This window comes from Bombus vancouverensis, chromosome 7, assembly GCF_051014615.1.
Source record: "Bombus vancouverensis nearcticus chromosome 7, iyBomVanc1_principal, whole genome shotgun sequence".
NCBI lineage: Eukaryota > Metazoa > Arthropoda > Insecta > Hymenoptera > Apidae > Bombus > Bombus vancouverensis.
Window position 1 is genome coordinate 1,624,241 of NC_134917.1, and position 72,089 is coordinate 1,696,329.

Sequence of the window (72,089 nt, forward strand, 5' to 3'; positions counted from 1 at the left end):
ATGGTATGACGTTATAACCCATTACGTTAAATGGGACGACGTTATAACTTATTACGTTATATGGGATGACGTAATAAGGTATTACGTAATATGGGATGACGTTGGAACGTATTACGTTATATGGGATGACGTTATAATGTATTACGTTATATGGTTATAACGTCATAACGTAAATAGGTTATATGGTATGGCGGTATACCGTATTACGTTATATGGGACGACGTTATAACGTATTACGTTATATGGTATGGCGTTGTAACGTATTACGTTATATGGGATGACGTTATAATGTATTACGTTATATGGTATGACGTTATAACATATTGCGTTATATGGTATGACGGTATACCGTATTACGTTATATGGGATGACGTTATAATGTATTACGTTATATGCTATGACGTTATAACATATTACGTTATATGGTATGACGGTATACCGTATTACGTTATATGGGATGACGTTATAATGTATTACGTTATATGCGATGACGTTCTAACGTATTTCGTTATATGGGAGGACGTTATAACGTATTACTTTATATGGTATGACGTTATAACCTATTACGTTATATGGTATGACGTTATAACGTATTACGTTAAATGGGACGACGTTATAACTTATTACGTTATATGCGATGACGTAATAACGTATTACGTAATATGGGATGACGTTGTAACGTATTACGTTATATGGGATGACGTTATAATGTATCACGTTATATGGTATGACGTTATAACATATTACGTTATATGGTATGACGTCATAACGTAAATAGGTTATATGGTATGGCGGTATACCGTATTACGTTATATGGGACGACGTTATAACGTATTACGTTATATGGTATGACGTTGTAACGTATTACGTTATATGGGATGACGTTATAATGTATTACGTTATATGGTATGACGTTATAACATATTACGTTATATGGTATGACGGTATACCGTATTACGTTATATGGGATGACGTTATAATGTATTACGTTATATGGTATGACGTTATAACATATTATGTTATATGGTATGACGGTATACCGTATTACGTTATATGGGATGACGTTATAATGTATTACGTTATATGGTATGACGTTATAACATATTACGTTATATGGTATGACGTCATAACGTAAATAGGTTATATGGTATGGCGGTATACCGTATTACGTTATATGGGACGACGTTATAACGTATTACGTTATATGGTATGACGTTGTAACGTATTACGTTATATGGGATGACGTTATAATGTATTACGTTATATGGTATGACGGTATACCGTATTACGTTATATGGGACGACGTTATAACGTATTACGTTATATGGGATGACGTTATAAGGTATTACGTTATAGGGTATGACGTTATAACGTATTACGATATATGGGATGACGTTATAACGTATTACGTTATATGTTATGACGTTATAACCTATTACGTTATATGGGACGACGTTATAACGTATTACGTTATATGGTATGACGTTGTAACGTATTACGTTATATGGGATGACGTTATAATGTATTACGTTATATGGTATGACGGTATACCGTATTACGTTATATGGGACGACGTTATAACGTATTACGTTATATGGTATGACGTTATAACATATTACGTTATATGGTATGACGGTATACCGTATTACGTTATATGGGATGACGTTATAATGTATTACGTTATATGGTATGACGTTATAACATATTACGTTATATGGTATGACGGTATACCGTATTACGTTATATGGGATGACGTTATAATGTATTACGTTATATGGGTTGACGTTCTAACGTATTTCGTTATATGGGAGGACGTTATAACGTATTACGTTATATGGTATGACGTTATAACCTATTACGTTATATGGTATGACGTTATAACGTATTACGTTAAATTGGACGACGTTATAACTTTTTACGTTATATGGGATGACGTAATAACGTATTACGTAATATGGGATGACGTTGTAACGTATTACGTTATATGGGATGACGTTATAATGTATTACGTTATATGGTATGACGTTATAACATATTACGTTATATGGTATGACGTCATAAAGTAAATAGGTTATATGGTATTGCGGTATACCGTATTACGTTATATGGGACGACGTTATAACGTATTACGTTATATCGTATGACGTTGTAACGTATTACGTTATATGGGATGACGTTATAATGTATTACGTTATATGGTATGACGTTATAACATATTACGTTATATGGTATGACGTCATAACGTAAATAGGTTATATGGTATGGCGGTATACCGTATTACGTTATATGGGACGACGTTATAACGTATTACGTTATATGGTATGACGTTGTAACGTATTACGTTATATGGGATGACGTTATAATGTATTACGTTATATGGTATGACGGTATACCGTATTACGTTATATGGGATGACGTTATAATGTATTACGTTATATGGTATGACGTTATAACATATTACGTTATATGGTATGACGGTATACCGTATTACGTTATATGGTATGACGGTATACCGTATTACGTTATATGGGATGACGTTATAATGTATTACGTTATATGGGATGACGTTCTAACGTATTTCGTTATATGGGAGGACGTTATAACGTATTACGTTATATGGTATGACGTTATAACCTATTACGTTATATGGGACGACGTTATAACGTATTACGTTATATGGTATGACGTTGTAACGTATTACGTTATATGGGATGACGTTATAATGTATTACGTTATATGGTATGACGTTATAACATATTACGTTATATGGTATGACGTCATAACGTAAATAGGTTATATGGTATGGCGGTATACCGTATTACGTTATATGGGACGACGTTATAACGTATTACGTTATATGGTATGACGTTGTAACGTATTACGTTATATGGGATGACGTTATAATGTATTACGTTATATGGTATGACGTTATAACATATTACGTTATATGGTATGACGGTATACCGTATTACGTTATATGGGATGACGTTATAATGTATTACGTTATATGGTATGACGTTATAACGTATTACGTTATATGGGATGACGTTATAACGTATTACGTTATATGTTATGACGTTATAACCTATTACGTTATATGGTATGACGTTATAACATATTACGTTATATGGTATGACGTCATAACGTAAATAGGTTATATGGTATGGCGGTATACCGTATTACGTTATATGGGACGACGTTATAATGTATTACGTTATATGGTATGACGTTATAACATATTACGTTATATGGTATGACGTCATAACGTAAATAGGTTATATGGTATGGCGGTATACCGTATTACGTTATATGGGACGACGTTATAACGTATTACGTAATATGGTATGACGTTGTAACGTATTACGTTATATGGGATGACGTTATAATGTATTACGTTATATGGTATGACGTTATAACATATTACGTTATATGGTATGACGGTATACCGTATTACGTTATATGGGATGACGTTATAATGTATTACGTTATATGGTATGACGTTATAACGTATTACGTTATATGGGATGACGTTATAACGTATTACGTTATATGTTATGACGTTATAACCTATTACGTTATATGGTATGACGTTATAACATATTACGTTATATGGTATGACGTCATAACGTAAATAGGTTATATGGTATGGCGGTATACCGTATTACGTTATATGGGACGACGTTATTACGTATTACGTTATATGGTATGACGTTGTAACGTATTACGTTATATGGGATGACGTTATAATGTATTACGTTATATGGTATGACGTTATAACATATTACGTTATATGGTATGACGGTATACCGTATTACGTTATATGGGATGACGTTATAATGTATTACGTTATATGGTATGACGTTATAACATATTACGTTATATGGTATGACGGTATACCGTATTACGTTATATGGGATGACGTTATAATGTATTACGTTATATGGGATGACGTTCTAACGTATTTCGTTATATGGGAGGACGTTATAACGTATTACGTTATATGGTATGACGTTATAACCTATTACGTTATATGGTATGACGTTATAACGTATTACGTTAAATTGGACGACGTTATAACTTATTACGTTATATGGGATGACGTAATAACGTATTACGTAATATGGGATGACGTTGTAACGTATTACGTTATATGGGATGACGTTATAATGTATTACGTTATATGGTATGACGTTATAACATATTACGTTATATGGTATGACGTCATAAAGTAAATAGGTTATATGGTATTGCGGTATACCTTATTACGTTATATGGGACGACGTTATAACGTATTACGTTATATCGTATGACGTTGTAACGTATTACGTTATATGGGATGACGTTATAATGTATTACGTTATATGGTATGACGTTGTAACATATTACGTTATATGGTATGACGTCATAACGTAAATAGGTTATATGGTATGACGGTATACCGTATTACGTTATATGGGATGACGTTATAATGTATTACGTTATATGGGATGACGTTCTAACGTATTTCGTTATATGGGAGGACGTTATAACGTATTACGTTATATGGTATGACGTTATAACCTATTACGTTATATGGGACGACGTTATAACGTATTACGTTATATGGTATGACGTTATAACATATTACGTTATATGGTATGACGGTATACCGTATTACGTTATATGGGATGACGTTATAATGTATTACGTTATATGGGATGACGTTCTAACGTGTTTCGTTATATGGGAGGACGTTATAACGTATTACGTTATATGGTATGACGTTATAACCTATTACGTTATATGGGACGACGTTATAACGTATTACGTTATATGGTATGACGTTGTAACGTATTACGTTATATGGGATGACGTTATAATGTATTACGTTATATGGTATGACGTTATAACATATTACGTTATATGGTATGACGTCATAACGTAAATAGGTTATATGGTATGGCGGTATACCGTATTACGTTATATGGGACGACGTTATAACGTATTACGTTATATGGTATGACGTTGTAACGTATTACGTTATATGGGATGACGTTATAATGTATTACGTTATATGGTATGACGTTATAACATATTACGTTATATGGTATGACGGTATACCGTATTACGTTATATGGGATGACGTTATAATGTATTACGTTATATGGTATGACGTTATAACATATTACGTTATATGGTATGACGGTATACCGTATTACGTTATATGGGATGAAGTTATAATGTATTACGTTATATGGGATGACGTTCTAACGTATTTCGTTATATGGGAGGACGTTATAACGTATTACGTTATATGGTATGACGTTATAACGTATTACGTTATATGGGATGACGTTATAACGAATTACGTTATATGGTATGACGTTATAACATATTACGTTATATGGTATGACGGTATACCGTATTACGTTATATGGGATGACGTTATAACGTATTACGTTATATGGTATGACGTTATAACGTATTACGTTATATGGGATGACGTTATAACGTATTACGTTATATGTTATGACGTTATAACCTATTACGTTATATGGTATGACGTTATAACATATTACGTTATATGGTATGACGTCATAACGTAAATAGGTTATATGGTATGGCGGTATACCGTATTACGTTATATGGGACGACGTTATAATGTATTACGTTATATGGTATGACGTTATAACATATTACGTTATATGGTATGACGTCATAACGTAAATAGGTTATATGGTATGGCGGTATACCGTATTACGTTATATGGGACGACGTTATAACGTATTACGTTATATGGTATGACGTTGTAACGTATTACGTTATATGGGATGACGTTATAATGTATTACGTTATATGGTATGACGTTATAACATATTACGTTATATGGTATGACGGTATACCGTATTACGTTATATGGGATGACGTTATAATGTATTACGTTATATGGTATGACGTTATAACGTATTACGTTATATGGGATGACGTTATAACGTATTACGTTATATGTTATGACGTTATAACCTATTACGTTATATGGTATGACGTTATAACATATTACGTTATATGGTATGACGTCATAACGTAAATAGGTTATATGGTATGGCGGTATACCGTATTACGTTATATGGGACGACGTTATTACGTATTACGATATATGGTATGACGTTGTAACGTATTACGTTATATGGGATGACGTTATAATGTATTACGTTATATGGTATGACGTTATAACATATTACGTTATATGGTATGACGGTATACCGTATTACGTTATATGGGATGACGTTATAATGTATTACGTTATATGGTATGACGTTATAACATATTACGTTATATGGTATGACGGTATACCGTATTACGTTATATGGGATGACGTTATAATGTATTACGTTATATGGGATGACGTTCTAACGTATTTCGTTATATGGGAGGACGTTATAACGTATTACGTTATATGGTATGACGTTATAACCTATTACGTTATATGGTATGACGTTATAACGTATTACGTTAAATTGGACGACGTTATAACTTATTACGTTATATGGGATGACGTTGTAACGTATTACGTAATATGGGATGACGTTGTAACGTATTACGTTATATGGGATGACGTTATAATGTATTACGTTATATGGTATGACGTTATAACATATTACGTTATATGGTATGACGTCATAAAGTAAATAGGTTATATGGTATTGCGGTATACCGTATTACGTTATATGGGACGACGTTATAACGTATTACGTTATATCGTATGACGTTGTAACGTATTACGTTATATGGGATGACGTTATAATGTATTACGTTATATGGTATGACGTTGTAACATATTACGTTATATGGTATGACGTCATAACGTAAATAGGTTATATGGTATGACGGTATACCGTATTACGTTATATGGGATGACGTTATAATGTATTACGTTATATGGGATGACGTTCTAACGTATTTCGTTATATGGGAGGACGTTATAACGTATTACGTTATATGGTATGACGTTATAACCTATTACGTTATATGGGACGACGTTATAACGTATTACGTTATATGGTATGACGTTATAACATATTACGTTATATGGTATGACGGTATACCGTATTACGTTATATGGGATGACGTTATAATGTATTACGTTATATGGGATGACGTTCTAACGTATTTCGTTATATGGGAGGACGTTATAACGTATTACGTTATATGGTATGACGTTATAACCTATTACGTTATATGGGACGACGTTATAACGTATTACGTTATATGGTATGACGTTGTAACGTATTACGTTATATGGGATGACGTTATAATGTATTACGTTATATGGTATGACGTTATAACATATTACGTTATATGGTATGACGTCATAACGTAAATAGGTTATATGGTATGGCGGTATACCGTATTACGTTATATGGGACGACGTTATAACGTATTACGTTATATGGTATGACGTTGTAACGTATTACGTTATATGGGATGACGTTATAATGTATTACGTTATATGGTATGACGTTATAACATATTACGTTATATGGTATGACGGTATACCGTATTACGTTATATGGGATGACGTTATAATGTATTACGTTATATGGTATGACGTTATAACATATTACGTTATATGGTATGACGGTATACCGTATTACGTTATATGGGATGAAGTTATAATGTATTACGTTATATGGGATGACGTTCTAACGTATTTCGTTATATGGGAGGAGGTTATAACGTATTACGTTATATGGTATGACGTTATAACGTATTACGTTATATGGGATGACGTTATAACGAATTACGTTATATGGTATGACGTTATAACATATTACGTTATATGGTATGACGGTATACCGTATTACGTTATATGGGATGACGTTATAATGTATTACGTTATATGGGATGACGTTCTAACGTATTTCGTTATATGGGAGGAATTTATAACGTATTACGTTATATGGTATGACGTTATAACGTATTACGTTATATGGGATGACGTTATAACGTATTACGTTATATGTTATGACGTTATAACCTATTACGTTATATGGTATGACGTTATAAGATATTACGTTATATGGTATGACGTCATAACGTAAATAGGTTATATGGTATGGCGGTATACCGTATTACGTTATATGGGACGACGTTATTACGTATTACGTTATATGGTATGACGTTGTAACGTATTACGTTATATGGGATGACGTTATTATGTATTACGTTATATGGTATGACGTTATAACATATTACGTTATATGGTATGACGGTATACCGTATTACGTTATATGGGATGACGTTATAATGTATTACGTTATATGGTATGACGTTATAACATATTACGTTATATGGTATGACGGTATACCGTATTACGTTATATGGGATGACGTTATAATGTATTACGTTATATGGGATGACGTTCTAACGTATTTCGTTATATGGGAGGACGTTATAACGTATTACGTTATATGGTATGACGTTATAACCTATTACGTTATATGGTATGACGTTATAACGTATTACGTTAAATGGTATGACGGTATACCGTATTACGTTATATGGGATGACGTTATAATGTACTACGTTATATGGGATGACGTTCTAACGTATTTCGTTATATGGGAGGACGTTATAACGTATTACGTTATATGGTATGACGTTATAACCTATTACGTTATATGGTATGACGTTATAACGTATTACGTTAAATGGGACGACGTTATAACGTATTACGTTATATGGTATGACGTTATAACATATTACGTTATATGGTATGACGTTATACCGTATTACGTTATATGGGATGACGTTATAACGTATTACGTTATATGGGACGACGTTATAACGTATTACGTTATATGGAACGACGTTATACCGTATTACGTTATATGGGATGACGTTATCACGTAATACGTTATATGGTATGTCGTTATAACGTAAATATGTTATATTGTATGACGTTATAACGTAATAGATTATATGGTATGACGTTATACCGTATTACGTTATATGGGATGACGTTATAACCTATTACGTTATATGGTATGACGTTATAACGTATTACGTTAAATGGGACGACGTTATAACTTATTACGTTATATGGGATGACGTAATAACGTATTACGTAATATGGGATGACGTTATAACGTATTACGTTATATGGGATGACGTTATAATGTATTACGTTATATGGTATGACGTTATAACATATTACGTTATATGGTATGACGTCATAACGTAAATAGGTTATATGGTATGGCGGTATACCGTATTGCGTTATATGGGACGACGTTATAACGTATTACGTTATATGGTATGACGTTGTAACGTATTACGTTATATGGGATGACGTTATAATGTATTACGTTATATGGTATGACGTTATAACATATTACGTTATATTATATGACGGTATACCGTATTACGTTATATGGGATGACGTTATAATGTATTACGTTATATGGGATGACGTTCTAACGTATTTCGTTGTATGGGAGGACGTTATAACGTATTACGTTATATGGTATGACGTTATAACGTATTACGTTATATGGGATGACGTTATAACGAATTACGTTATATGGTATGACGTTATAACATATTACGTTATATGGTATGACGGTATACCGTATTACGTTATATGGGATGACGTTATAACCTATTACGTTATATGGTATGACGTTATAACGTATTACGTTAAATGGGACGACGTTATAATGTATTACGTTATATGGGATGACGTTCTAACGTATTTCGTTATATGGGAGGACGTTATAACGTATTACGTTATATGGTATGACGTTATAACGTATTACGTTATATGGGATGACGTTATAACGTATTACGTTATATGGTATGACGTTATAACATTTTACGTTATATGGTATGACGTTATACCGTATTACGTTATATGGGATGACGTTATAATGTATTACGTTATATGGTATGACGTTATAACATATTACGTTATATGGTATGACGTTATAACATATTACGTTATATGGTATGACGGTATACCGTATTACGTTATATGGGATGACGTTATAACGAATTACGTTATATGGTATGACGTTATAACATATTACGTTATATGGGATGACGTTATAATGTATTACGTTATATGGTATGACGTTATAACATATTACGTTATATGGTATGACGTCATAACGTAAATAGGTTATATGGTATGGCGGTATACCGTATTACGTTATTTGGGACGACGTTATAACGTATTACGTTATATGGTATGACGTTGTAACGTATTACGTTATATGGGATGACGTTATAATGTATTACGTTATATGGTATGACGTTATAACATATTACGTTATATGGTATGACGGTATACCGTATTACGTTATATGGGATGACGTTATAATGTATTACGTTATATGGTATGACGTTATAACGTATTACGTTATATGGGATGACGTTATAACGTATTACGTTATATGTTATGACGTTATAACCTATTACGTTATATGGTATGACGTTATAACATATTACGTTATATGGTATGACGTCATAACGTAAATAGGTTATATGGTATGGCGGTATACCGTATTACGTTATATGGGACGACGTTATAATGTATTACGTTATATGGTATGACGTTATAACATATTACGTTATATGGTATGACGTCATAACGTAAATAGGTTATATGGTATGGCGGTATACCGTATTACGTTATATGGGACGACGTTATAACGTATTACGTTATATGGTATGACGTTGTAACGTATTACGTTATATGGGATGACGTTATAATGTATTACGTTATATGGTATGACGTTATAACATATTACGTTATATGGTATGACGGTATACCGTATTACGTTATATGGGATGACGTTATAATGTATTACGTTATATGGTATGACGTTATAACGTATTACGTTATATGGGATGACGTTATAACGTATTACGTTATATGTTATGACGTTATAACCTATTACGTTATATGGTATGACGTTATAACATATTACGTTATATGGTATGACGTCATAACGTAAATAGGTTATATGGTATGGCGGTATACCGTATTACGTTATATGGGACGACGTTATTACGTATTACGTTATATGGTATGACGTTGTAACGTATTACGTTATATGGGATGACGTTATAATGTATTACGTTATATGGTATGACGTTATAACATATTACGTTATATGGTATGACGGTATACCGTATTACGTTATATGGGATGACGTTATAATGTATTACGTTATATGGTATGACGTTATAACATATTACGTTATATGGTATGACGGTATACCGTATTACGTTATATGGGATGACGTTATAATGTATTACGTTATATGGGATGACGTTCTAACGTATTTCGTTATATGGGAGGACGTTATAACGTATTACGTTATATGGTATGACGTTATAACCTATTACGTTATATGGTATGACGTTATAACGTATTACGTTAAATTGGACGACGTTATAACTTATTACGTTATATGGGATGACGTAATAACGTATTACGTAATATGGGATGACGTTGTAACGTATTACGTTATATGGGATGACGTTATAATGTATTACGTTATATGGTATGACGTTATAACATATTACGTTATATGGTATGACGTCATAAAGTAAATAGGTTATATGGTATTGCGGTATACCGTATTACGTTATATGGGACGACGTTATAACGTATTACGTTATATGGTATGACGTTATAACATATTACGTTATATGGTATGACGGTATACCGTATTACGTTATATGGGATGACGTTATAATGTATTACGTTATATGGGATGACGTTCTAACGTGTTTCGTTATATGGGAGGACGTTATAACGTATTACGTTATATGGTATGACGTTATAACCTATTACGTTATATGGGACGACGTTATAACGTATTACGTTATATGGTATGACGTTGTAACGTATTACGTTATATGGGATGACGTTATAATGTATTACGTTATATGGTATGACGTTATAACATATTACGTTATATGGTATGACGTCATAACGTAAATAGGTTATATGGTATGGCGGTATACCGTATTACGTTATATGGGACGACGTTATAACGTATTACGTTATATGGTATGACGTTGTAACGTATTACGTTATATGGGATGACGTTATAATGTATTACGTTATATGGTATGACGTTATAACATATTACGTTATATGGTATGACGGTATACCGTATTACGTTATATGGGATGACGTTATAATGTATTACGTTATATGGTATGACGTTATAACATATTACGTTATATGGTATGACGGTATACCGTATTACGTTATATGGGATGAAGTTATAATGTATTACGTTATATGGGATGACGTTCTAACGTATTTCGTTATATGGGAGGACGTTATAACGTATTACGTTATATGGTATGACGTTATAACGTATTACGTTATATGGGATGACGTTATAACGAATTACGTTATATGGTATGACGTTATAACATATTACGTTATATGGTATGACGGTATACCGTATTACGTTATATGGGACGACGTTATAACGTATTACGTTATATGGTATGACGTTGTAACGTATTACGTTATATGGGATGACGTTATAATGTATTACGTTATATGGTATGACGTTATAACATATTACGTTATATGGTATGACGGTATACCGTATTACGTTATATGGGATGACGTTATAATGTATTACGTTATATGGTATGACGTTATAACGTATTACGTTATATGGGATGACGTTATAACGTATTACGTTATATGTTATGACGTTATAACCTATTACGTTATATGGTATGACGTTATAACATATTACGTTATATGGTATGACGTCATAACGTAAATAGGTTATATGGTATGGCGGTATACCGTATTACGTTATATGGGACGACGTTATAATGTATTACGTTATATGGTATGACGTTATAACATATTACGTTGTATGGTATGACGTCATAACGTAAATAGGTTATATGGTATGGCGGTATACCGTATTACGTTATATGGGACGACGTTATAATGTATTACGTTATATGGTATGACGTTATAACATATTACGTTATATGGTATGACGTCATAACGTAAATAGGTTATATGGTATGGCGGTATACCGTATTACGTTATATGGGACGACGTTATAACGTATTACGTTATATGGTATGACGTTGTAACGTATTACGTTATATGGGATGACGTTATAATGTATTACGTTATATGGTATGACGTTATAACATATTACGTTATATGGTATGACGGTATACCGTATTACGTTATATGGGATGACGTTATAATGTATTACGTTATATGGTATGACGTTATAACGTATTACGTTATATGGTATGACGTTGTAACGTATTACGTTATATGGGATGACGTTATAATGTATTACGTTATATGGTATGACGTTATAACATATTACGTTATATGGTATGACGGTATACCGTATTACGTTATATGGGATGACGTTATAATGTATTACGTTATATGGTATGACGTTATAACGTATTACGTTATATGGGACGACGTTATAACGTATTACGTTATATGGTATGACGTTGTAACGTATTACGTTATATGGGATGACGTTATAATGTATTACGTTATATGGTATGACGTTATAACATATTACGTTATATGGTATGACGGTATACCGTATTACGTTATATGGGATGACGTTATAATGTATTACGTTATATGGTATGACGTTATAACATATTACGTTATATGGTATGACGGTATACCGTATTACGTTATATGGGATGACGTTATAATGTATTACGTTATATGGGATGACGTTCTAACGTATTTCGTTATATGGGAGGACGTTATAACGTATTACGTTATATGGTATGACGTTATAACCTATTACGTTATATGGTATGACGTTATAACGTATTACGTTAAATTGGACGACGTTATAACTTATTACGTTATATGGGATGACGTTGTAACGTATTACGTAATATGGGATGACGTTGTAACGTATTACGTTATATGGGATGACGTTATAATGTATTACGTTATATGGTATGACGTTATAACATATTACGTTATATGGTATGACGTCATAAAGTAAATAGGTTATATGGTATTGCGGTATACCGTATTACGTTATATGGGACGACGTTATAACGTATTACGTTATATCGTATGACGTTGTAACGTATTACGTTATATGGGATGACGTTATAATGTATTACGTTATATGGTATGACGTTGTAACATATTACGTTATATGGTATGACGTCATAACGTAAATAGGTTATATGGTATGACGGTATACCGTATTACGTTATATGGGATGACGTTATAATGTATTACGTTATATGGGATGACGTTCTAACGTATTTCGTTATATGGGAGGACGTTATAACGTATTACGTTATATGGTATGACGTTATAACCTATTACGTTATATGGGACGACGTTATAACGTATTACGTTATATGGTATGACGTTATAACATATTACGTTATATGGTATGACGGTATACCGTATTACGTTATATGGGATGACGTTATAATGTATTACGTTATATGGGATGACGTTCTAACGTATTTCGTTATATGGGAGGACGTTATAACGTATTACGTTATATGGTATGACGTTATAACCTATTACGTTATATGGGACGACGTTATAACGTATTACGTTATATGGTATGACGTTGTAACGTATTACGTTATATGGGATGACGTTATAATGTATTACGTTATATGGTATGACGTTATAACATATTACGTTATATGGTATGACGTCATAACGTAAATAGGTTATATGGTATGGCGGTATACCGTATTACGTTATATGGGACGACGTTATAACGTATTACGTTATATGGTATGACGTTGTAACGTATTACGTTATATGGGATGACGTTATAATGTATTACGTTATATGGTATGACGTTATAACATATTACGTTATATGGTATGACGGTATACCGTATTACGTTATATGGGATGACGTTATAATGTATTACGTTATATGGTATGACGTTATAACATATTACGTTATATGGTATGACGGTATACCGTATTACGTTATATGGGATGAAGTTATAATGTATTACGTTATATGGGATGACGTTCTAACGTATTTCGTTATATGGGAGGACGTTATAACGTATTACGTTATATGGTATGACGTTATAACGTATTACGTTATATGGGATGACGTTATAACGAATTACGTTATATGGTATGACGTTATAACATATTACGTTATATGGTATGACGGTATACCGTATTACGTTATATGGGATGACGTTATAATGTATTACGTTATATGGGATGACGTTCTAACGTATTTCGTTATATGGGAGGAATTTATAACGTATTACGTTATATGGTATGACGTTATAACGTATTACGTTATATGGGATGACGTTATAACGTATTACGTTATATGTTATGACGTTATAACCTATTACGTTATATGGTATGACGTTATAAGATATTACGTTATATGGTATGACGTCATAACGTAAATAGGTTATATGGTATGGCGGTATACCGTATTACGTTATATGGGACGACGTTATTACGTATTACGTTATATGGTATGACGTTGTAACGTATTACGTTATATGGGATGACGTTATAATGTATTACGTTATATGGTATGACGTTATAACATATTACGTTATATGGTATGACGGTATACCGTATTACGTTATATGGGATGACGTTATAATGTATTACGTTATATGGTATGACGTTATAACATATTACGTTATATGGTATGACGGTATACCGTATTACGTTATATGGGATGACGTTATAATGTATTACGTTATATGGGATGACGTTCTAACGTATTTCGTTATATGGGAGGACGTTATAACGTATTACGTTATATGGTATGACGTTATAACCTATTACGTTATATGGTATGACGTTATAACGTATTACGTTAAATGGTATGACGGTATACCGTATTACGTTATATGGGATGACGTTATAATGTACTACGTTATATGGGATGACGTTCTAACGTATTTCGTTATATGGGAGGACGTTATAACGTATTACGTTATATGGTATGACGTTATAACCTATTACGTTATATGGTATGACGTTATAACGTATTACGTTAAATGGGACGACGTTATAACGTATTACGTTATATGGTATGACGTTATAACATATTACGTTATATGGTATGACGTTATACCGTATTACGTTATATGGGATGACGTTATAACGTATTACGTTATATGGGACGACGTTATAACGTATTACGTTACATGGAACGACGTTATACCGTATTACGTTATATGGGATGACGTTATCACGTAATACGTTATATGGTATGTCGTTATAACGTAAATATGTTATATTGTATGACGTTATAACGTAATAGATTATATGGTATGACGTTATACCGTATTACGTTATATGGGATGACGTTATAACCTATTACGTTATATGGTATGACGTTATAACGTATTACGTTAAATGGGACGACGTTATAACTTATTACGTTATATGGGATGACGTAATAACGTATTACGTAATATGGGATGACGTTATAACGTATTACGTTATATGGGATGACGTTATAATGTATTACGTTATATGGTATGACGTTATAACATATTACGTTATATGGTATGACGTCATAACGTAAATAGGTTATATGGTATGGCGGTATACCGTATTGCGTTATATGGGACGACGTTATAACGTATTACGTTATATGGTATGACGTTGTAACGTATTACGTTATATGGGATGACGTTATAATGTATTACGTTATATGGTATGACGTTATAACATATTACGTTATATTATATGACGGTATACCGTATTACGTTATATGGGATGACGTTATAATGTATTACGTTATATGGGATGACGTTCTAACGTATTTCGTTATATGGGAGGACGTTATAACGTATTACGTTATATGGGATGACGTTATAATGTATTACGTTATATGGTATGACGTTATACCGTATTACGTTATATGGGATGACGTTATAACGTATTACGTTATATGGGACGACGTTATAACGTATTACGTTACATGGAACGACGTTATACCGTATTACGTTATATGGTATGACGTCATAACGTAAATAGGTTATATGGTATGGCGGTATACCGTATTACGTTATATGGGACGACGTTATAATGTATTACGTTATATGGTATGACGTTATAACATATTACGTTATATGGTATGACGTCATAACGTAAATAGGTTATATGGTATGGCGGTATACCGTATTACGTTATATGGGACGACGTTATAATGTATTACGTTATATGGTATGACGTTATAACATATTACGTTATATGGTATGACGTCATAACGTAAATAGGTTATATGGTATGGCGGTATACCGTATTACGTTATATGGGACGACGTTATAACGTATTACGTTATATGGTATGACGTTGTAACGTATTACGTTATATGGGATGACGTTATAATGTATTACGTTATATGGTATGACGTTATAACATATTACGTTATATGGTATGACGGTATACCGTATTACGTTATATGGGATGACGTTATAATGTATTACGTTATATGGTATGACGTTATAACGTATTACGTTATATGGGATGACGTTATAACGTATTACGTTATATGTTATGACGTTATAACCTATTACGTTATATGGTATGACGTTATAACATATTACGTTATATGGTATGACGTCAAAACGTAAATAGGTTATATGGTATGGCGGTATACCGTATTACGTTATATGGGACGACGTTATAATGTATTACGTTATATGGTATGACGTTATAACATATTACGTTATATGGTATGACGTCATAACGTAAATAGGTTATATGGTATGGCGGTATACCGTATTACGTTATATGGGACGACGTTATAATGTATTACGTTATATGGTATGACGTTATAACATATTACGTTATATGGTATGACGTCATAACGTAAATAGGTTATATGGTATGGCGGTATACCGTATTACGTTATATGGGACGACGTTATAACGTATTACGTTATATGGTATGACGTTGTAACGTATTACGTTATATGGGATGACGTTATAATGTATTACGTTATATGGTATGACGTTATAACATATTACGTTATATGGTATGACGGTATACCGTATTACGTTATATGGGATGACGTTATAATGTATTACGTTATATGGTATGACGTTATAACGTATTACGTTATATGGTATGACGTTGTAACGTATTACGTTATATGGGATGACGTTATAATGTATTACGTTATATGGTATGACGTTATAACATATTACGTTATATGGTATGACGGTATACCGTATTACGTTATATGGGATGACGTTATAATGTATTACGTTATATGGTATGACGTTATAACGTATTACGTTATATGGGACGACGTTATAACGTATTACGTTATATGGTATGACGTTGTAACGTATTACGTTATATGGGATGACGTTATAATGTATTACGTTATATGGTATGACGTTATAACATATTACGTTATATGGTATGACGGTATACCGTATTACGTTATATGGGATGACGTTATAATGTATTACGTTATATGGTATGACGTTATAACATATTACGTTATATGGTATGACGGTATACCGTATTACGTTATATGGGATGACGTTATAATGTATTACGTTATATGGGATGACGTTCTAACGTATTTCGTTATATGGGAGGACGTTGTAACGTATTACGTTATATGGTATGACGTTATAACCTATTACGTTATATGGTATGACGTTATAACGTATTACGTTAAATTGGACGACGTTATAACTTATTACGTTATATGGGATGACGTTGTAACGTATTACGTAATATGGGATGACGTTGTAACGTATTACGTTATATGGGATGACGTTATAATGTATTACGTTATATGGTATGACGTTATAACATATTACGTTATATGGTATGACGTCATAAAGTAAATAGGTTATATGGTATTGCGGTATACCGTATTACGTTATATGGGACGACGTTATAATGTATTACGTTATATCGTATGACGTTGTAACGTATTACGTTATATGGGATGACGTTATAATGTATTACGTTATATGGTATGACGTTGTAACATATTACGTTATATGGTATGACGTCATAACGTAAATAGGTTATATGGTATGACGGTATACCGTATTACGTTACATGGGATGACGTTATAATGTATTACGTTATATGGGATGACGTTCTAACGTATTTCGTTATATGGGAGGACGTTATAACGTATTACGTTATATGGTATGACGTTATAACCTATTACGTTATATGGGACGACGTTATAACGTATTACGTTATATGGTATGACGTTATAACATATTACGTTATATGGTATGACGGTATACCGTATTACGTTATATGGGATGACGTTATAATGTATTACGTTATATGGGATGACGTTCTAACGTATTTCGTTATATGGGAGGACGTTATAACGTATTACGTTATATGGTATGACGTTATAACCTATTACGTTATATGGGACGACGTTATAACGTATTACGTTATATGGTATGACGTTGTAACGTATTACGTTATATGGGATGACGTTATAATGTATTACGTTATATGGTATGACGTTATAACATATTACGTTATATGGTATGACGTCATAACGTAAATAGGTTATATGGTATGGCGGTATACCGTATTACGTTATATGGGACGACGTTATAACGTATTACGTTATATGGTATGACGTTGTAACGTATTACGTTATATGGGATGACGTTATAATGTATTACGTTATATGGTATGACGTTATAACATATTACGTTATATGGTATGACGGTATACCGTATTACGTTATATGGGATGACGTTATAATGTATTACGTTATATGGTATGACGTTATAACATATTACGTTATATGGTATGACGGTATACCGTATAACGTTATATGGGATGAAGTTATAATGTATTACGTTATATGGGATGACGTTCTAACGTATTTCGTTATATGGGAGGACGTTATAACGTATTACGTTATATGGTATGACGTTATAACGTATTACGTTATATGGGATGACGTTATAACGAATTACGTTATATGGTATGACGTTATAACATATTACGTTATATGGTATGACGGTATACCGTATTACGTTATATGGGATGACGTTATAATGTATTACGTTATATGGGATGACGTTCTAACGTATTTCGTTATATGGGAGGAATTTATAACGTATTACGTTATATGGTATGACGTTATAACGTATTACGTTATATGGGATGACGTTATAACGTATTACGTTATATGTTATGACGTTATAACCTATTACGTTATATGGTATGACGTTATAAGATATTACGTTATATGGTATGACGTCATAACGTAAATAGGTTATATGGTATGGCGGTATACCGTATTACGTTATATGGGACGACGTTATTACGTATTACGTTATATGGTATGACGTTGTAACGTATTACGTTATATGGGATGACGTTATAATGTATTACGTTATATGGTATGACGTTATAACATATTACGTTATATGGTATGACGGTATACCGTATTACGTTATATGGGATGACGTTATAATGTATTACGTTATATGGTATGACGTTATAACATATTACGTTATATGGTATGACGGTATACCGTATTACGTTATATGGGATGACGTTATAATGTATTACGTTATATGGGATGACGTTCTAACGTATTTCGTTATATGGGAGGACGTTATAACGTATTACGTTATATGGTATGACGTTATAACCTATTACGTTATATGGTATGACGTTATAACGTATTACGTTAAATGGTATGACGGTATACCGTATTACGTTATATGGGATGACGTTATAATGTACTACGTTATATGGGATGACGTTCTAACGTATTTCGTTATATGGGAGGACGTTATAACGTATTACGTTATATGGTATGACGTTATAACCTATTACGTTATATGGTATGACGTTATAACGTATTACGTTAAATGGGACGACGTTATAACGTATTACGTTATATGGTATGACGTTATAACATATTACGTTATATGGTATGACGTTATACCGTATTACGTTATATGGGATGACGTTATAACGTATTACGTTATATGGGACGACGTTATAACGTATTACGTTATATGGAACGACGTTATACCGTATTACGTTATATGGGATGACGTTATCACGTAATACGTTATATGGTATGTCGTTATAACGTAAATATGTTATATTGTATGACGTTATAACGTAATAGATTATATGGTATGACGTTATACCGTATTACGTTATATGGGATGACGTTATAACCTATTACGTTATATGGTATGACGTTATAACGTATTACGTTAAATGGGACGACGTTATAACTTATTACGTTATATGGGATGACGTAATAACGTATTACGTAATATGGGATGACGTTATAACGTATTACGTTATATGGGATGACGTTATAATGTATTACGTTATATGGTATGACGTCATAAAGTAAATAGGTTATATGGTATTGCGGTATACCGTATTACGTTATATGGGACGACGTTATAATGTATTACGTTATATCGTATGACGTTGTAACGTATTACGTTATATGGGATGACGTTATAATGTATTACGTTATATGGTATGACGTTGTAACATATTACGTTATATGGTATGACGTCATAACGTAAATAGGTTATATGGTATGACGGTATACCGTATTACGTTATATGGGATGACGTTATAATGTATTACGTTATATGGGATGACGTTCTAACGTATTTCGTTATATGGGAGGACGTTATAACGTATTACGTTATATGGTATGACGTTATAACCTATTACGTTATATGGGACGACGTTATAACGTATTACGTTATATGGTATGACGTTATAACATATTACGTTATATGGTATGACGGTATACCGTATTACGTTATATGGGATGACGTTATAATGTATTACGTTATATGGGATGACGTTCTAACGTATTTCGTTATATGGGAGGACGTTATAACGTATTACGTTATATGGTATGACGTTATAACCTATTACGTTATATGGGACGACGTTATAACGTATTACGTTATATGGTATGACGTTGTAACGTATTACGTTATATGGGATGACGTTATAATGTATTACGTTATATGGTATGACGTTATAACATATTACGTTATATGGTATGACGTCATAACGTAAATAGGTTATATGGTATGGCGGTATACCGTATTACGTTATATGGGACGACGTTATAACGTATTACGTTATATGGTATGACGTTGTAACGTATTACGTTATATGGGATGACGTTATAATGTATTACGTTATATGGTATGACGTTATAACATATTACGTTATATGGTATGACGGTATACCGTATTACGTTATATGGGATGACGTTATAATGTATTACGTTATATGGTATGACGTTATAACATATTACGTTATATGGTATGACGGTATACCGTATAACGTTATATGGGATGAAGTTATAATGTATTACGTTATATGGGATGACGTTCTAACGTATTTCGTTATATGGGAGGACGTTATAACGTATTACGTTATATGGTATGACGTTATAACGTATTACGTTATATGGGATGACGTTATAACGAATTACGTTATATGGTATGACGTTATAACATATTACGTTATATGGTATGACGGTATACCGTATTACGTTATATGGGATGACGTTATAATGTATTACGTTATATGGGATGACGTTCTAACGTATTTCGTTATATGGGAGGAATTTATAACGTATTACGTTATATGGTATGACGTTATAACGTATTACGTTATATGGGATGACGTTATAACGTATTACGTTATATGTTATGACGTTATAACCTATTACGTTATATGGTATGACGTTATAAGATATTACGTTATATGGTATGACGTCATAACGTAAATAGGTTATATGGTATGGCGGTATACCGTATTACGTTATATGGGACGACGTTATTACGTATTACGTTATATGGTATGACGTTGTAACGTATTACGTTATATGGGATGACGTTATAATGTATTACGTTATATGGTATGACGTTATAACATATTACGTTATATGGTATGACGGTATACCGTATTACGTTATATGGGATGACGTTATAATGTATTACGTTATATGGTATGACGTTATAACATATTACGTTATATGGTATGACGGTATACCGTATTACGTTATATGGGATGACGTTATAATGTATTACGTTATATGGGATGACGTTCTAACGTATTTCGTTATATGGGAGGACGTTATAACGTATTACGTTATATGGTATGACGTTATAACCTATTACGTTATATGGTATGACGTTATAACGTATTACGTTAAATGGTATGACGGTATACCGTATTACGTTATATGGGATGACGTTATAATGTACTACGTTATATGGGATGACGTTCTAACGTATTTCGTTATATGGGAGGACGTTATAACGTATTACGTTATATGGTATGACGTTATAACCTATTACGTTATATGGTATGACGTTATAACGTATTACGTTAAATGGGACGACGTTATAACGTATTACGTTATATGGTATGACGTTATAACATATTACGTTATATGGTATGACGTTATACCGTATTACGTTATATGGGATGACGTTATAACGTATTACGTTATATGGGACGACGTTATAACGTATTACGTTATATGGAACGACGTTATACCGTATTACGTTATATGGGATGACGTTATCACGTAATACGTTATATGGTATGTCGTTATAACGTAAATATGTTATATTGTATGACGTTATAACGTAATAGATTATATGGTATGACGTTATACCGTATTACGTTATATGGGATGACGTTATAACCTATTACGTTATATGGTATGACGTTATAACGTATTACGTTAAATGGGACGACGTTATAACTTATTACGTTATATGGGATGACGTAATAACGTATTACGTAATATGGGATGACGTTATAACGTATTACGTTATATGGGATGACGTTATAATGTATTACGTTATATGGTATGACGTTATAACATATTACGTTATATGGTATGACGTCATAACGTAAATAGGTTATATGGTATGGCGGTATACCGTATTGCGTTATATGGGACGACGTTATAACGTATTACGTTATATGGTATGACGTTGTAACGTATTACGTTATATGGGATGACGTTATAATGTATTACGTTATATGGTATGACGTTATAACATATTACGTTATATTATATGACGGTATACCGTATTACGTTATATGGGATGACGTTATAATGTATTACGTTATATGGGATGACGTTCTAACGTATTTCGTTATATGGGAGGACGTTATAACGTATTACGTTATATGGTATGACGTTATAACGTATTACGTTATATGGGATGACGTTATAACGAATTACGTTATATGGTATGACGTTATAACATATTACGTTATATGGTATGACGGTATACCGTATTACGTTATATGGGATGACGTTATAACCTATTACGTTATATGGTATGACGTTATAACGTATTACGTTAAATGGGACGACGTTATAATGTATTACGTTACATGGTATGACGTTGTAACGTATTACGTTATATGGGATGACGTTATAATGTATTACGTTATATGGTATGACGTTATAACATATTACGTTATATGGTATGACGGTATACCGTATTACGTTATATTATATGACGGTATACCGTATTACGTTATATGGGATGACGTTATAATGTATTACGTTATATGGTATGACGTTGTAACGTATTACGTTATATGGGATGACGTTATAATGTATTACGTTATATGGTATGACGTTATAACATATTACGTTATATGGTATGACGGTATACCGTATTACGTTATATGGGATGACGTTATAATGTATTACGTTATATGGTATGACGTTATAACATATTACGTTATATGGTATGACGGTATACCGTATTACGTTATATGGGATGAAGTTATAATGTATTACGTTATATGGGATGACGTTCTAACGTATTTCGTTATATGGGAGGACGTTATAACGTATTACGTTATATGGTATGACGTTATAACGTATTACGTTACATGGGATGACGTTATAACGAATTACGTTATATGCTATGACGTTATAACATATTACGTTATATGGTATGACGGTATACCGTATTACGTTATATGGGATGACGTTATAATGTATTACGTTATATGGGATGACGTTATAACGTATTACGTTATATGGTATGACGTTATAACGTATTACGTTATATGGGATGACGTTATAACGTATTACGTTATATGTTATGACGTTATAACCTATTACGTTATATGGTATGACGTTATAACATATTACGTTATATGGTATGACGTCATAACGTAAATAGGTTATATGGTATTGCGGTATACCGTATTACGTTATATGGGACGACGTTATAACGTATTACGTTATATCGTATGACGTTGTAACGTATTACGTTATATGGTATGACGGTATACCGTATTACGTTATATGGGATGAAGTTATAATGTATTACGTTATATGGGATGACGTTCTAACGTATTTCGTTATATGGGAGGACGTTATAACGTATTACGTTATATGGTATGACGTTATAACGTATTACGTTATATGGGATGACGTTATAACGAATTACGTTATATGCTATGACGTTATAACATATTACGTTATATGGTATGACGGTATACCGTATTACGTTATATGGGATGACGTTATAATGTATTACGTTATATGGGATGACGTTCTAACGTATTTCGTTATATGGGAGGACGTTATAACGTATTACGTTATATGGTATGACGTTATAACGTATTACGTTATATGGGATGACGTTATAACGTATTACGTTATATGTTATGACGTTATAACCTATTACGTTATATGGTATGACGTTATAACATATTACGTTATATGGTATGACGTCATAACGTAAATAGGTTATATGGTATGGCGGTATACCGTATTACGTTATATGGGATGACGTTATAATGTATTACGTTATATGGTATGACGTTATAACATATTACGTTATATGGTATGACGGTATACCGTATTACGTTATATGGGATGACGTTATAATGTATTACGTTATATGGGATGACGTTCTAACGTATTTCGTTATATGGGAGGACGTTATAACGTATTACGTTATATGGTATGACGTTATAACCTATTACGTTATATGGGACGACGTTATAACGTATTACGTTATATGGTATGACGTTGTAACGTATTACGTTATATGGGATGACGTTATAATGTATTACGTTATATGGTATGACGTTATAACATATTACGTTATATGGTATGACGTCATAACGTAAATAGGTTATTTGGTATCGCGGTATACCGTATTACGTTATATGGGACGGCGTTATAACGTATTACGTTATATGGTATGACGTTGTAACGTATTACGTTATATGGGATGACGTTATAATGTATTACGTTATATGGTATGACGGTATACCGTATTACGTTATATGGGATGACGGTATAATGTATTACGTTATATGGTATGACGTTATAACATATTACGTTATATGGTATGACGGTATACCGTATTACGTTATATGGGATGACGTTATAATGTATTACATTATATGGTATGACGTTCTAACGTATTTCGTTATATGGGAGGACGTTATAACGTATTACGTTATATGGTATGACGTTATAGCCTATTACGTTATATGGTATGACGTTATAACGTATTACGTTAAATGGTATGACGGTATACCGTATTACGTTATATGGGATGACGTTATAATGTACTACGTTATATGGGATGACGTTCTAACGTATTTCGTTATATGGGAGGACGTTATAACGTATTACGTCATATGGTATGACGTTATAACCTATTACGTTATATGGTATGACGTTATAACGTATTACGTTAAATGGGACGACGTTATAACGTATTACGTTATATGGTATGACGTTATAACATATTACGTTATATGGTATGACGTTATACCGTATTACGTTATATGGGATGACGTTATAACGTATTACGTTATATGGGACGACGTTATAACGTATTACGTTATATGGAACGACGTTATACCGTATTATGTTATATGGGATGACGTTATCACGTAATACGTTATATGGTATGTCGTTATAACGTAAATATGTTATATTGTATGACGTTATAACGTAATAGATTATATGGTATGACGTTATACCGTATTACGTTATATGGGATGACGTTATAACCTATTACGTTATATGGTATGACGTTATAACGTATTACGTTAAATGGGACGACGTTATAACTTATTACGTTATATGGGATGACGTTGTAACGTATTACGTTATATGGGATGACGTTATAATGTATTACGTTATATGGTATGACGTTATAACATATTACGTTATATGGTATGACGGTATACCGTATTACGTTATATGGGATGACGTTATAATGTATTACGTTATATGGTATGACGTTATAACATATTACGTTATATGGTATGACGGTATACCGTATTACGTTATATGGGATGACGTTATAATGTATTACGTTATATGGGATGACGTTCTAACGTATTTCGTTATATGGGAGGACGTTATAACGTATTACGTTATATGGTATGACGTTATAACCTATTACGTTATATGGTATGACGTTATAACGTATTACGTTAAATGGTATGACGGTATACCGTATTACGTTATATGGGATGACGTTATAATGTACTACGTTATATGGGATGACGTTCTAACGTATTTCGTTATATGGGAGGACGTTATAACGTATTACGTTATATGGTATGACGATATAACCTATTACGTTATATGGTATGACGTTATAACGTATTACGTTAAATGGGACGACGTTATAACGTATTACGTTATATGGTATGACGTTATAACATATTACGTTATATGGTATGACGTTATACCGTATTACGTTATATGGGATGACGTTATAACGTATTACGTTATATGGGACGACGTTATAACGTATTACGTTATATGGAACGACGTTATACCGTATTACGTTATATGGGATGACGTTATCACGTAATACGTTATATGGTATGTCGTTATAACGTAAATATGTTATATTGTATGACGTTATAACGTAATAGATTATATGGTATGACGTTATACCGTATTACGTTATATGGGATGACGTTATAACCTATTACGTTATATGGTATGACGTTATAACGTATTACGTTAAATGGGACGACGTTATAACTTATTACGTTATATGGGATGACGTAATAACGTATTACGTAATATGGGATGACGTTATAACGTATTACGTTATATGGGATGACGTTATAATGTATTACGTTATATGGTATGACGTTATAACATATTACGTTATATGGTATGACGTCATAACGTAAATAGGTTATATGGTATGGCGGTATACCGTATTGCGTTATATGGGACGACGTTATAGCGTATTACGTTATATGGTATGACGTTGTAACGTATTACGTTATATGGGATGACGTTATAATGTATTACGTTATATGGTATGACGTTATAACATATTACGTTATATTATATGACGGTATACCGTATTACGTTATATGGGATGACGTTATAATGTATTACGTTATATGGGATGACGTTCTAACGTATTTCGTTATATGGGAGGACGTTATAACGTATTACGTTATATGGTATGACGTTATAACGTATTACGTTATATGGGATGACGTTATAACGAATTACGTTATATGGTATGACGTTATAACATATTACGTTATATGGTATGACGGTATACCGTATTACGTTATATGGGATGACGTTATAACCTATTACGTTATATGGTATGACGTTATAACGTATTACGTTAAATGGGACGACGTTATAATGTATTACGTTATATGGGATGACGTTCTAACGTATTTCGTTATATGGGAGGACGTTATAACGTATTACGTTATATGGTATGACGTTATAACGTATTACGTTATATGGGATGACGTTATAACGTATTACGTTATATGGTATGACGTTATAACATTTTACGTTATATGGTATGACGTTATACCGTATTACGTTATATGGGATGACGTTATAATGTATTACGTTATATGGTATGACGTTATAACATATTACGTTATATGGTATGACGTTATAACATATTACGTTATATGGTATGACGGTATACCGTATTACGTTATATGGGATGACGTTATAACGAATTACGTTATATGGTATGACGTTATAACATATTACGTTATATGGGATGACGTTATAATGTATTACGTTATATGGTATGACGTTATAACATATTACGTTATATGGTATGACGTCATAACGTAAATAGGTTATATGGTATGGCGGTATACCGTATTACGTTATTTGGGACGACGTTATAACGTATTACGTTATATGGTATGACGTTGTAACGTATTACGTTATATGGGATGACGTTATAATGTATTACGTTATATGTTATGACGGTATACCGTATTACGTTATATGGGATGACGTTATAATGTATTACGTTATATGGTATGACGTTATAACATATTACGTTATATGGTATGACGGTATACCGTATTACGTTATATGGTATGACGGTATACCGTATTACGTTATATGGGATGACGTTATAATGTATTACGTTATATGGGATGACGTTCTAACGTATTTCGTTATATGGGAGGACGTTATAACGTATTACGTTATATGGTATGACGTTATAACCTATTACGTTATATGGGACGACGTTATAACGTATTACGTTATATGGTATGACGTTGTAACGTATTAGGTTATATGGGATGACGTTATAATGTATTACGTTATATGGTATGACGTTATAACATATTACGTTATATGGTATGACGTCATAACGTAAATAGGTTATAGGGTATGGCGGTATACCGTATTACGTTATATGGGACGACGTTATAACGTATTACGTTATATGGTATGACGTTGTAACGTATTACGTTATATGGGATGACGTTATAATGTATTACGTTATGTGGTATGACGTTATAACATATTAGGTTATATGGTATGACGGTATACCGTATTACGTTATATGGGATGACGTTATAATGTATTACGTTATATGGTATGACGTTATAACGTATTACGTTATATGGGATGACGTTATAACGTATTACGTTATATGTTATGACGTTATAACCTATTACGTTATATGGTATGACGTTATAACATATTACGTTATATGGTATGACGTCATAACGTAAATAGGTTATATGGTATGGCGGTATACCGTATTACGTTATATGGGACGACGTTATTACGTATTACGTTATATGGTATGACGTTGTAACGTATTACGTTATATGGGATGACGTTATAATGTATTACGTTATATGGTATGACGTTATAACATATTACGTTATATGGTATGACGGTATACCGTATTACGTTATATGGGATGACGTTATAATGTATTACGTTATATGGTATGACGTTGTAACATTTTACGTTATATGGTATGACGGTATACCGTATTACGTTATATGGGATGACGTTATAATGTATTACGTTATATGGGATGACGTTCTAACGTATTTCGTTATATGGGAGGACGTTATAACGTATTACGTTATATGGTATGACGTTATAACCTATTACGTTATATGGTATGACGTTATAACGTATTACGTTAAATTGGACGACGTTATAACTTATTACGTTATATGGGATGACGTAATAACGTATTACGTAATATGGGATGACGTTGTAACGTATTACGTTATATGGGATGACGTTATAATGTATTACGTTATATGGTATGACGTTATAACATATTACGTTATATGGTATGACGTCATAAAGTAAATAGGTTATATGGTATTGCGGTATACCGTATTACGTTATATGGGACGACGTTATAACGTATTACGTTATATCGTATGACGTTGTAACGTATTACGTTATATGGTATGACGGTATACCGTATTACGTTATATGGGATGAAGTTATAATGTATTACGTTATATGGGATGACGTTCTAACGTATTTCGTTATATGGGAGGACATTATAACGTATTACGTTATATGGTATGACGTTATAACGTATTACGTTATATGGGATGACGTTATAACGAATTACGTTATATGCTATGACGTTATAACATATTACGTTATATGGTATGACGGTATACCGTATTACGTTATATGGGATGACGTTATAATGTATTACGTTATATGGGATGACGTTCTAACGTATTTCGTTATATGGGAGGACGTTATAACGTATTACGTTATATGGTATGACGTTATAACGTATTACGTTATATGGGATGACGTTATAACGTATTACGTTATATGTTATGACGTTATAACCTATTACGTTATATGGTATGACGTTATAACATATTACGTTATATGGTATGACGTCATAACGTAAATAGGTTATATGGTATGGCGGTATACCGTATTACGTTATATGGGATGACGTTATAATGTATTACGTTATATGGTATGACGTTATAACATATTACGTTATATGGTATGACGGTATACCGTATTACGTTATATGGGATGACGTTATAATGTATTACGTTATATGGGATGACGTTCTAACGTATTTCGTTATATGGGAGGACGTTATAACGTATTACGTTATATGGTATGACGTTATAACCTATTACGTTATATGGGACGACGTTATAACGTATTACGTTATATGGTATGACGTTGTAACGTATTACGTTATATGGGATGACGTTATAATGTATTACGTTATATGGTATGACGTTATAACATATTACGTTATATGGTATGACGTCATAACGTAAATAGGTTATTTGGTATCGCGGTATACCGTATTACGTTATATGGGACGGCGTTATAACGTATTACGTTATATGGTATGACGTTGTAACGTATTACGTTATATGGGATGACGTTATAATGTATTACGTTATATGGTATGACGGTATACCGTATTACGTTATATGGGATGACGGTATAATGTATTACGTTATATGGTATGACGTTATAACATATTACGTTATATGGTATGACGGTATACCGTATTACGTTGTATGGGATGACGTTATAATGTATTACATTATATGGTATGACGTTCTAACGTATTTCGTTATATGGGAGGACGTTATAACGTATTACGTTATATGGTATGACGTTATAGCCTATTACGTTATATTTTATGACGTTATAACGTATTACGTTAAATGGTATGACGGTATACCGTATTACGTTATATGGGATGACGTTATAATGTACTACGTTATATGGGATGACGTTCTAACGTATTTCGTTATATGGGAGGACGTTATAACGTATTACGTCATATGGTATGACGTTATAACCTATTACGTTATATGGTATGACGTTATAACGTATTACGTTAAATGGGACGACGTTATAACGTATTACGTTATATGGTATGACGTTATAACATATTACGTTATATGGTATGACGTTATACCGTATTACGTTATATGGGATGACGTTATAACGTATTACGTTATATGGGACGACGTTATAACGTATTACGTTATATGGAACGACGTTATACCGTATTATGTTATATGGGATGACGTTATCACGTAATACGTTATATGGTATGTCGTTATAACGTAAATATGTTATATTGTATGACGTTATAACGTAATAGATTATATGGTATGACGTTATACCGTATTACGTTATATGGGATGACGTTATAACCTATTACGTTATATGGTATGACGTTATAACGTATTACGTTAAATGGGACGACGTTATAACTTATTACGTTATATGGGATGACGTAATAACGTATTACGTAATATGGGATGACGTTGTAACGTATTACGTTATATGGGATGACGTTATAATGTATTACGTTATATGGTATGACGTTATAACATATTACGTTATATGGTATGACGTCATAACGTAAATAGGTTATATGGTATGGCGGTATACCGTATTACGTTATATGGGACGACGTTATAACGTATTACGTTATGTGGTATGACGTTGTAACGTATTACGTTATATGGGATGACGTTATAATGTATTACGTTATATGGTATGACGTTATAACATATTACGTTATATGGTATGACGGTATACCGTATTACGTTATATGGGATGACGTTATAATGTATTACGTTATATAGGATGACGTTCTAACGTATTTCGTTATATGGGAGGACGTTATAACGTATTACGTTATATGGTATGATGTTATAACGTATTACGTTATATGGGATGACGTTATAACGAATTACGTTATATGGTATGACGTTATAACATATTACGTTATATGGTATGACGGTATACCGTATTACGTTATATGGGATGACGTTATAACCTATTACGTTATATGGTATGACGTTATAACGTATCACGTTAAATGGGACGACGTTATAATGTATTACGTTATATGGGATGACGTTCTAACGTATTTCGTTATATGGGAGGACGTTATAACGTATTACGTTATATGGTATGACGTTATAACGTATTACGTTATATGGGATGACGTTATAACGTATTACGTTATATGGTATGACGTTATACCGTATTACGTTATATGGGATGATGTTATAACGTATTACGTTATATGGGACGACGTTATAACGTATTACGTTATATGGAACGACGTTATACCGTATTATGTTATATGGGATGACGTTATCACGTAATACGTTATATGGTATGTCGTTATAACGTAAATATGTTATATTGTATGACGTTATAACGTAATAGATTATATGGTATGACGTTATACCGTATTACGTTATATGGGATGACGTTATAACCTATTACGTTATATGGTATGACGTTATAACGTATTACGTTAAATGGGACGACGTTATAACTTATTACGTTATATGGGATGACGTAATAACGTATTACGTAATATGGGATGACGTTGTAACGTATTACGTTATATGGGATGACGTTATAATGTATTACGTTATATGGTATGACGTTATAACATATTACGTTATATGGTATGACGTCATAACGTAAATAGGTTATATGGTATGGCGGTATACCGTATTACGTTATATGGGACGACGTTATAACGTATTACGTTATGTGGTATGACGTTGTAACGTATTACGTTATATGGGATGACGTTATAATGTATTACGTTATATGGTATGACGTTATAACATATTACGTTATATGGTATGACGGTATACCGTATTACGTTATATGGGATGACGTTATAATGTATTACGTTATATGGGATGACGTTCTAACGTATTTCGTTATATGGGAGGACGTTATAACGTATTACGTTATATGGTATGATGTTATAACGTATTACGTTATATGGGATGACGTTATAACGAATTACGTTATATGGTATGACGTTATAACATATTACGTTATATGGTATGACGGTATACCGTATTACGTTATATGGGATGACGTTATAACCTATTACGTTATATGGCATGACGTTATAACGTATTACGTTAAATGGGACGACGTTATAATGTATTACGTTATATGGGATGACGTTCTAACGTATTTCGTTATATGGGAGGACGTTATAACGTATTACGTTATATGGTATGACGTTATAACGTATTACGTTATATGGGATGACGTTATAACGTATTACGTTATATGGTATGACGTTATAACATATTACGTTATATGGTATGACGTTATACCGTATTACGTTATATGGGATGACGTTATAACGTATTACGTTATATGGGACGACGTTATAACGTATTACGTTATATGGAACGACGTTATACCGTATTACGTTATATGCGATGACGTTATCACGTAATACGTTATATGGTATGTCGTTATAACGTAAATATGTTATATTGTATGACGTTATAACGTAATAGATTATATGGTATGACGTTATACCGTATTACGTTATATGGGATGACGTAATAACGTATTACGTTATATGGGATGACGTTATCACGTAATACGTTATATGGTATGACGTTATAACGTAAATAGGTTATGTGGTATTACGTTATAACGTATTACATAATATGGAACGACGTTATAACGTATTACGTTATATGGTATGACGTTATAACGTATTACGTTATATGGGATGACGTAATAATGTATTACGTTATATGGTATGACGTTATAACATATTACGTTATATGGAATGACGTTATAACGCAATAGGTTATATGGTATGACGTTATACCGTATTACTTTATATGGGATGACGTTATAACGTATTACGTTATATGGGATGACGTTGTAACGTATTACGTTATATGGGACGACGTTATAACGTATTAAGTTATATGGGACGACGTTATAACGTATTGCGTTATATGGAACGACGTTATACCGTATTACGTTATATTGGATGACGTAATAACGTATTACGTAATATGGGATGACGTTATCACATAATACGTTATATGGTATGACGTCATAACGTAAATAGGTTATATGGTATGACGGTATAACGTATTACGTAATATGGGATGACGTTATCACATAATACGTTATATGGTATGACGTTATAACGTAATAGGTTATATGGTATGACGTTATACCGTATTACGTTATATGGTATGACGTTGTAACGTATTACGTTATATGGGATGACGTTGTAACGTATTATGTTAAATGGGATGACGTTGTAACGTATTACGTTATATTGGATGACGTTATAACGTATTACGTTATATGGTATGACGTTATAACGTATTACGTTATATGGGATGACGTAATAACGTATTACGTAATATGGGATGACGTTGTAACGTATTACGTTATATGGGATGACGTTATAATGTATTACGTTATATGGTATGACGTTATAACATATTACGTTATATGGTATGACGTCATAACGTAAATAGGTTATATGGTATGGCGGTATACCGTATTACGTTATATGGGACGTCGTTATAACGTATTACGTTATATGGTATGACGTTGTAACGTATTACGTTATATGGGATGACGTTATAATGTATTACGTTATATGGTATGACGTTATAACATATTACGTTATATGGTATGACGGTATACCGTATTACGTTATATGGGATGACGTTATAACGTATTACGTTAAATGGGACGACGTTATAACTTATTACGTTATATGGGATGACGGTATAACGTATTACGTTATATGGGATGACGTTATAATGTATTACGTTATATGGTATGACGTTATAACATATTACGTTATATGGTATGACGTCATATCGTAAATAGGTTATATGGTATGGCGGTATACCGTATTACGTTATATGGGACGACGTTATAACGTATTACGTTATATGGTATGACGTTGTAACGTATTACGTTATATGGGATGACGTTATAATGTATTACGTTATATGGTATGACGTTATAACATATTACGTTATATGGTATGACGGTATACCGTATTACGTTATATGGGATGACGTTATAATGTATTACGTTATATGGTATGACGTTATAACATATTACGTTATATGGTATGACGGTTTACCGTATTACGTTATATGGGATGACGTTATAATGTATTACGTTATATGGTATGACGTTATAACATATTACGTTATATGGTATGACGGTATACCGTATTACGTTATATGGGATGACGTTGTAACGTATTACGCTAAATGGGACGACGTTATAACTTATTACGTTATATGGGATGACGGTATAACGTATTACGTTATATGGGACGACGTTATAACGTATTACATTATATGGGACGACGTTATAACGTATTACGTTACATGGGATGACGTAATAACGTATTACGTAATATGGGATGACGTTATCACATAATACATTAAATGGTATGACGTCATAACGTAAATAGGTTATATGGTATGGCGGTATACCGTATTACGTTATATGGGATGACGTTATAATGTATTACGTTATATGGTATGACGGTATACCGTATTACGTTATATGGGATGACGTTATAATGTATTACGTTATATGGTATGACGTTATAACATATTACGTTATATGGTATGACGGTATACCGTATTACGTTATATGGGATGACGTTATAATGTATTACATTATATGGTATGACGTTCTAACGTATTTCGTTATATGGGAGGACGTTATAACGTATTACGTTATATGGTATGACGTTATAACCTATTACGTTATATGGTATGACGTTATAACGTATTACGTTAAATGGTATGACGGTATACCGTATTACGTTATATGGGATGACGTTATAATGTATTACGTTATATGGGATGACGTTCTAACGTATTTCGTTATATGGGAGGACGTTATAACGTATTACGTTATATGGTATGACGGTATAACCTATTACGTTATATGGTATGACGTTATAACGTATTACGTTAAATGGGACGACGTTATAACGAATTACGTTATATGGGATGACGTAATAACGTATTACGTAATATGGGATGACGTTGTAACGTATTACGTTATATGGGATGACGTTATAATGTATTACGTTATATGGTATGACGTTATAACATATTACGTTATATGGTATGACGTCATAACGTAAATAGGTTATATGGTATGGCGGTATACCGTATTACGTTATATGGGACGACGTTATAACGTATTACGTTATATGGTATGACGTTGTAACGTATTACGTTATATGGGATGACGTTATAATGTATTACGTTATATGGTATGACGGTATACCTTATTACGTTATATGGGATGACGTTATAATGTATTACGTTATATGGTATGACGTTATAACATATTACGTTATATGGTATGACGGTATACCGTATTACGTTATATGGGATGACGTTATAATGTATTACATTATATGGTATGACGTTCTAACGTATTTCGTTATATGGGAGGACGTTATAACGTATTACGTTATATGGTATGACGTTGTAACGTATTACGTTTTATGGGATGACGTTGTAACGTATTACGTTATATGGGATGACATTATAATGTATTACGTTATATGGTAAGACGTTATAACATATTACGTTAAATGGTATGACGGTATACCGTATTACGTTATATGGGATGACGTTATAATGTATTACGTTATATGGGATGACGTTCTAACGTATTTCGTTATATGGGAGGACGTTATAACGTATTACGTTATATGGTATGACGCTATAACGTATTACGTTATATGGGATGACGTTATAACGAATTACGTTATATGGTATGACGTTATAACATATTACGTTATATGGTATGACGGTATACCGTATTACGTTATATGGGATGACGTTATAATGTATTACGTTATATGGGATGACGATCTAACGTATTTCGTTATATGGGAGGACGTTATAACGTATTACGTTATATGGTATGACGTTATAACGTATTACGTTATATGGGATGACGTTATAACGTATTACGTTATATGGTATGACGTTATAACATATTACATTATATGGTATGACGTTATACCGTATTACGTTATATGGGATGACGTTATAATGTATTACGTTATATGGTATGACGTCATAACGTATTACGTTATATGGTATGACGGTATACCGTATTACGTTATATGGCATGACGTTATAATGTATTACGTTATATGGGATGACGTTCTAACGTATTTCGTTATATGGGATGACGTTCTAACGTATTTCGTTATATGGGAGGACGTTATAACGTATTACGTTATATGGTATGACGTTATAACCTATTACGTTATATGGTATGACGTTATAACGTATTACGTTAAATGGGACGACGTTATAACTTATTACGTTATATGGGATGACGAAATAACGTATTACGTAATATGGGATGACGTTGTAACCTATTACGTTATATGGTATGACGTTATAACGTATTACGTTAAATGGGACGACGTTATAACTTATTACGTTATATGGGATGACGTAATAACGTATTACGTAATATGGGATGACGTTGTAACGTATTACGTTATATGGGATGACGTTATAATGTATTACGTTATATGGTATGACATTATAACATATTACGTTATATGTTATGACGGTATACCGTATTACGTTATATGGAATGACGTTATAATGTATTACGTTATATGGGATGACGATCTAACGTATTTCGTTATATGGTATGACGTTATAACCTATTACGTTATATGGTATGACGTTATAACGTATTACGTTAAATGGGACGACGTTATAACTTATTACGTTATATGGGATGACGTAATAACGTATTACGTAATATGGGATGACGTTGTAACGTATTACGTTATATGGGATGACGTTATAATGTATTACGTTATATGGTATGACATTATAACATATTACGTTATATGTTATGACGGTATACCGTATTACGTTATATGGAATGACGTTATAATGTATTACGTTATATGGGATGACGTTCTAACGTATTTCGTTATATGGGAGGACGTTATAACGTATTACGTTATATGGTATGACGTTATAACCTATTACGTTATATGGTATGACGTTATAACGTATTACGTTAAATGGGACGACGTTATAACTTATTACGTTATATGGGATGACGAAATAACGTATTACGTAATATGGGATGACGTTGTAACGTATTACGTTATATGGGATGACGTTATAATGTATTACGTTATATGGTATGACGTTATAACATATTACGTTATATGGTATGACGTCATAACGTAAATAGGTTATATGGTATGGCGGTATACCGTATTACGTTATATGCGACGACGTTATAACGTATTACGTTATATGGTATGACGTTGTAACGTATTACGTTATATGGGATGACGTTATAATGTATTACGTTATATGGTATGACGTTATAACATATTACGTTATATGGTATGACGGTATACCGTATTACGTTATATGGGATGACGTTATAATGTATTACGTTATATGGTATGACGTTATAACATATTACGTTATATGGTATGACGGTATACCGTATTACGTTATATGGGATGACATTATAATGTATTACGTTATATGGTATGACGTTATAACATATTACGTTATATGGTATGGCGGTATACCGTATTACGTTATATGGGACGACGTTATAACGTATTACGTTATATGGTATGACGTTGTAACGTATTACGTTATATGGGATGACGTTATAATGTATTACGTTATATGGTATGACGTTATAACATATTACGTTATATGGTATGACGGTATACCGTATTACGTTATATGGGATGACGTTATAATGTATTACGTTATATGGTATGACGTTATAACATATTACGTTATATGGTATGACGGTTTACCGTATTACGTTATATGGGATGACGTTATAATGTATTACGTTATATGGTATGACGTTATAACATATTACGTTATATGGTATGACGGTATACCGTATTACGTTATATGGGAGGACGTTGTAACGTATTACGTTAAATGGGACGACGTTATAACTTATTACGTTATATGGGATGACGGTATAACGTATTACGTTATATGGGACGACGCTATAACGTATTACATTATATGGGACGACGTTATAACGTATTACGTTACATGGGATGACGTAATAACGTATTACGTAATATGGGATGACGTTATCACATAATACATTAAATGGTATGACGTTATAACGTAAATAGGTTATATGGTATGACGGTATACCGTATTACGTTATATGGGATGACGTTATAACGAATTACGTTATATGGGACGACGTTATAACGTATTAAGTTATATGGGACGACGTTATAACGTATTGCGTTATATGGGATGACGTTATAATGTATTACATTATATGGTATGACGTTCTAACGTATTTCGTTATATGGGAGGACGTTATAACGTATTACGTTATATGGTGTGACGTTATAACCTATTACGTTATATGGTATGACGTCATAACGTAAATAGGTTATATGGTATGGCGGTATACCGTATTACGTTATATGGGATGACGTTATAATGTATTACGTTATATGGTATGACGGTATACCGTATTACGTTATATGGGATGACGTTATAATGTATTACGTTATATGGTATGACGTTATAACATATTACGTTATATGGTATGACGGTATACCGTATTACGTTATATGGGATGACGTTATAATGTATTACATTATATGGTATGACGTTCTAACGTATTTCGTTATATGGGAGGACGTTATAACGTATTACGTTAAATGGTATGACGTTATAACCTATTACGTTATATGGTATGACGTTATAACGTATTACGTTAAATGGTATGACGGTATACCGTATTACGTTATATGGGATGACGCTATAATGTATTACGTTATATGGGATGACGTTCTAACGTATTTCGTTATATGGGAGGACGTTATAACGTATTACGTTATATGGTATGACGTTATAACCTATTACGTTATATGGTATGACGTTATAACGTATTACGTTAAATGGGACGACGTTATAACGAATTACGTTATATGGGATGACGTAATAACGTATTACGTAATATGGGATGACGTTATAACGTATTACGTTATATGGGATGACGTTATAATATATTACGTTATATGGTATGACGTTATAACATATTACGTTATATGGTATGACGTCATAACGTAAATAGGTTATATGGTATGGCGGTATACCGTATTACGTTATATGGGACGACGTTATAACGTATTACGTTATATGGTATGACGTTGTAACGTATTACGTTATATGGGATGACGTTATAATGTATTACGTTATATGGTATGACGGTATACCTTATTACGTTATATGGGATGACGTTATAATGTATTACGTTATATGGTATGACGTTATAACATATTACGTTATATGGTATGACGGTATACCGTATTACGTTATATGGGATGACGTTATAACATATTACGTTATATGGTATGACATCATAACGTAAATAGGTTATATGGTATGGCGGTATACCGTATTACGTTATATGGGACGACGTTATAACGTATTACGTTATATGGTATGACGGTATACCGTATTACGTTATATGGGATGACGTTATAATGTATTACGTTATATGGGATGACGTTATAACGTATTACGTTATATGGTATGACGTTATAACATATTACATTATATGGTATGACGTTATACCGTATTACGTTATATGGGATGACGGTATAATGTATTACGTTATATGGTATGACGTTATAACATATTACGTTATATGGTATGACGGTATACCGTATTACGTTATATGGGATGACGTTATAATGTATTACGTTATATGGGATGACGTTCTAACGTATTTCGTTATATGGGAGGACGTTATAACGTATTACGTTATATGTTATGACGTTATAACCTATTACGTTATATGGTATGACGTTATAACGTATTACGTTAAATGGGACGACGTTATAACTTATTACGTTATATGGGATGACGTAATAACGTATTACGTAATATGGGATGACGTTGTAACGTATTACGTTATGTGGGATGAAGTTATAATGTATTACGTTATATGGTATGACGTTATAACATATTACGTTATATGGTATGCCGTCATAACGTAAATAGGTAATATTGTATGGCGGTATACCGTATTACGTTATATGGGACGACGTTATTACGTATTACGTTATATGGTATGACGTTGTAACGTATTACGTTATATGGGATGACGTTATAATGTATTACGTTATGTGGTATGACGTTATAACATATTACGTTATATGGTATGACGGTATACCGTATTACGTTATATGGGATGACGTTATAATGTATTACGTTATATGGTATGACGTTATAACATATTACGTTATATGGTATGACGGTATACCGTATTACGTTATATGGGATGACGTTATAATGTATTACGTTATATGGGATGACGTTCTAACGTATTTCGTTATATGGGAGGACGTTATAACGTATTACGTTATATGTTATGACGTTATAACCTATTACGTTATATGGTATGACGTTATAACGTATTACGTTAAATGGGACGACGTTATAACTTATTACGTTATATGGGATGACGTTATAATGTATTACGTTATATGGGATGACGTTCTAACGTATTTCGTTATATGGGAGGACGTTATAACGTATTACGTTATATGGTATGACGTTATAACCTATTACGTTATATGGTATGACGTTATAACGTATTACGTTAAATGGGACGACGTTATAACGAATTACGTTATATGGGATGACGTAATAACCTATTACGTAATATGGGATGACGTTGTAACGTATTACGTTATATGGGATGACGTTATAATGTATTACGTTATATGGTATGACGTTATAACATATTACGTTATATGGTATGACGTCATAACGTAAATAGGTTATATGGTATGGCGGTATACCGTATTACGTTATATGGGACGACGTTATAACGTATTACGTTATATGGTATGACGTTGTAACGTATTACGTTATATGGGATGACGTTATAATGTATTACGTTATATGGTATGACGGTATACCTTATTACGTTATATGGGATGACGTTATAATGTATTACATTATATGGTATGACGTTATACCATATTACGTTATATGGTATGACGGTATACCGTATTACGTTATATGGGATGACGTTATAATGTATTACATTATATGGTATGCCGTTCTAACGTATTTCGTTATATGGGAGGACGTTATAACGTATTACGTTATATGGTATGACGTTGTAACGAATTACGTTATATGGGATGACGTTATAATGTATTACGTTATATGGTATGACGGTATACCTTATTACGTTATATGGTATGACGTTATAACATATTACGTTATATGGTATGACATCATAACGTAAATAGGTTATATGGTATGGCGGTATACCGTATTACGTTATATGGGACGACGTTATAACGTATTACGTTATATGGTATGACGTTGTAACGTATTACGTTATATGGGATGACGTTATAATGTATTACGTTATATGGTATGACGTTATAACATATTACGTTATATGGTATGACGGTATACCGTATTACGTTATATGGGATGACGTTATAATGTATTTCGTTATATGGGATGACGTTCTAACGTATTTCGTTATATGGGAGGACGTTATAACGTATTACGTTATATGGTATGACGTTATATGGGATGACGTTATAACGAATTACGTTACATGGTATGACGTTATAACATATTACGTTATATGGTATGACGGTATACCGTATTACGTTATATGGGATGACGTTATAATGTATTACGTTATATGGGATGACGTTCTAACGTATTTCGTTATATGGGAGGACGTTATAACGTATTACGTTATATGGAATGACGTTATAACGTATTACGTTATATGGGATGACGTTATAACGTATTACGTTATATGGTATGACGTTATAACATATTACATTATATGGTATGACGTTATACCGTATTACGTTATATGGGATGACGTTATAATGTATTACGTTATATGGTATGACGTTATAACATATTACGTTATATGGTATGACGGTATACCGTATTACGTTATATGGGATGACGTTATAATGTATTACGTTATATGGGATGACGTTCTAACGTATTTCGTTATATGGGAGGACGTTATAACGTATTACGTTATATGTTATGACGTTATAACGTATTACGTTATATGGTATGACGTTATAACGTATTACGTTAAATGGGACGACGTTATAACTTATTACGTTATATGGGATGACGTAATAACGTATTACGTAGTATGGGATGACGTTGTTACGTATTACGTTATATGGGATGACGTTATAATGTATTACGTTATATGGTATGACGTTATAACATATTACGTTATATGGTATGACGTCATAACGTAAATAGGTTATATGGTATGGCGGTATACCGTATTACGTTATATGGGACGACGTTATTACGTATTACGTTATATGGTATGACGTTGTAACGTATTACGTTATATGGGATGACGTTATAATGTATTACGTTATATGGTATGACGTTATAACATATTACGTTATATGGTATGACGGTATACCGTATTACGTTATATGGTATGGCGGTATACCGTATTACGTTATATGGGACGACGTTATAACGTATTACGTTATATGGTATGACGTTGTAACGTATTACGTTATATGGGATGACGTTATAATGTATTACGTTATATGGTATGACGTTATAACATATTACGTTATATGGGATGACGTTATAATGTATTACGTTATATGGTATGACGTTATAACATATTACGTTATATGGTATGACGTTATACAGTATTACGTAATATGGGATGACGTTATAATGTATTACATTATATGGTATGACGTTCTAACGTATTTCGTTAAATGGGATGACGATCTAACGTATTTCGTTATATGGTATGACGTTATAACCTATTACGTTATATGGTATGACGTTATAACGTATTACGTTAAATGGGACGACGTTATAACTTATTACGTTAAATGGGATGACGTAATAACGTATTACGTAATATGGGATGACGTTGTAACGTATTACGTTATATGGGATGACGTTATAATGTATTACGTTATGTGGTATGACGTTATAACATATTACGTTATATGGTATGACGGTATACCGTATTACGTTATATGGGATGACGTTATAATGTATTACGTTATATGGTATGACGTTATAACATATTACGTTATATGGTATGACGGTATACCGTATTACGTTATATGGGATGACGTTATAATGTATTACGTTATATGGGATGACGTTCTAACGTATTTCCTTATATGGGAGGACGTTATAACGTATTACGTTATATGTTATGACGTTATAACCTATTACGTTATATGGTATGACGTTATAACGTATTACGTTAAATGGGACGACGTTATAACTTATTACGTTATATGGGATGACGTTATAATGTATTACGTTATATGGGATGACGTTCTAACGTATTTCGTTATATGGGAGGACGTTATAACGTATTACGTTATATGGTATGACGTTAAAACCTATTACGTTATATGGTATGACGTTATAACGTATTACGTTAAATGGGACGACGTTATAACGAATTACGTTATATGGGATGACGTAATAACCTATTACGTAATATGGGATGACGTTGTAACGTATTACGTTATATGGGATGACGTTATAATGTATTACGTTATATGGTATGACGTTATAACATATTACGTTATATGGTATGACGTCATAACGTAAATAGGTTATATGGTATGGCGGTATACCGTATTACGTTATATGGGACGACGTTATAACGTATTACGTTATATGGTATGACGTTGTAACGTATTACGTTATATGGGATGACGTTATAATGTATTACGTTATATGGTATGACGGTATACCTTATTACGTTATATGGGATGACGTTATAATGTATTACGTTATATGGTATAACGTTATAACATATTACGTTATATGGTATGACGGTATACCGTATTACGTTATATGGGATGACGTTATAATGTATTACATTATATGGTATGCCGTTCTAACGTATTTCGTTATATGGGAGGACGTTATAACGTATTACGTTATATGGTATGACGTTGTAACGAATTACGTTATATGGGATGACGTTATAATGTATTACGTTATATGGTATGACGGTATACCTTATTACGTTATATGGTATGACGTTATAACATATTACGTTATATGGTATGACATCATAACGTAAATAGGTTATATGGTATGGCGGTATACCGTATTACGTTATATGGGACGACGTTATAACGTATTACGTTATATGGTATGACGTTGTAACGTATTACGTTATATGGGATGACGTTATAATGTATTACGTTATATGGTATGACGTTATAACATATTACGTTATATGGTATGACGGTATACCGTATTACGTTATATGGGATGACGTTATAATGTATTTCGTTATATGGGATGACGTTCTAACGTATTTCGTTATATGGGAGGACGTTATAACGTATTACGTTATATGGTATGACGTTATATGGGATGACGTTATAACGAATTACGTTACATGGTATGACGTTATAACATATTACGTTATATGGTATGACGGTATACCGTATTACGTTATATGGGATGACGTTATAATGTATTACGTTATATGGGATGACGTTCTAACGTATTTCGTTATATGGGAGGACGTTATAACGTATTACGTTATATGGAATGACGTTATAACGTATTACGTTATATGGGATGACGTTATAACGTATTACGTTATATGGTATGACGTTATAACATATTACATTATATGGTATGACGTTATACCGTATTACGTTATATGGGATGACGTTATAATGTATTACGTTATATGGTATGACGTTATAACATATTACGTTATATGGTATGACGGTATACCGTATTACGTTATATGGGATGACGTTATAATGTATTACGTTATATGGGATGACGTTCTAACGTATTTCGTTATATGGGAGGACGTTATAACGTATTACGTTATATGTTATGACGTTATAACCTATTACGTTATATGGTATGACGTTATAACGTATTACGTTAAATGGGACGACGTTATAACTTATTACGTTATATGGGATGACGTAATAACGAATTACGTAATATGGGATGACGTTGTTACGTATTACGTTATATGGGATGACGTTATAATGTATTACGTTATATGGTATGACGTTATAACATATTACGTTATATGGTATGACGTCATAACGTAAATAGGTTATATGGTATGGCGGTATACCGTATTACGTTATATGGGACGACGTTATTACGTATTACGTTATATGGTATGACGTTGTAACGTATTACGTTATATGGGATGACGTTATAATGTATTACGTTATATGGTATGACGTTATAACATATTACGTTATATGGTATGACGGTATACCGTATTACGTTATATGGTATGGCGGTATACCGTATTACGTTATATGGGACGACGTTATAACGTATTACGTTATATGGTATGACGTTGTAACGTATTACGTTATATGGGATGACGTTATAATGTATTACGTTATATGGTATGACGTTATAACGTATTACGTTATATGGGATGACGTTATAATGTATTACGTTATATGGTATGACGTTATAACATATTACGTTATATGGTATGACGTTATACAGTATTACGTAATATGGGATGACGTTATAATGTATTACATTATATGGTATGACGTTCTAACGTATTTCGTTATATGGGATGACGATCTAACGTATTTCGTTATATGGTATGACGTTATAACCTATTACGTTATATGGTATGACGTTATAACGTATTACGTTAAATGGGACGACGTTATAACTTATTACGTTATATGGGATGACGTAATAACGTATTACGTAATATGGGATGACGTTGTAACGTATTACGTTATATGGGATGACGTTATAATGTATTACGTTATATGGTATGACGTTATAACATATTACGTTATATGTTATGACGGTATACCGTATTACGTTATATGGGATGACGTTATAATGTATTACGTTATATGGGATGACGTTCTAACGTATTTCGTTATATGGGAGGACGTTATAACGTATTACGTTACATGGTATGACGTTATAACCTATTACGTTATATGGAATGACGTTATAACGTATTACGTTAAATGGGACGACGTTATAACTTATTACGTTATATGGGATGACGAAATAACGTATTACGTAATATGGGATGACGTTGTAACGTATTACGTTATATGGGATGACGTTATAATGTATTACGTTATATGGTATGACGTTATAACATATTACGTTATATGGTATGACGGTATACCGTATTACGTTATATGGGATGACGTTATAATGTATTACGTTATATGGTATGACGTTATAACATATTACGTTATATGGTATGACGGTATACCGTATTACGTTATATGGGATGACGTTATAATGTATTACGTTATATGGTATGACGTTATAACATATTACGTTATATGGTATGACGGTATACCGTATTACGTTATATGGGATGACGTTATAATGTATTACGTTATATGGTATGACGTTATAACATATTACGTTATATGGTATGGCGGTATACCGTATTACGTTATATGGGACGACGTTATAACGTATTACGTTATATGGTATGACGTTGTAACGTATTACGTTATATGGGATGACGTTATAATGTATTACGTTATATGGTATGACGTTATAACATATTACGTTATATGGTATGACGGTATACCGTATTACGTTATATGGGATGACGTTATAATGTATTACGTTATATGGTATGACGTTATAACATATTACGTTATATGGTATGACGGTATACCGTATTACGTTATATGGGATGACGTTATAATGTATTACATTATATGGTATGCCGTTCTAACGTATTTCGTTATATGGGAGGACGTTATAACGTATTACGTTATATGGTATGACGTTGTAACGTATTACGTTATATGGGATGACGTTATAATGTATTACGTTATATGGTACGACGGTATACCTTATTACGTTATATGGTATGACGTTATAACATATTACGTTATATGGTACGACATCATAACGTAAATAGGTTATATGGTATGGCGGTATACCGTATTACGTTATATGGGACGACGTTATAACGTATTACGTTATATGGTATGACGTTGTAACGTATTACGTTATATGGGATGACGTTATAATGTATTACGTTATATGGTATGACGTTATAACATATTACGTTATATGGTATGACGGTATACCGTATTACGTTATATGGGATGACGTTATAATGTATTTCGTTATATGGGATGACGTTCTAACGTATTTCGTTATATGGGAGGACGTTATAACGTATTACGTTATATGGTATGACGTTATATGGGATGACGTTATAACGAATTACGTTACATGGTATGACGTTATAACATATTACGTTATATGGTATGACGGTATACCGTATTACGTTATATGGGATGACGTTATAATGTATTACGTTATATGGGATGACGTTCTAACGTATTTCGTTACATGGGATGACGTAATAACGTATTACGTAATATGGGATGACGTTGTAACGTATTACGTTATATGGGATGACGTTATAATGTATTACGTTATATGGTATGACGTTATAACATATTACGTTATATGTTATGACGGTATACCGTATTACGTTATATGGGATGACGTTATAATGTATTACGTTATATGGGATGACGTTCTAACGTATTTCGTTATATGGGAGGACGTTATAACGTATTACGTTATATGGTATGACGTTATAACCTATTACGTTATATGGAATGACGTTATAACGTATTACGTTAAATGGGACGACGTTATAACTTATTACGTTATATGGGATGACGAAATAACGTATTACGTAATATGGGATGACGTTGTAACGTATTACGTTATATGGGATGACGTTATAATGTATTACGTTATATGGTATGACGTTATAACATATTACGTTATATGGTATGACGGTATACCGTATTACGTTATATGGGATGACGTTATAATGTATTACGTTATATGGTATGACGTTATAACATATTACGTTATATGGTATGACGGTATACCGTATTACGTTATATGGGATGACGTTATAATGTATTACGTTATATGGTATGACGTTATAACATATTACGTTATATGGTATGACGGTATACCGTATTACGTTATATGGGATGACGTTATAATGTATTACGTTATATGGTATGACGTTATAACATATTACGTTATATGGTATGGCGGTATACCGTATTACGTTATATGGGACGACGTTATAACGTATTACGTTATATGGTATGACGTTGTAACGTATTACGTTATATGGGATGACGTTATAATGTATTACGTTATATGGTATGACGTTATAACATATTACGTTATATGGTATGACGGTATACCGTATTACGTTATATGGGATGACGTTATAATGTATTACGTTATATGGTATGACGTTATAACATATTACGTTATATGGTATGACGGTATACCGTATTACGTTATATGGGATGACGTTATAATGTATTACATTATATGGTATGCCGTTCTAACGTATTTCGTTATATGGGAGGACGTTATAACGTATTACGTTATATGGTATGACGTTGTAACGTATTACGTTATATGGGATGACGTTATAATGTATTACGTTATATGGTACGACGGTATACCTTATTACGTTATATGGTATGACGTTATAACATATTACGTTATATGGTACGACATCATAACGTAAATAGGTTATATGGTATGGCGGTATACCGTATTACGTTATATGGGACGACGTTATAACGTATTACGTTATATGGTATGACGTTGTAACGTATTACGTTATATGGGATGACGTTATAATGTATTACGTTATATGGTATGACGTTATAACATATTACGTTATATGGTATGACGGTATACCGTATTACGTTATATGGGATGACGTTATAATGTATTTCGTTATATGGGATGACGTTCTAACGTATTTCGTTATATGGGAGGACGTTATAACGTATTACGTTATATGGTATGACGTTATATGGGATGACGTTATAACGAATTACGTTACATGGTATGACGTTATAACATATTACGTTATATGGTATGACGGTATACCGTATTACGTTATATGGGATGACGTTATAATGTATTACGTTATATGGGATGACGTTCTAACGTATTTCGTTACATGGGAGGACGTTATAACGTATTACGTTATATGGTATGACGTTATAACGTATTACGTTATATGGGATGACGTTATAACGTATTACGTTATATGGTATGACGTTATAACATATTACATTATATGGTATGACGTTATACCGTATTACGTTATATGGGATGACGTTATAATGTATTACGTTATATGGTATGACGTTATAACATATTACGTTATGTGGTATGACGGTATACCGTATTACGTTATATGGGATGACGTTATAATGTATTACGTTATATGGGATGACGTTCTAACGTATTTCGTTATATGGGAGGACGTTATAACGTATTACGTTATATGTTATGACGTTATAACCTATTACGTTATATGGTATGACGTTATAACGTATTACGTTAAATGGGACGACGTTATAACTTATTACGTTATATGGGATGACGTAATAACGTATTACGTAATATGGGATGACGTTGTTACGTATTACGTTATATGGGATGACGTTATAATGTATTACGTTATATGGTATGACGTTATAACATATTACGTTATATGGTATGACGTCATAACGTAAATAGGTTATATGGTATGGCGGTATTCCGTATTACGTTATATGGGACGACGTTATTACGTATTACGTTATATGGTATGACGTTGTAACGTATTACGTTATATGGGATGACGTTATAATGTATTACGTTATATGGTATGACGTTATAACATATTACGTTATATGGTATGACGGTATACCGTATTACGTTATATGGGATGACGTTATAATGTATTACGTTATATGGTATGACGTTATAACATATTACGTTATATGGTATGACGGTATACCGTATTACGTTATATGGGATGACGTTATAATGTATTACGTTATATGGGATGACGTTCTAACGTATTTCGTTATATGGGAGGACGTTATAACGTATTACGTTATATGGTATGACGTTATAACCTATTACGTTATATGGTATGACGTTATAACGTATTACGTTAAATGGGACGACGTTATAACTTATTACGTTATATGGGATGACGTAATAACGTATTACGTAATATGGGATGACGTTGTAACGTATTACGTTATATGGGATGACGTTATAATGTATTACGTTATATGGTATGACGTTATAACATATTACGTTATATGGTATGACGTCATAACGTAGATAGGTTATATGGTATGGCGGTATACCGTATTACGTTATATGGGACGACGTTATAACGTATTACGTTATATGGTATGACGTTGTAACGTATTACGTTATATGGGATGACGTTATAATGTATTACGTTATATGGTATGACGTTATAACATATTACGTTATATGGGATGACGTTATAATGTATTACGTTATATGGTATGACGTTATAACATATTACGTTATATGGTATGACGTTATACCGTATTACGTAATATGGGATGACGTTATAATGTATTACATTATATGGTATGACGTTCTAACGTATTTCGTTATATGGGATGACGATCTAACGTATTTCGTTATATGGTATGACGTTATAACCTATTACGTTATATGGTATGACGTTATAACGTATTACGTTAAATGGGACGACGGTATAACTTATTACGTTATATGGGATGACGTAATAACGTATTACGTAATATGGGATGACGTTGTAACGTATTACGTTATATGGGATGACGTTATAATGTATTACGTTATATGGTATGACGTTATAACATATTACGTTATATGTTATGACGGTATACCGTATTACGTTATATGGGATGACGTTATAATGTATTACGTTATATGGGATGACGTTCTAACGTATTTCGTTATATGGGAGGACGTTATAACGTATTACGTTATATGGTATGACGTTATAACCTATTACGTTATATTTTATGACGTTATAACGTATTACGTTAAATGGGACGACGTTATATCTTATTACGTAATATGGGATGACGGTATAACGTATTACGTTATATGGGACCACGTTATAACGTATTACATTATATGGGACGACGTTATAACGTATTACGTTACATGGGATGACGTAATAACGTATTACGTAATATGGGATGACGTTATCACATAATACATTAAATGGTATAACGTTATAACGTAAATAGGTTATATGGTATGACGGTATACCGTATTACGTTATATGGGATGACGTTATAACGAATTACGTTATATGGGACGACGTTATAACGTATTAAGTTATATGGGACGACGTTATAACGTATTGCGTTATATGGAACGACGTTATACCGTATTACGTTATATTGGATGACGTAATAACGTATTACGTAATATGGGATGACGTTATCACATAATACGTTATATGGTATGACGTCATAACGTAAATAGGTTATATGGTATGACGGTATACCGCATTACGTTAAATGGGACGACGTTATAACTTATTACGTTATATGGGATGACGGTATAACGTATTACGTTATATGGGATGACGTTATAATGTATTACGTTATATGGTATGACGTTATAACATATTACGTTATATGGTATGACGTCATAACGTAAATAGGTTATATGGTATGGCGGTATACCGTATTACGTTATATGGGATGACGTTATAATGTATTACGTTATATGGTATGACGGTATACCGTATTACGATATATGGGATGACGTTATAATGTATTACGTTATATGGTATGACGTTATAACATATTACGTTATATGGTATGACGGTATACCGTATTACGTTATATGGGATGACGTTATAATGTATTACATTATATGGTATGACGTTCTAACGTATTTCGTTATATTTGAGGACGTTATAACGTATTACGTTATATGGTATGACGTTATAACCTATTACGTTATATGGTATGACGTTATAACGTATTACGTTAAATGGTATGACGGTATACCGTATTACGTTATATGGGATGACGTTATAATGTATTACGTTATATGGGATGACGTTCTAACGTATTTCGTTATATGGGAGGACGTTATAACGTATTACGTTATATGGTATGACGTTATAACCTATTACGTTATATGGTATGACGTTATAACGTATTACGTTAAATGGGACGACGTTATAACGAATTACGTTATATGGGATGACGTAATAACGTATTACGTAATATGGGATGACGTTGTAACGTATTACGTTATATGGGATGACGTTATAATGTATTACGTTATATGGTATGACGTTATAACATATTACGTTATATGGTATGACGTCATAACGTAAATAGGTTATATGGTATGGCGGTATACCGTATTACGTTATATGGGACGACGTTATAACGTATTACGTTATATGGTATGGCGTTGTAACGTATTACGTTATATGGGATGACGTTATAATGTATTACGTTATATGGTATGACGGTATACCTTATTACGTTATATGGGATGACGTTATAATGTATTACGTTATATGGTATGACGTTATAACATATTACGTTATATGGTATGACGGTATACCGTATTACGTTATATGGGATAACGTTATAATGTATTACATTATATGGTATGACGTTCTAACGTATTTCGTTATATGGGAGGACGTTATAACGTATTACGTTATATGGTATGACGTTGTAACGTATTACGATATATGGGATGACGTTATAATGTATTACGTTATATGGTATGACGGTATACCTTATTACGTTATATGGTATGACGTTATAACATATTACGTTATATGGTATGACATCATAACGTAAATAGGTTATATGGTATGGCGGTATACCGTATTACGTTATATGGGACGACGTTATAACGTATTACGTTATATGGGATGACGTTCTAACGTATTTCGTTATATGGGAGGACGTTATAACGTATTACGTTATATGTTATGACGTTATAACCTATTACGTTATATGGTATGACGTTATAACGTATTACGTTAAATGGGACGACGTTATAACTTATTACGTTATATGGGATGACGTTATAATGTATTACGTTATATGGGATGACGTTCTAACGTATTTCGTTATATGGGAGGACGTTATAACGTATTACGTTATATGGTATGACGTTATAACCTATTACGTTATATGGTATGACGTTATAACGTATTACGTTAAATGGGACGACGTTATAACGAATTACGTTATATGGGATGACGTAATAACCTATTACGTAATATGGGATGACGTTGTAACGTATTACGTTATATGGGATGACGTTATAATGTATTACGTTATATGGTATGACGTTATAACATATTACGTTATATGGTATGACGTCATAACGTAAATAGGTTATATGGTATGGCGGTATACCGTATTACGTTATATGGGACGACGTTATAACGTATTACGTTATATGGTATGACGTTGTAACGTATTACGTTATATGGGATGACGTTATAATGTATTACGTTATATGGTATGACGGTATACCTTATTACGTTATATGGTATGACGTTATAACATATTACGTTATATGGTATGACATCATAACGTAAATAGGTTATATGGTATGGCGGTATACCGTATTACGTTATATGGGACGACGTTATAACGTATTACGTTATATGGTATGACGTTGTAACGTATTACGTTATATGGGATGACGTTATAATGTATTACGTTATATGGTATGACGTTATAACATATTACGTTATATGGTATGACGGTATACCGTATTACGTTATATGGGATGACGTTATAATGTATTTCGTTATATGGGATGACGTTCTAACGTATTTCGTTATATGGGAGGACGTTATAACGTATTACGTTATATGGTATGACGTTATAACGTATTACGTTATATGGGATGACGTTATAACGAATTACGTTATATGGTATGACGTTATAACATATTACGTTATATGGTATGACGGTATACCGTATTACGTTATATGGGATGACGTTATAATGTATTACGTTATATGGGATGACGTTCTAACGTATTTCGTTATATGGTATGACGTTATAACATATTACATTATATGGTATGACGTTATACCGTATTACGTTATAGGGGATGACGTTATAATGTATTACGTTATATGGTATGACGTTATAACATATTACGTTATATGGTATGACGGTATACCGTATTACGTTATATGGGATGACGTTATAATGTATTACGTTATATGGGATGACGTTCTAACGTATTTCGTTATATGGGAGGATGTTATAACGTATTACGTTATATGTTATGACGTTATAACCTATTACGTTATATGGTATGACGTTATAACGTATTACGTTAAATGGGACGACGTTATAACTTATTACGTTATATGGGATGACGTAATAACGTATTACGTAATATGGGATGACGTTGTAACGTATTACGTTATATGGGATGACGTTATAATGTATTACGTTATATGGTATGACGTTATAACATATTACGTTATATGGTATGACGTCATAACGTAAATAGGTTATATGGTATGGCGGTATACCGTATTACGTTATATGGGACGACGTTATTACGTATTACGTTATATGGTATGACGTTGTAACGTATTACGTTATATGGGATGACGTTATAATGTATTACGTTATATGGTATGACGTTATAACATATTACGTTATATGGTATGACGGTATACCGTATTACGTTATATGGGATGACGTTATAATGTATTACGTTATATGGTATGACGTTATAACATATTACGTTATATGGTATGACGGTATACCGTATTACGTTATATGGGATGACGTTATAATGTATTACGTTATATGGGATGACGTTCTAACGTATTTCGTTATATGGGAGGACGTTATAACGTATTACGTTATATGGTATGACGTTATAACCTATTACGTTATATGGTATGACGTTATAACGTATTACGTTAAATGGGACGACGTTATAACTTATTACGTTATATGGGATGACTTAATAACGTATTACGTAATATGGGATGACGTTGTAACGTATTACGTTATATGGGATGACGTTATAATGTATTACGTTATATGGTATGACGTTATAACATATTACGTTATATGGTATGACGTCATAACGTAAATAGGTTATATGGTATGGCGGTATACCGTATTACGTTATATGGGACGACGTTATAACGTATTACGTTATATGGTATGGCGTTGTAACGTATTACGTTATATGGGATGACGTTATAATGTATTACGTTATATGGTATGACGGTATACCTTATTACGTTATATGGGATGACGTTATAATGTATTACGTTATATGGTATGACGTTATAACATATTACGTTATATGGTATGACGGTATACCGTATTACGTTATATGGGATGACGTTATAATGTATTACATTATATGGTATGACGTTCTAACGTATTTCGTTATATGGGAGGACGTTATAACGTATTACGTTATATGGTATGACGTTGTAACGTATTACGATATATGGGATGACGTTATAATGTATTACGTTATATGGTATGACGGTATACCTTATTACGTTATATGGTATGACGTTATAACATATTACGTTATATGGTATGACATCATAACGTAAATAGGTTATATGGTATGGCGGTATACCGTATTACGTTATATGGGACGACGTTATAACGTATTACGTTATATGGTATGACGGTATACCGTATTACGTTATATGGGATGACGTTATAATGTATTACGTTATATGGTATGACGTTATAACATATTACGTTATATGTTATGCCGTCATAACGTAAATAGGTTATATGGTATGGCGGTATACCGTATTACGTTATATGGGACGACGTTATTATGTATTACGTTATATGGTATGACGTTGTAACGTATTACGTTATATGGGATGACGTTATAATGTATTACGTTATATGGTATGACGTTATAACATATTACGTTATATGGTATGACGGTATACCGTATTACGTTATATGGGATGACGTTATAATGTATTACGTTATATGGTATGACGTTATAACATATTACGTTATATGGTATGACGGTATACCGTATTACGTTATATGGGATGACGTTATAATGTATTACGTTATATGGGATGACGTTCTAACGTATTTCGTTATATGGGAGGACGTTATAACGTATTACGTTATATGTTATGACGTTATAACCTATTACGTTATATGGTATGACGTTATAACGTATTACGTTAAATGGGACGACGTTATAACTTATTACGTTATATGGGATGACGTTATAATGTATTACGTTATATGGGATGACGTTCTAACGTATTTCGTTATATGGGAGGACGTTATAACGTATTACGTTATATGGTATGACGTTATAACCTATTACGTTATATGGTATGACGTTATAACGTATTACGTTAAATGGGACGACGTTATAACGAATTACGTTATATGGGATGACGTAATAACCTATTACGTAATATGGGATGACGTTGTAACGTATTACGTTATATGGGATGACGTTATAATGTATTACGTTATATGGTATGACGTTATAACATATTACGTTATATGGTATGACGTCATAACGTAAATAGGTTATATGGTATGGCGGTATACCGTATTACGTTATATGGGACGACGTTATAACGTATTACGTTATATGGTATGACGTTGTAACGTATTACGTTATATGGGATGACGTTATAATGTATTACGTTATATGGTATGACGGTATACCTTATTACGTTATATGGGATGACGTTATAATGTATTACGTTATATGGTATGACGTTATAACATATTACGTTATATGGTATGACGGTATACCGTATTACGTTATATGGGATGACGTTATAATGTATTACATTATATGGTATGACGTTCTAACGTATTTCGTTATATGGGAGGACGTTATAACGTATTACGTTATATGGTATGACGTTGTAACGTATTACGTTATATGGGATGACGTTATAATGTATTACGTTATATGGTATGACGGTATACCTTATTACGTTATATGGTATGACGTTATAACATATTACATTATATGGTATGACGTTATACCGTATTACGTTATATGGGATGACGTTATAATGTATTACGTTATATGGTATGACGTTATAACATATTACGTTATATGGTATGACGGTATACCGTATTACGTTATATGGGATGACGTTATAATGTATTACGTTATATGGGATGACGTTCTAACGTATTTCGTTATATGGGAGGATGTTATAACGTATTACGTTATATGTTATGACGTTATAACCTATTACGTTATATGGTATGACGTTATAACGTATTACGTTAAATGGGACGACGTTATAACTTATTACGTTATATGGGATGACGTAATAACGTATTACGTAATATGGGATGACGTTGTAACGTATTACGTTATATGGGATGACGTTATAATGTATTACGTTATATGGTATGACGTTATAACATATTACGTTATATGGTATGACGTCATAACGTAAATAGGTTATATGGTATGGCGGTATACCGTATTACGTTATATGGGACGACGTTATTACGTATTACGTTATATGGTATGACGTTGTAACGTATTACGTTATATGGGATGACGTTATAATGTATTACGTTATATGGTATGACGTTATAACATATTACGTTATATGGTATGACGGTATACCGTATTACGTTATATGGGATGACGTTATAATGTATTACGTTATATGGTATGACGTTATAACATATTACGTTATATGGTATGACGGTATACCGTATTACGTTATATGGGATGACGTTATAATGTATTACGTTATATGGGATGACGTTCTAACGTATTTCGTTATATGGGAGGACGTTATAACGTATTACGTTATATGGTATGACGTTATAACCTATTACGTTATATGGTATGACGTTATAACGTATTACGTTAAATGGGACGACGTTATAACTTATTACGTTATATGGGATGACTTAATAACGTATTACGTAACATGGGATGACGTTGTAACGTATTACGTTATATGGGATGACGTTAAAATGTATTACGTTATATGGTATGACGTTATAACATATTACGTTATATGGTATGACGTCATAACGTAAATAGGTTATATGGTATGGCGGTATACCGTATTACGTTATATGGGACGACGTTATAACGTATTACGTTATATGGTATGGCGTTGTAACGTATTACGTTATATGGGATGACGTTATAATGTATTACGTTATATGGTATGACGGTATACCTTATTACGTTATATGGGATGACGTTATAATGTATTACGTTATATGGTATGACGTTATAACATATTACGTTATATGGTATGACGGTATACCGTATTACGTTATATGGGATGACGTTATAATGTAATACATTATATGGTATGACGTTCTAACGTATTTCGTTATATGGGAGGACGTTATAACGTATTACGTTATATGGTATGACGTTGTAACGTATTACGATATATGGGATGACGTTATAATGTATTACGTTATATGGTATGACGGTATACCTTATTACGTTATATGGTATGACGTTATAACATATTACGTTATATGGTATGACATCATAACGTAAATAGGTTATATGGTATGGCGGTATACCGTATTACGTTATATGGGACGACGTTATAACGTATTACGTTATATGGTATGACGGTATACGGTATTACGTTATATGGGATGACGTTATAATGTATTACGTTATATGGTATGACGTTATAACATATTACGTTATATGGTATGCCGTCATAACGTAAATAGGTTATATGGTATGGCGGTATACCGTATTACGTTATATGGGACGACGTTATTACGTATTACGTTATATGGTATGACGTTGTAACGTATTACGTTATATGGGATGACGTTATAATGTATTACGTTATATGGTATGACGTTATAACATATTACGTTATATGGTATGACGGTATACCGTATTACGTTATATGGGATGACGTTATAATGTATTACGTTATATGGTATGACGTTATAACATATTACGTTATATGGTATGACGGTATACCGTATTAGGTTATATGGGATGACGTTATAATGTATTACGTTATATGGGATGACGTTCTAACGTATTTCGTTATATGGGAGGACGTTATAACGTATTACGTTATATGTTATGACGTTATAACCTATTACGTTATATGGTATGACGTTATAACGTATTACGTTAAATGGGACGACGTTATAACTTATTACGTTATATGGGATGACGTTATAATGTATTACGTTATATGGGATGACGTTCTAACGTATTTCGTTATATGGGAGGACGTTATAACGTATTACGTTATATGGTATGACGTTATAACCTATTACGTTATATGGTATGACGTTATAACGTATTACGTTAAATGGGACGACGTTATAACGAATTACGTTATATGGGATGACGTAATAACCTATTACGCAATATGGGATGACGTTGTAACGTATTACGTTATATGGGATGACGTTATAATGTATTACGTTATATGGTATGACGTTATAACATATTACGTTATATGGTATGACGTCATAACGTAAATAGGTTATATGGTATGGCGGTATACCGTATTACGTTATATGGGACGACGTTATAACGTATTACGTTATATGGTATGACCTTGTAACGTATTACGTTATATGGGATGACGTTATAATGTATTACGTTATATGGTATGACGGTATACCTTATTACGTTATATGGGATGACGTTATAATGTATTACGTTATATGGTATGACGTTATAACATATTACGTTATATGGTATGACGGCATACCGTATTACGTTATATGGGATGACGTTATAATGTATTACATTATATGGTATGACGTTCTAACGTATTTCGTTATATGGGAGGACGTTATAACGTATTACGTTATATGGTATGACGTTGTAACGTATTACGTTATATGGGATGACGTTATAATGTATTACGTTATATGGTATGACGGTATACCTTATTACGTTATATGGTATGACGTTATAACATATTACGTTATATGGTATGACATCATAACGTAAATAGGTTATATGGTATGGCGGTATACCGTATTACGTTATATGGGACGACGTTATAACGTATTACGTTATATGGTATGACGTTGTAACGTATTACGTTATATGGGATGACGTTATAATGTATTACGTTATATGGTATGACGTTATAACATATTACGTTATATGGTATGACGGTATACCGTATTACGTTATATGGGATGACGTTATAATGTATTTCGTTATATGGGATGACGTTCTAACGTATTTCGTTATATGGGAGGACGTTATAACGTATTACGTTATATGGTATGACGTTATAACGTATTACGTTATATGGGATGACGTTATAACGAATTACGTTATATGGTATGACGTTATAACATATTACGTTATATGGTATGACGGTATACCGTATTACGTTATATGGGATGACGTTATAATGTATTACGTTATATGGGATGACGTTCTAACGTATTTCGTTATATGGTATGACGTTATAACATATTACATTATATGGTATGACGTTATACCGTATTACGTTATATGGGATGACGTTATAATGTATTACGTTATATGGTATGACGTTATAACATATTACGTTATATGGTATGACGGTATACCGTATTACGTTATATGGGATGACGTTATAATGTATTACGTTATATGGGATGACGTTCTAACGTATTTCGTTATATGGGAGGATGTTATAACGTATTACGTTATATGTTATGACGTTATAACCTATTACGTTATATGGTATGACGTTATAACGTATTACGTTAAATGGGACGACGTTATAACTTATTACGTTATATGGGATGACGTAATAACGTATTACGTAATATGGGATGACGTTGTAACGTATTACGTTATATGGGATGACGTTATAATGTATTACGTTATATGGTATGACGTTATAACATATTACGTTATATGGTATGACGTCATAACGTAAATAGGTTATATGGTATGGCGGTATACCGTATTACGTTATATGGGACGACGTTATTACGTATTACGTTATATGGTATGACGTTGTAACGTATTACGTTATATGGGATGACGTTATAATGTATTACGTTATATGGTATGACGTTATAACATATTACGTTATATGGCATGACGGTATACCGTATTACGTTATATGGGATGACGTTATAATGTATTACGTTATATGGTATGACGTTATAACATATTACGTTATATGGTATGACGGTATACCGTATTACGTTATATGGGATGACGTTATAATGTATTACGTTATATGGGATGACGTTCTAACGTATTTCGTTATATGGGAGGACGTTATAACGTATTACGTTATATGGTATGACGTTATAACCTATTACGTTATATGGTATGACGTTATAACGTATTACGTTAAATGGGACGACGTTATAACTTATTACGTTATATGGGATGACTTAATAACGTATTACGTAATATGGGATGACGTTGTAACGTATTACGTTATATGGGATGACGTTATAATGTATTACGTTATATGGTATGACGTTATAACATATTACGTTATATGGTATGACGTCATAACGTAAATAGGTTATATGGTATGGCGGTATACCGTATTACGTTATATGGGACGACGTTATAACGTATTACGTTATATGGTATGACGGTATACCGTATTACGTTATATGGGATGACGTTATAATGTATTACGTTATATGGTATGACGTTATAACATATTACGTTATATGGTATGCCGTCATAACGTAAATAGGTTATATGGTATGGCGGTATACCGTATTACGTTATATGGGACGACGTTATTACGTATTACGTTATATGGTATGACGTTGTAACGTATTACGTTATATGGGATGACGTTATAATGTATTACGTTATATGGTATGACGTTATAACATATTACGTTATATGGTATGACGGTATACCGTATTACGTTATATGGGATGACGTTATAATGTATTACGTTATATGGTATGACGTTATAACATATTACGTTATATGGTATGACGGTATACCGTATTACGTTATATGGGATGACGTTATAATGTATTACGTTATATGGGATGACGTTCTAACGTATTTCGTTATATGGGAGGACGTTATAACGTATTACGTTATATGGTATGACGGTATACCGTATTACGTTATATGGGATGACGTTATAATGTATTACGTTATATGGTATGACGTTATAACATATTACGTTATATGGTATGACGGTATACCGTATTACGTTATATGGGATGACGTTATAATGTATTACGTTATATGGTATGACGGTATACCTTATTACGTTATATGGTATGACGTTATAACATATTACGTTATATGGTATGACATCATAACGTAAATAGGTTATATGGTATTCCGGTATACCGTATTACGTTATATGGGACGACGTTATAACGTATTACGTTATATGGTATGACGGTATACCGTATTACGTTATATGGGATGACGTTATAATGTATTACGTTATATGGTATGACGTTATAACATATTACGTTATATGGTATGCCGTCATAACGTAAATAGGTTATATGGTATGGCGGTATACCGTATTACGTTATATGGGACGACGTTATTACGTATTACGTTATATGGTATGACGTTGTAACGTATTACGTTATACGGGATGACGTTATAATGTATTACGTTATATGGTATGACGTTATAACATATTACGTTATATGGTATGACGGTATACCGTATTACGTTATATGGGATGACGTTATAATGTATTACGTTATATGGTATGACGTTATAACATATTACGTTATATGGTATGACGGTATACCGTATTACGTTATATGGGATGACGTTATAATGTATTACGTTATATGGGATGACGTTCTAACGTATTTCGTTATATGGGAGGACGTTATAACGTATTACGTTATATGTTATGACGTTATAACCTATTACGTTATATGGTATGACGTTATAACGTATTACGTTAAATGGGACGACGTTATAACTTATTACGTTATATGGGATGACGTTATAATGTATTACGTTATATGGGATGACGTTCTAACGTATTTCGTTATATGGGAGGACGTTATAACGTATTACGTTATATGGTATGACGTTATAACCTATTACGTTATATGGTATGACGTTATAACGTATTACGTTAAATGGGACGACGTTATAACGAATTACGTTATATGGGATGACGTAATAACATATTACGTAATATGGGATGACGTTGTAACGTATTACGTTATATGGGATGACGTTATAATGTATTACGTTATATGGTATGACGTTATAACATATTACGTTATATGGTATGACGTCATAACGTAAATAGGTTATATGGTATGGCGGTATACCGTATTACGTTATATGGGACGACGTTATAACGTATTACGTTATATGGTATGACGTTGTAACGTATTACGTTATATGGGATGACGTTATAATGTATTACGTTATATGGTATGACGGTATACCTTATTACGTTATATGGGATGACGTTATAATGTATTACGTTATATGGTATGACGTTATAACATATTACGTTATATGGTATGACGGTATACCGTATTACGTTATATGGGATGACGTTATAATGTATTACATTATATGGTATGACGTTCTAACGTATTTCGTTATATGGGAGGACGTTATAACGTATTACGTTATATGGTATGACGTTGTAACGTATTACGTTATATGGGATGACGTTATAATGTATTACGTTATATGGTATGACGGTATACCTTATTACGTTATATGGTATGACGTTATAACATATTACGTTATATGGTATGACATCATAACGTAAATAGGTTATATGGTATGGCGGTATACCGTATTACGTTATATGGGACGACGTTATAACGTATTACGTTATATGGTATGACGTTGTAACGTATTACGTTATATGGGATGACGTTATAATGTATTACGTTATATGGTATGACGTTATAACATATCACGTTATATGGTATGACGGTATACCGTATTACGTTATATGGGATGACGTTATAATGTATTTCGTTATATGGGATGACGTTCTAACGTATTTCGTTATATGGGAGGACGTTATAACGTATTACGTTATATGGTATGACGTTATAACGTATTACGTTATATGGGATGACGTTATAACGAATTACGTTATATGGTATGACGTTATAACATATTACGTTATATGGTATGACGGTATACCGTATTACGTTATATGGGATGACGTTATAATGTATTACGTTATATGGGATGACGTTCTAACGTATTTCGTTATATGGTATGACGTTATAACATATTACATTATATGGTATGACGTTATACCGTATTACGTTATATGGGATGACGTTATAATGTATTACGTTATATGGTATGACGTTATAACATATTACGTTATATGGTATGACGGTATACCGTATTACGTTATATGGGATGACGTTATAATGTATTACGTTATATGGGATGACGTTCTAACGTATTTCGTTATATGGGAGGATGTTATAACGTATTACGTTATATGTTATGACGTTATAACCTATTACGTTATATGGTATGACGTTATAACGTATTACGTTAAATGGGACGACGTTATAACTTATTACGTTATATTTGATGACGTAATAACGTATTACGTAATATGGGATGACGTTGTAACGTATTACGTTATATGGGATGACGTTATAATGTATTACGTTATATGGTATGACGTTATAACATATTACGTTATATGGTATGACGTCATAACGTAAATAGGTTATATGGTATGGCGGTATACCGTATTACGTTATATGGGACGACGTTATTACGTATTACGTTATATGGTATGACGTTGTAACGTATTACGTTATATGGGATGACGTTATAATGTATTACGTTATATGGTATGACGTTATAACATATTACGTTATATGGTATGACGGTATACCGTATTACGTTATATGGGATGACGTTATAATGTATTACGTTATATGGTATGACGTTATAACATATTACGTTATATGGTATGACGGTATACCGTATTACGTTATATGGGATGACGTTATAATGTATTACGTTATATGGGATGACGTTCTAACGTATTTCGTTATATGGGAGGACGTTATAACGTATTACGTTATATGGTATGACGTTATAACCTATTACGTTATATGGTATGACGTTATAACGTATTACGTTAAATGGGACGACGTTATAACTTATTACGTTATATGGGATGACGTAATAACGTATTACGTAATATGGGATGACGTTGTAACGTATTACGTTATATGGGATGACGTTATAATGTATTACGTTATATGGTATGACGTTATAACATATTACGTTATATGGTATGACGTCATAACGTAAATAGGTTATATGGTATGGCGGTATACCGTATTACGTTATATGGGACGACGTTATAACGTATTACGTTATATGGTATGACGTTGTAACGTATTACGTTATATGGGATGACGTTATAATGTATTTCGTTATATGGTATGACGTTATAACATATTACGTTATATGGGATGACGTTATAATGTATTACGTTATATGGTATGACGTTATAACATATTACGTTATATGGTATGACGGTATACCGTATTACGTTATATGGGATGACGTTATATTGTATTACATTATATGGTATGACGTTCTAACGTATTTCGTTATATGGGAGGACGTTATACCGTATTACGTTATATGGGATGACGTTATAATGTATTACGTTATATGGGATGACGTTATAACGTATTTCGTTATATGGGAGGACGTTATAACGTATTACGTTATATGGTATGACGTTATAACGTATTACGTTATATGGGATGACGTTATAACGAATTACGTTATATGGTATGACGTTATAACATATTACGTTATATGGTATGACGGTATACCGTATTACGTTATATGGGATGACGTTATAATGTATTACGTTATATGGGATGACGTTCTAACGTATTTCCTTATATGGGAGGACCTTATAACGTATTACGTTATATGGTATGACGTTATAACGTATTACGTTATATGGGATGACGTTATAACGTATTACGTTATATGGTATGACGTTATAACATATTACGTTATATGGTATGACGTTATACCGTATTACGTTATATGGGATGACGTTATAATGTATTACGTTATATGGTATGACGTTATAACATATTACGTTATATGGTATGACGGTATACCGTATTACGTTGTATGGGATGACGTTATAATGTATTACGTTATATGGGATGACGTTCTAACGTATTTAGTTATATGGGAGGACGTTATAACGTATTACGTTATATGTTATGACGTTATAACGTATTACGTTAAATGGGACGACGTTATAACGTATTACGTTATATGGTATGACGTTGTAACGTATTACGTTATATGGGATGACGTTATAATGTATTACGTTATATGGTATGACGTTATAACATATTACGTTATATGGTATGACGGTTTACCGTATTACGTTATATGGGATGACGTTATAATGTATTACGTTATATGGTATGACGTTATAACATATTACGTTATATGGTATGACGGTATACCGTATTACGTTATATGGGATGACGTTGTAACGTATTACGTTAAATGGGACGACGTTATAACTTATTACGTTATATGGGATGACGGTATAACGTATTACGTTATATGGGACCACGTTATAACGTATTACATTATATGGGACGACGTTATAACGTATTACGTTACATGGGATGACGTAATAACGTATTACGTAATATGGGATGACGTTATCACATAATACATTAAATGGTATGACGTTATAACGCAAATAGGTTATATGGTATGACGGTATACCGTATTACGTTATATGGGATGACGTTATAACGAATTACGTTATATGGGACGACGTTATAACGTATTAAGTTATATGGGACTACGTTATAACGTATTACGTTATATGGTATGACGTTATAACCTATTACGTTATATGGTATGACGTTATAACTTATTACGTTATATGGGATGACGTTATAATGTATTACGTTATATGGTATGACGGTATACCGTATTACGTTATATGGGATGACGTTATAATGTATTACGTTATATGGTATGACGTTATGACATATTACGTTATATGGTATGACGGTATACCGTATTACGTTATATGGGATGACGTTATAATGTATTACATTATATGGTATGACGTTCTAACGTATTTCGTTATATGGGAGGACGTTATAACGTATTACGTTATATGGTATGACGTTATAACCTATTACGTTATATGGTATGACGTTATAACGTATTACGTTAAATGGTATGACGGTATACCGTATTACGTTATATGGGATGACGTTATAATGTATTACGTTATATGGGATGACGTTCTAACGTATTTCGTTATATGGGAGGACGTTATAACGTATTACGTTATATGGTATGACGTTATAACCTATTACGTTATATGGTATGACGTTATAACGTATTACGTTAAATGGGACGACGTTATAACGAATTACGTTATATGGGATGACGTAATAACGTATTACGTAATATGGGATGACGTTGTAACGTATTACGTTATATGGGATGACGTTATAATGTATTACGTTATATGGTATGACGTTATAACATATTACGTTATATGGTATGACGGTATACCGTATTACGTTATATGGGATGACGTTATAATGTATTACATTATATGGTATGACGTTCTAACGTATTTCGTTATATGGGAGGACGTTATAACGTATTACGTTATATGGTATGACGTTGTAACGTATTACGATATATGGGATGACGTTATAATGTATTACGTTATATGGTATGACGGTATACCTTATTACGTTATATGGTATGACGTTATAACATATTACGTTATATGGTATGACATCATAACGTAAATAGGTTATATGGTATGGCGGTATACCGTATTACGTTATATGGGACGACGTTATAACGTACTACGTTATATGGTATGACGGTATACCGTATTACGTTATATGGGATGACGTTATAATGTATTACGTTATATGGTATGACGTTATAACATATTACGTTATATGGTATGCCGTCATAACGTAAATAGGTTATATGGTATGGCGGTATACCGTATTACGTTATATGGGACGACGTTATTACGTATTACGTTATATGGTATGACGTTGTAACGTATTACGTTATATGGGATGACGTTATAATGTATTACGTTATATGGTATGACGTTATAACATATTACGTTATATGGTATGACGGTATACCGTATTACGTTATATGGGATGACGTTAGAATGTATTACGTTATATGGTATGACGTTATAACATATTACGTTATATGGTATGACGGTATACCGTATTACGTTATATGGGATGACGTTATAATGTATTACGTTATATTGGATGACGTTCTAACGTATTTCGTTATATGGGAGGACGTGTTAACGTATTACGTTATATGTTATGACGCTATAACCTATTACGTTATATGGTATGACGTTATAACGTATTACGTTAAATGGGACGACGTTATAACTTATTACGTTATATGGGATGACGTTATAATGTATTACGTTATATGGGATGACGTTCTAACGTATTTCGTTATATGGGAGGACGTTATAACGTATTACGTTATATGGTATGACGTTATAACCTATTACGTTATATGGTATGACGTTATAACGTATTACGTTAAATGGGACGACGTTATAACGAATTACGTTATATGGGATGACGTAATAACCTATTACGTAATATGGGATGACGTTGTAACGTATTACGTTATATGGGATGACGTTATAATGTATTACGTTATATGGTATGACGTTATAACATATTACGTTATATGGTATGACGTCATAACGTAAATAGGTTATATGGTATGGCGGTATACCGTATTACGTTATATGGGACGACGTTATAACGTATTACGTTATATGGTATGACGTTGTAACGTATTACGTTATATGGGATGACGTTATAATGTATTACGTTATATGGTATGACGGTATACCTTATACGTTATATGGGATGACGTTATAATGTATTACGTTATATGGTATGACGTTATAACATATTACGTTATATGGTATGACGGTATACCGTATTACGTTATATGGGATGACGTTATAATGTATTACATTATATGGTATGACGTTCTAACGTATTTCGTTATATGGGAGGACGTTATAACGTATTACGTTATATGGTATGACGTTGTAACGTATTACGTTATATGGGATGACGTTATAATGTATTACGTTATATGGTATGACGGTATACCTTATTACGTTATATGGTATGACGTTATAACATATTACGTTATATGGTATGACATCATAACGTAAATAGGTTATATGGTATGGCGGTATACCGTATTACGTTATATGGGACGACGTTATAACGTATTACGTTATATGGTATGACGTTGTAACGTATTACGTTATATGGGATGACGTTATAATGTATTACGTTATATGGTATGACGTTATAACATATTACGTTATATGGTATGACGGTATACCGTATTACGTTATATGGGATGACGTTATAATGTATTTCGTTATAGGGGATGACGTTCTAACGTATTTCGTTATATGGGAGGACGTTATAACGTATTACGTTATATGGTATGACGTTATAACGTATTACGTTATATGGGATGACGTTATAACGAATTACGTTATATGGTATGACGTTATAACATATTACGTTATATGGTATGACGGTATACCGTATTACGTTATATGGGATGACGTTATAATGTATTACGTTATATGCAATGACGTTCTAACGTATTTCGTTATATGGTATGACGTTATAACATATTACATTATATGGTATGACGTTATACCGTATTACGTTATATGGGATGACGTTATAATGTATTACGTTATATGGTATGACGTTATAACATATTACGTTATATGGTATGACGGTATACCGTATTACGTTATATGGGATGACGTTATAATGTATTACGTTATATGGGATGACGTTCTAACGTATTTCGTTATATGGGAGGATGTTATAACGTATTAC